Consider the following 72,089-nt stretch of genomic DNA (forward strand, 5'->3'; position numbering starts at 1 on the left):
ATTTTCTACCGATTTGATAACTAGAATCAAACAGACTTAAGAAAAAGGCATGTAAGTTCATCATACAAAGATGACACTTTTTCTAGACAATCCAGATTGTGCAAAATACTTCGCTAAAAATTGTAACTTCTAAAATTGTTGTTGTGCAGTAAAAACCCATATGGGAACTTTCAAAAGTTGGCGGGTATGTAACAAGTCTTACTATTTTTATGCTCCATTTATGGGCATTATGTTTTCTAGTGTGTCCGTCTGTCCTGCTTCTGGTTATAAAGTTTATGGTCGAGGTAGTTTTTGATGAAGTTGAAATGCAATCAACTTGAAACTTAGTACACATGTGTTCCTTATGATATGATCTTCTTAATTTTACTGCCAAATTAAAGATTCTTCCTAATTTTCATAGTCCACTGAACATAGAAAATGATGGTATGGATGGGAAATTCATGTACTTATGACCTTTTCTTGTTTGAAGAAAAAAAGTACATCATAAAGATAATGGAAAAAACACCCTGGGTTAGTGGGGCTGCTTTTATGGTAATTCAAGTTACCTTTTATTCACCTTCTTCCACCTCAGAGCTATCAGCTCTTTGATTGATTGTTTTGAATTATAGTTGATAAAGTTCTTACTTTGAATATTTACAAGAACATTTTTCACACCAAGGTTTAACAGCGGGTGTAAAACAAATATCACACATGTATGTTATTGCTTCACTTTGACCACATTCCTTAATATATACAAAATAATGTTGTTAATTAGACAGGTTTAATGAACAAATATTTGTCAGAATTATATAAAGTGGGGTCTCATTTTGTTTGTCTACTCGCACTTAATCAGGAAATGTAACTATTTTTTATATTTCTTTGAAAAAGTTACTTTTAAAAAAATTGATCATTATTCTGAATCATGTTAATCAGACAGATTTAATCATTATATCAACAAATACTTAATAGGATTATATAAAGTGAGATGTCATTTTACTCAGAGATCTGGTGCAACAAAATTGGTACCGTTGATTTTATTACTACCACTGGGTCGATACCTCTGCTGGTGGACTATTAGTCCCCGAGGGTATCACCAGCCCAGTAGCCAGTACTTCGGTACTGGCATGAAAATACAGATTTTTTTGTGTTATTAAAATTTGCTGTTACAAAATATTAGAAATTGTTATAAATTAAGGAATGTATCTCCCTCATGCAAAGCTCTGATTCCTTTCACGAATTTGGCTATACTTTTTGGACCTTTTGGATTATAGCTCTTCATCTTTTATATAAGCTTTGGATTTCAAATATTTTGGCCACGAGCATCACTGAAGAGACATGTATTGTCGAAATGCGCATCTGGTGCAACAAAATTGGTACCGTTGATTTTATTACTACCACTGGGTCGATACCTCTGCTGGTGGACTATTAGTCCCCGAGAGTATCACCAGCCCAGTAGCCAGTACTTCGGTACTGGCATGAAAATACGGATTTTTTTGTGTTATTAAAATTTGCTGTTACAAAATATTAAAAATTGTTATAAATTAAGGAATGTATCTTCCTCATGCAAAGCTCTGATTCCTTTCACGAATTTGGCTATACTTTTTGGACCTTTTGGATTATAGCTCTTCATCTTTTATATAAGCTTTGGATTTCAAATATTTTGGCCACGAGCATCACTGAAGAGACATGTATTGTCGAAATGCGCATCTGGTGCAACAAAATTGGTACCGTTGATTTTATTACTACCACTGGGTCGATACCTCTGCTGGTGGACTATTAGTCCCCGAGGGTATCACCAGCCCAGTAGCCAGTACTTCGGTACTGGCATGAAAATACGGATTTTTTTGTGTTATTAAAATTTGCTGTTACAAAATATTAGAAATTGTTATAAATTAACGAATGTATCTCCCTCATGCAAAGCTCTGATTCCTTTCACGAATTTGGCTATACTTTTTGGACCTTTTTGATTATAGCTCTTCATCTTTTATATAAGCTTTGGATTTCAAATATTTTGGCCACGAGCATCACTGAAGAGACATGTATTGTCGAAATGCGCATCTGGTGCAACAAAATTGGTACCGTTGATTTTATTGTAATGAATCCTTTGATGTAAATATTTTATTCATTTCTTAAAAAAAAAAAAAAAAAATTAACATGACAGTTCTGATGGAAGTTTTGACATCTCACGAAAAAAACATGTTGTTTATTTAGTGTTTATATACAATATAAATACAAGTGTGACTGGTCATTTTATTCAGTTTTAACCACTGATTCATGTGATATATATTTTGTTTATATTTATTACACAACATTGTCCAGTTTATCAGACAAGTTTTGATGTCAGTTGTATTATTCCAGGGAGATGGAGTGACAGCATTAATGAATGCTGCCATGGGAGGACACCTGGAGATCTGTCAGCTTCTCATTGATACAGGATGTAAGATCGACATCACAGAAGTATGTTATCTTCTTAGTCTGATCACATTACTATTAATCTACACTAAATCATGTTGTTAATTAGACAAGTTTAATTTATAAATATTTGTAATAATTATATCAAGTGGGTTCTCATTTTACTCAGTTAATTGTTCTGAATCAGAAAATATTACTCCTTTTCATGTTTCTTAAAAAAAAAATATTTGATTAAAATGAATGATTATACTGAATCTACACTAAATCCTGTTGTTAATCAGACAGTTTTAAAGAACAAATATGTGTAAGAATCATATAAAGTGGGGTCTCATTTTACTTGTTTTGTTCTACTGAATCCATTGATATAATTATTTCACACAATTCTTGATTTTTTTTTTAAGATATCAGGTTTAATGGAAGTTTTGACATTTCACAAAAAAACATGTTGTTTATTTGTTGTTTATGTACAATATAAATACAAGTGTGACTGGTCATTGTATTCAGTTTTGACCACTGATTCATGTGATATATATTTTGTTTATATTTATTACACAACATTGTCCAGTTTATCAGACAAGTTTTGATGTCAGTTGTATTATTCCAGGGAGATGGAGTGACAGCATTAATGTCGGCTGCCGGTGGAGGACAGCTGGAGATCTGTCGTCTCCTCATTGATACAGGATGTAAGATCGACATCACAGATGTATGTTATCTACTTAGTCTGATCACATTACTATTTTAAAATCTACACAAAATCATGTTGTTAATTAGACAGGTTTAATGAACAAATATTTGTATTAATTATATAAAGTTGGGTCTCATTTTACTCGTATTATTGTTCTGAATCAGAAAATATTACACCTTTTCATGTTTCTAAAAAAAAATATTTTATTAAAATGAATAATTATACTGAATCTACACTAAATCCTGTTGTTAATTAGACAGTTTTAATGAACAAATATTTGTAATAATCATATAAAGTGGGGTCTCATTTTACTTGTTTTGTTCTACTGAATCCATTGATATAATTATTTAACACATTTCTTGATTTTTTTTTTTAAGATATCAGGTTTAATGGAAGTTCTGACATTTCACAACAAAACATGTTTATTTATTGTTTATGTACAATATAAATACAAGTGTGACTGGTCATTTTATTCAGTTTTGACCACTGATTCATGTGATATATATTTTGTTTATATTTATTACACAACATTGTCCAGTTTATCAGACAAGTTTTGATGTCAGTTGTATTATTCCAGGGTAGAGGATTGACAGCGTTAATGTGGGCTGCCGAGGGAGGACACCTGGAGGTCTGTAGACTCCTCGTTGATAGAGGATGTAAGATCGACATCACAACAGCAGTATGTTATCTACTTAGTCTGATCACATTACTATTAATCTACACTAATTCCTGTTGTTAATTGGACAATTTTAACGAAACAAATATGTGTAATAATCATATAAAGTGGGGTCTCATTTTGTTTGTTTTATTCTACTGAATCCATTGATATAATTATTTTACACATTTCTTCAAAAAAAAAAAATTTTAAGATATGAGGTTTAATGGAAGTTTGACATTTCACAACAAAACATGTTTATTTATTGTTTATGTACAATATAAATACAAGTGTGACTGGTCATTTTATTCAATTTTGACCACTGAATCAGAAAATATAACTCCTTTTCATGTTTCTTTAAAAAAATTATTTTATTAAAATGAATGATTATACTGAATAAAATCAACGGTACCAATTTTGTTGCACCAGAAGCGCATTTCGACAAAATATGTCTCTTCAGTGATGCTCGTGGCCAAAATATTTGAAATCCAAAGCTTATGTAAAAGAGGAAGAGCTATAATCCAAAAGGTCCAAAAAGTATAGTCAAATTCGTGAAAGGAATCAGAGCTTTGCATGAGGGAGATACATTCCTTAATTTATAATAATTTCTCATATTTTGTAACAGCAAATTTTAATAACACAAAAAATCCGTATTTTCATGCCAGTACCGAAGTACTGGCTACTGGGCTGGTGAATCTACACTAAATCCTGTTGTTAATCAGACAGTTTTAACGAAACAAATATGTGTAAAAATTATATAAAGTGGGGTCTCATTTTGCTTGTTTTGTTCTACTGAATCCATTGAACTAATTATTTCACACATTTCTTGAAAAAAATATTTTTTTAAGATATCAGGTTTAATGGAAGTTTTGACGTTTCACAACAAACCATGTTTATTTATTGTTTTTATACAATATAAATACAAGTGTGACTGGTCATTTTATTCAGTTTTGACCACTGATTCATGTGATATATATTTTGTTTATATTTATTACACAACATTGTCCAGTTTATCAGACAAGTTTTGATGTCAGTTGTATTATTCCAGGATGATGGACAGACAGCATTAATGTATGCTGCCAGGTATGGACACCTGGAGATCTGTAGACTCCTCATTGATACAGGATGTAAGATTGTCCAGTTTATCAGACTAGTTTTAATGTCAGTTGTAGGATATGTTGTATATTATTGATATTGACAACAAAGTATTGTCCATTATAGTTACATGTTATTTGGTTATATTATAGATTGATGGATACACAGCTTTACATTATGCTGCTTGGAATGCATATCTACTGATAACAAGATGTCTAGTAGAACAAGGTGCCAGTCCCTTGGTTAAATCACTTGAGGTAATATTTTATAGTATATGACCAGTGTTCAACTATTAAAAGTAATGAATCACTTAAAAGATGTATAAGATATGTTTGGTCAAATGGATTTTTTTTCAAGGCTATAATCAAAAGTCATATGATCGTTTAAATTGGACTTAAAATATGAAAATGTTTTATAGACTTGGATGGCTAAATTTTACTATAAAACACATGAACCTAATATTTTTACCAAAATCTCCAAACATCTAATGCATTTAATTAGACCACTTGCACATTTTGGGTGATTAGTTGTACCAGAAATGTTTATTTTTATTCAAAAATGTGTATGGATAAACAATAAGATTGGACTAAAACCAGTTTAAATAAACTGTCAAACAACAATCTGTTGTCTTGACAATTATAACAAAATTATTAATTGGTATCAAAATATTCTAAGCAATGCGTTCATGGTGTTTTTAATGTTTAAACAGATGCAAACAAAGACTTGAGGTGGGAATTGACAGATAATTTTTTGAATCAAGAAAATAACTAGACAATATTTATATGATTCAAAAGAGGGGAAATAAAAATTGGCTATTTATTTCATATTATTGGTAGTTTCAAAAAATTTAGTTCAATTATTTGAAATAGATACTCATATGACAACTGGAAATTTCTTCAAATTCCTGTTTTCATATTTGTTAATTTCCTTATTTATACAATATCAATGTAAACACTAAAACCATGAAATACTGTAAAATAACAATATACAGATATAGGAGGGTGTGGATTCAGTATTCACGTATAAGGAGTGTGTGGATTGGGAACAGATATAGGACAGTGTGGATGGGGTATACATATATAGGAGAGTGTGGATGGAGTATACAGAAATAGGAGGGTGTGGATAGGGTATACAGATATAGGAGGGTGTGGATAGGGTATACAGATATAGGAGGGTGTGGATAGGGTATACAGATATAGAAGGGTGTGGATAGGGTATACAGATATAGGGGAGTGTGGATAGGGTATACAGATATAGGAGGGTGTGGATAGGGTATACAGACATAGGGGAGTGTGGATAATGTATACAGATATAGGAGAGTGTAGATGGAGTATACAGAAATAGGAGGGTGTGGATAGGGTATACAGATATAGGAGAGTGTGGATAGGGTATACAGACATAGGAGAGGGTGGATAGGGTATACAGATATAGGAGGATGTGTATGGGGTGTACATATATTGGAGGGTGTGGATAGAGTATACAGACATAGGAGGGTGTGAATAGGGTATACAGACATAGGAGGGTGTGAATTGGGTATACAGATATAGGAGGGTGTGGATAGGGTATACAGATATAGGAGAGGGTTGATAGGGTATACAGATATAGAAGGATGTGTATGGGGTGTACATATATAGGAGGGTGTGGATAGGGTATACAGACATAGGAGGGTGTGAATAGGGTATACATACATAGGAGGGTGTGGATAGGGTATACAGATATAGGAGGGTGTTGATAGGGTATACAGACATAGGAGAGGGTGGATAGGGTATACAGATATAGGAGGATGTGTATGGGGTGTACATATATAGGAGGGTGTGGATAGGGTATACAGACATAGGAGGGTGTGAATATGGTATACAGACATAGGAGGGTGTGAATTGGGTATACAGATATAGGCGGGTGTGGATAGGGTATACAGATATAGGAGAGGGTGGATAGGGTATACAGATATAGGAGGATGTGTATGGGGTGTACATATATAGGAGGGTGTGGATAGGGTATACAGACAGGAGGGTGTGAATAGGGTATACAGACATAGGAGGGTGTGAATTGGGTATACAAACATAGGAGGGTGTGAATTGGGTATACAGATGTTGGAGGATGTGGATAGGGTATACAGATATAAAAGGGTGTGAATAGTGTATACAGATATAGGAGAGTGTGGATAGGATATACAGACATAGGAGAGTGTGGATAGAGTATACATATATAGGAGAGGGTGGATAGTGTTTACAGATATAGGAGGGTGTGGATAGGGTATACAGATATAGGAGGGTGTGAATAGGATATACAGATATAGGGGGTGTGAATTGGGTATATAGATATAGGAGGATGTGTATAGGGTATACCGACATAGGAGGGTGTGGATAGGGTATACAGACATAGGAGGGTGTGGATAGGGTATACAGACAAAGGAGTGTGTGGATAGGGTATACAGATATAGGAGGGTGTGGATGGGGTATACATATATAGGAAGTTGTGAATTGGGTATACAGATGTAGGAGGATGTGGATAGGGTATACAGAAATAGGAGGGTGTGGATAGGGTATACAAATATAGAAGGGTGGGGATTGGGTATACATATATAGGAGGGCGTGGATAGGGTATACAGACAAAGGAGTGTGTGGATAGGGTATACAGACAGGAGGGTGTGGATAGGGTATACAGACATAGGAGGGTGTGGATGTGGTATACAGATATAGGAAGTTGTGAATTGGGTATACAGATATAGGAGGATGTGGATAGGGTATACAGACATAGGAGGGTGTGGATAGGGTATACAGACATAGGAGGGTGTGGATGTGGTATACAGATATAGGAAGTTGTGAATTGGGTATACAGATATAGGAGGATGTGGATAGGGCAAACAGAAATAGGAGGGTGTGGATAGGGTATACAGATATAGAAGGGCGGGGATGGGATATACAGATATAGGAGGGTGTGGATAGGGTATACAGACAAAGGAGTGTGTGGATAGGGTATACAGACAGGAGGGTGTGGATAGGGTATACAGACATAGGAGGGTGTGGATGTGGTATACAGATATAGGAAGTTGTGAATTGGGTATACAGATATAGGAGGATGTGGATAGGGTATACAGACATAGGAGGGTGTGGATAGGGTATACAGACATAGGAGAGTGTGAATTGGGTATACAGATATAGGAGTGTGAATTGGGTATACAGATATAGGAGGGTGGGGATAGGGTAAACAGACATAGGAGGGTGTGGATAGGGTATACAGACATAGGAAGGTGTGGATAGGGTATACAGACATAGGAGAGTGTGGATAGGGTATACAGACATAGGAGGGTGTGGATAGGGTATACAGACATAAGAGGGTGTGGATAGGGTATACAGACATAAGAGGGTGTGGATAGGGTATACAGATATAGGAGGGTGTGGATGGGGTATACAGATATAGGAGGGTGTGGATAGTGTATACAGACATGAGGGTGTGGATAGGGTATACAGACATAGGAGTGTGTGGATAGGGTATACAGACATTGGAGGGTGTGGATGTGGTATACAGATATAGGAAGTTGTGAATTGGGTATACACATATAGGAGGATGTGGATAGGGTATACAGACAAAGGAAGGTGTGGATAGGGTATACATACATAGGAGGGTGTGAATAGGGTATACAGACATAGGAGGGTTTCGATGGGGTATACAGACATATGAGGGTGTGGATTGGGTAAACAGATATAGGAGGGTAGGGATGGGTATACAGATATAGGAGGGTGTGAATTGGGTATACAGACATAGGAGGATGTGGATAGGGTATACAGACATAGGAGGGTGTGGATGGGGTATACAGACATAGGAGGGTGTGGATAGGGTATACAGACATAGGAGAGTGTGAATTGGGTATACAGACATAGGAGGGTGTGGATAGGGTATACAGACATAGGAGGGTGTGGATTTGGTTTACAGATATAGGAGGGTGTGAATTGGGTATACAGATATAGGAGGATGTGTATAGGGTATACAGACATAGGAGGGTGTGGATAGGGTATACAGACATAGGAGGGTGTGGATGTGGTATACAGATATAGGAAGTTGTGAATTGGGTATACACATATAGGAGGATGTGGATAGGGTATACAGACAAAGGAAGGTGTGGATAGGGTATACATATATAGGAGGGTGTGAATAGGGTATACAGACATAGGAGGGTTTCGATGGGGTATACAGACATATGAGGGTGTGGATTGGGTAAACAGATATAGGAGGGTAGGGATGGGTATACAGATATAGGAGGGTGTGAATTGGGTATACAGATATAGGAGGATGTGGATAGGGTTTACAGACATAGGAGGGTGTGGATAGGGTATACAGACATAGGAGGGTGTGGATAGGGTATACAGACATAGGAGGATGTGTATAGGGTATACAGACATAGGAGAGTGTGAATTGGGTATACAGATATAGGAGGGTGTGGATAGGGTATACAGACATAGGAGGGTGTGGATAGGGTATACAGACATAGGAGGGTGTGGATAGGGTATACAGACATAGGAAGGTGTGGATAGGGTATACAGACATAAAAGGGTGTGGATAGGGTATACAGACATAGGAGGGTGTGGATAGGGTATACAGACATAGGAGGGTGTGGATGGGGTTTACAGATATAGGAGGGTGTGAATTGGGTATACAGATATAGGAGGATGTGTATAGGGTATACAGACATAGGAGGGTGTGGATAGGGTATACAGACATAGGAGGGTGTGAATAGGGTATACAGACATAGGAGAGTGTGAATTGGGTATACAGATATAGGAGGGTGTGGATAGGGTATACAGACATAGGAGGGTGTGGATGGGGTTTACAGATATAGGAGGGTGTGAATTGGGTATACAGATATAGGAGGATGTGTATAGGGTATACAGACATAGGAGGGTGTGGATAGGGTATAGACATAGGAGGGTGTGAATAGGGTATACAGACATAGGAGAGTGTGAATTGGGTATACAGATATAGGAGGGTGTGGATAGGGTATACAGACATAGGAGGGTGTGGATAGGGTATACAGATATAGGAGGGTGTGGATAGGGTATACAGACATAGGAGGGTGTGGATAGGGTATACAGACATAGGAGGGTGTGGATAGGGTATACAGACATAGGAGGGTGCGGATAGGGTATACAGACATAGGAGGGTGTGGATAGGGTATACAGATATAGAAGGGTGTTGATGGGGTATATAGATATAGGAGGATGTGTGTTGTGTATACAGATATAGGAGGGTATGAAAAGGTTATACATATATAGGAGGGTGTGGAGAGGGTATACATATTTAGGAGGGTAGGGAAGGGATGTATAGATACAGAAGTGGAGGGGGTTTACAGATATAGGAGGGTGTGGATGGGATATACATATATAGGAGGGTGTGTATGGGTTATACAGATATAGGAGGGTGCGTATGGGGTATGCATATCTAGGAGGGTGTGTATAGGTTTACCCATATAGGAGGGTGTGTATGGACTATACATATATAGGAGGGTGTGGATGGGATATACAGATATAGAAGGGTGTGGATGGGATATACAGATATAGAATGGTGTGGATGGGATATACATATATAGGAGGGTGTGGATGGGATATACAGATATACAAAAAACTATGTTAATTAGACATGCTTTGATACTATATATGCCCTTGAATTTTTACTAGATAACATTTTTGTTCGATTTAGGGATTCCGTATATCGTCAGATTATCGGAATTCCAATGGGGACTAACTGTGCACCACTTATTGAGGACCTCTTTTTGTATTGTTATGAGTTACAATTTATGACAAAAATAGGCAAAGACCCATCAAAACAACATCTGATAAACAAATTTAATAATACTTTTAGATATTTGGATGATATTTTGGCTCTCAATAATGACGACTTCAGTATGTATATTAATGAAATTTATCCTGTTGAACTTACTTTAAATAAAGCTAATACTAATAATGACCACTGCCCTTTCCTCGATCTTGATATCTATATCACTAACGGAAAGCTGAATACTAAAATTTATGATAAAAGGGATGAATTTTCATTTCCTATCGTTAATTATCCGTTTTTAGATGGTGACGTTCCCTTGTCACCATCTTACGGTGTTTATATATCTCAACTTGTACGATTCGCTCGTGTATGTAACAATGTTTTAGATTTTAACGAGAGAAATTTATGTATTACTGAAAAATTATTACACCAGGGTTTTCGATATCACAAACTAGTCAAAACATTTACTTAATTTTATCATCGGTATAAAGACATCATTCGTAAATATAGCTCAACTTGCAGACTTTTTATACGTTCAGGTATTTCACATCCAATTTTTTATGGAAATATTCTTTATGAAGCTCAAAGGTGTCAGTATTCACCTCAGAAACTTACAAAACCTTTGAATAGACTTATTAAGAAGGGATATAATTACGATACTGTTGTCAAGTCATTAAAGATTGCATATTTTGGCGTTAATATTGAGTCACTGATAAGGTCTTTGCGTCGGAACTAAACAAATTTATTCTAAAAACAGTTGTTGGCATGACACAGGTTATGTTCTTGTCATATATGTTATGATGGTATGATACTAAACCCCTAACGGGAAGGATTGTGCCTGATGTTCATATGATGAAATCATAATCTTTCAGTCAGTTTAATTGAAGTCTGGAGCTGGCATGTCAGTTAACTGCTAGTAGTCTGTTGTTATTTATGTATTATTGTCATTTTGTTTATTTTCTTTGGTTACATCTTCTGACATCAGACTCGGACTTCTCTTGAACTGAATTTTAATGTGCCTATTGTTATGCGTTTACTTTTCTACATTGGTTAGAGGTATAGGGGGAGGGTTGAGATCTCACAAACATGTTTAACCCCGCCGCATTTTTGCGCCTGTCCCAAGTCAGGAGCCTCTGGCCTTTGTTAGTCTTGTATTATTTTAATTTTAGTTTCTTGTGTACAATTTGGAAATTAGTATGGCGTTCATTATCACTGAACTAGTATATATTTAGTAAGGGGCCAGCTGAAGGACGCCTCCGGGTGCGGGAATTTCTCGCTACATTGAAGACCTGTTGGTGACCTTCTGCTGTTGTTTTTTTATTTGGTCGGGTTGTTGTCTCTTTGACACATTTCCCATTTCCCATTTCCATTCTCAATTTTATTTTTTACAGAGTTTGTCTTTAGTGCCGTGTGGAGGCAGTAGAGTGCCTCCCCGTGCTTCAGGTTTATGCTCTTATAATATACTAGATTATGGAGTGTGTGTCCGAGCGAGAACTGCTCTAGTTCATTATTTTGGAAATATTTATCAAAAAGTAGTATTTCAATATTCAGCCCCATTCTACTATTTAGTCAGCCATCAGTCCTACCCTGATATACACTATCATTTTCGGGTAATTTATACTGATAGCATTTGACATTTTCAGCCGAACAAAAATTCATCAATTTTACATAACTTAAATTATTGTATGCTGGTTCATATTCTGGACCCCAATCTTTGCTCCTTTATTATGTAATTCACTAACAAAACAATTTTGAAGCTTAGAAATGGAAAAATACTAAAAACTAAACTTGTTCAAAGGGTATCTACACGTCTCAATCTTCAAAAGCGGTTATCTAAAAATACTACCATCGCTAACATTTTTAACAATAAAAATCGTGGTTACCCTTCTATCGATAAGTGTCATGCCAAAAAATGACTTACATGTCCCGTCTTTCCACCAACAATACGGTAAGGTCCACGTTTAATGGTCGCACATTTTCTTTAAATTTTGAAACTGATATAACTTGAAAAACAAACAGTATTGTTTATTTACTCACATGAAACAAACCGGGGTGTGGTATTCAGTACGTAGGAGAAACTGGACGATATTTATCTAAACGCACTCAAGAACATCTGTATCGTTTTAAAAGACCAAATAAATTCAAAAGTATCATTTACCAACACCTTAAGAAGCACAACCATCCTCTTAAATATTTAGCAGTTCAACCTTTAGAAGTAGTAAATAAGCAGCCTGGTGAATCGCATTCGAAGTTTGTACGATCACGGAAAATAATTGAATTAAATTGGATTAAAAAATTACAGACAGTTTACCCTCTCGGCCTAAATGATAATATCATGGGAATTGGTAATATATCTAGAACCAATTCCGTTAACATTTTGGATATAGTTTCTAAAACTGTTCGTAAAAAACGTTCTCACTGTCGTAGAACAAATCTCAATCAAAGAAAATTTCGGGCCAATCATACCAATATTTCGGACCTTATTTCTATTTCAGAAAACAACGGCAGACATTATCTATTAACAAAACTCTGTTTGTTACCGGTTAATAAGTTAAATAAAATTTTGGAGGATTGCAACACAATTTCATATAGTAGTCCTAAGTATGAAATTGTTCAAATTATTATGGCATATTGTTATTCTAAATTATTTCCAAAAATTGATCGCCCTGAAGATCATAAAAAACATTTTATTAAAATTAAGTATGTCAATAAAGGCTTTGATTTTGTAAATATTGCCGGTATATTTAACGACCATTCTGTTAAAGAACAAATTCCTGGATATTTTGACAATACTGAGCTACCTCTTATTTGTTATATTTACAAGAAATCTACCTGGAAATTTGTGTTTAATTATAGTCAATTGTGGAAAGATGTTAATATCAGTGAAAATACACCTACTTCATGTAATTGCAGTAATTCCGAATATATTTATGGACCCATTTCCCATGTTATAACAGGAAATCTTAACATCGTTCAAGACCGAGAGTTAAAATCATTCCTCAGTAAAGGACCTAAATATCGTCCCCCGTCAATTATTAATTGGAATGAGTGTCGTAATATCATCCACGACTCACTCCATACTTACTGTATGAAATGGATAAAACGGGAAAAAGCTGACAAAAAATTTTTGGACTCTTTTTTTTAATTTAGTAATGAAGATAGTTGATATACGTATTCAACATTTTAAAGAACATTTTACTATTAACAATAACCATTGGATTATCGGAATTCCAATGGGGACTAACTGTGCAACACTTAATGCGGACCTCTTTTTGTATTGTTATGAGTTACAATTTATGACAAAAATAAGCAAAGACCCATCAAAACAACATCTGATAAACAAATTTAATAATACTTTTAGATATTTGGATGATATTTTGGCTCTAAATAATGACGACTTCAGTATGTATATTAATGAAATTTATCCTGTTGAACTTACTTTAAATAAAGCTAATACTAATAATGACCACTGCCCTTTCCTCGATCTTGATATCTATATCACTAACGGAAAGCTGAATACTAAAATTTATGATAAAAGGGATGATTTTTCATTTCCTATCGTTAATTATCCGTTTTTAGATGGTGACGTTCCCTTGTCACCATCTTACGGTGTTTATATATCTCAACTTGTACGATTCGCTCGTGTATGTAACAATGTTTTAGATTTTAACGAGAGAAATTTATGTATTACTGAAAAATTATTACACCAGGGTTTTCGATATCACAAACTAGTCAAAACATTTACTTAATTTATCATCGGTATAAAGACATCATTCGTAAATATAGCTCAACTTGCAGACTTTTTATACGTTCAGGTATTTCACATCCAATTTTTTATGGAAATATTCTTAATAAAGCTCAGTATTCACCTCAGAAACTTACAAAACCTTTGAATAGACTTATTAAGAAGGGATATAATTACGATACTGTTGTCAAGTCATTAAAGATTGCATATTTTGGCGTTAATATTGAGTCACTGATAAGGTCTTTGCGTCAGAACTAAACAAATTTATTCTAAAAACAGTTGTTGGCATGACACGGGTTATGTTCTTCTCATATATGTTATGATGGTATGATACTAAACCCCTAACGGGAAGGATTGTGCCTGATGTTCATATGATGAAATCATAATCTTTCAGTCAGTTTAATTGAAGTCTGGAGCTGGCATGTCAGTTAACTGCTAGTAGTCTGTTGTTATTTATGTATTATGTTGTTATTTATGTATTATTGTCATTTTGTTAATTTTCTTTGGTTACATCTTCTGACATCAGACTCGGACTTCTCTTGAACTGAATTTTAATGTGCCTATTGTTATGCGTTTACTTTTCTACATTGGTTAGAGGTATAGGGGAGGGTTGAGATCTCACAAACATGTTTAACCCCGCCGCATTTTTTCGCCTGTCCCAAGTCAGGAGCCTCTGGCCTTTGTTAGTCTTGTATTATTTTAATTTTAGTTTCTTGTGTACAATTTGGAAATTAGTATGGCGTTCATTATCACTGAACAAGTATATATTTGTTTAGGGGCCAGCTGAATGACGCCTCCGGGTGTGGGAATTTCTCGCTACATTGAAGACCTGTTGGTGACCTTCTGCTGTTGTTTTTTTATTTGGTCGTGTTGTTGTCTCTTTGACACATTCCCCGTTTCCATTCTCAATTTTATAGAAGGGTGTGGATGGGATATACAGTTATAGAAGGGTGTGGATGGGATATACAGATATATAACGGTGTGGATGGGGTTACAGATATAGGCGGGTGTGTATGGACTAAACAGATAGAGAAGGGTGTGGATGGGGTTTACAGATATAGGAGGGTAAGGATGGGGTATACAGATATAAGAGGTTGTGGATGGATATACAGATATAGAAGGGTGTGTATGGTCTATATAGATATAGGAGGGTGTGTATATAGATGATAATTAAGGCAATGTATGTAAAGACAACTGTTTAGCCATTATATTCATATACAATAAATGTATTTCCACCCACGGAGTTGTCACATGATAATATGACGTCAAAAAATGAACCAGTACAAAAGTATGGATGTTACGTTCCAGCGACAATCTCAACAGTGGATGGGCTATTCAAATATAGGAGACTTTGGATAGGGTATAAAGACATAGGAGGGTGTTGAGGGGTTTTACAGATATAGGAGGATAGGGAAGGGGTATACAGATATAGGAGGGTAGGGAAGGGGTATACAGATATAGGAGGGTGGGGAGGTGGTATACATATATAGGAGGGTGTGAGTGGGATATTCAGATGTTAGAGGGTGTGGGTGGGGAATACAGGTAGAGAAGAATGTGGATGGGGTATACAAGTATAGGAGGATGTGGATTGCGTATACAAATATAGAAGGTTGTGGATGGGTACACTAATGCAGGAGGGAGTGAATGGGTTTATACAGATATAGGAGGATGTAGTGGGTTTATCCAGATATAGACAAACAGTTAATAATAGTATAAGAATATAAAGAACTGTCATGATAATGTGTCCAAAAAATGTAAAAAGATAATTAAAGATGAAATCCCCCCATATCCCACACCATTTGTGTAGATATAAGGATGCATTTATCATTCTTTAAACTGCAACAAAAATCAAGACCAAATGGGGACAGTTGAAGCAATTATTCATATCCTTTATAAAAAAAGAGTTAAAAGCCTATTTGAAGTCTTCAGAAAATTGTGAACAATAATCTGAATGTTGTCTGAAGAGATATATTTAATGAACGAAAATGATATGGTTAGCATCTTTAAAAATAAAATAAAACACCACCCAGCTACTAATTGTAAGATATATGTTAAAAAAAGTCTTCTTTGTAATAAAAAAGATGAAAGCAATATAAAGATTTATCTGTTACGTGTATTTCAGGGTCAGACTCCATACGACTTAGCAGCAAAAGGGATGAACGGACAGTATAAAGAAGTGATGAAATACTTACAGGTACAAATATAGTGTTGAATTACAAATAGAAAATAAGTTACAAAATATAAAGAAATATAAAACCAAGAATACAAATGCTGCAAAACCAAGATTCTTAAGGAGAAAAATCTTTAAACAATTAAACATTAGTCTTGAAAAAAAAATTCAAATTGTAATGCAATAATTTGTTAACACGATTTTGATTCGACAACATCATATATTTGGGGACTTTAACTAGCTAAGCCATCATTTTTCAATTCACTAATTTATTGTTATGTATTTCTTCAATAATCAACAAAATTAGCAGATGTTTTCTATTTCATACTAGAGTGAACGAGGCGAGAGCAAATTTTTTAAATTCGATTTATGATATTCTTTCACAGACAGTATGTCGACAATTAACTGTGTTTTTTTTTAAATTTTATATAGAATGCTTTAAAATGGAGATAACTGTATTGTATTTTAAGCTTTGCCTTCGTAAAACTTTGCAAGTATCCTTTACCTAGTTGACTTCTCAGTTCTGTATCACTAGGCTTTTATCATTCAGCTTGTGAGTTTGTGTTCTTCATGTGGCAGGATTTCCTTAATTCATTCCAGCAATTGGGTTTTTACACATTTTTTTTCGTATTGCTGTCCCAAGTCAGGAGCCTGTAATTCAGTGGTTGGCTTTTTTTGCTGTGTTACCTTTTTGTTTTGCGTTCATTTTTTTTTTGTTTTAATTGTTTTACATTTGTCGTTTTTGGGCCTTTTATAGCTTTGCTTATTGTTGAAGGCTGTACGGTGACCTACATTTGTTAATTTCTGTGTCATTTGGTCTCTTATGTGGAGTTGTCTCTGTCTTGAAATAGAAGTTCCTTCATTATATAAGTTCCAAATGAAAAAGGATTCTGGAATATTATTTCCAGGGGAAAAAATATTACAGTATATGTTCCTAACGAAATAAATGATATAGATTTGTTTTTCCGACAGGAACAGATATTATGACATTGTTTATAACAAAGTTTTGTAGTGGAACATTGGTTAGGCGGAACAAATATCTCATTGGCAATCATATCACATCATCTTTTTAGCTCACCTGGCCCGAAGGGCCAAGTGAGCTTTTCCCATCACTTTGCGTCCATCGTCTGTGGTATGTCGTCGTCCGTCGTCGTTAACTTTTACAAAAATCTTCTCCTCTGAAACTACTGGGCCAAATTAAACCAAACTTGGCCACAATCATCATTGGGGTATCTTGTATAAAAAATGTGTCCGATGACCCGGCCAACCAACCAAGATGGCCGCCATGGCTAAAAATAGAACATAGGGGTAAAATGCAGTTTTTGGCTTATAACTCAAAAATCAAAGCATTTAGTGCAAATTTGACATGGAGGTTAAATTGTTTATCAGGTCAAGATCTATCTGTCCTGAAATTTTAAGATGAATCAGACAACCCATTGTTGGGTTGCTTCCCCTAAATTGGTAATTTTAAGGAAATTTTACTGTTTTTGGTTATTATCTTGAATATTATTATAGATAGAGATAAACTGTAAACAGCCATAATGTACAGCAATTTAAGACTCAAAAATAGGTCAAAATGACCAAAATGGTCAATTGACCCCCTAAGAAGTTATTGTCCTTTATAATCAATTTTTAACAATTTTCATAAAATTTGTAAATTTTTACTAACATTTTCCACTGAAACTACACGGACAAGTTCATTATAGATAGAGATAATTGTAAGCAGCAAGAATGTTCAGTTAAGTATGATGTACAAACACATCACAATCACTTAACACAATTTTGTCATGAACTGTCTGCTTCCTTTGTTTAATTCACAAATACCAAGGTGAGCTACACAGGCTCTTAAGAGCCTCTAGTTTTTATAATGCTTGAAGATGTTGATTTGATATTTAGTACATAGTGTTACCTTGACAAGTTATAGTTCAAGATCAAATTTTCTCATCACTTGGCGTCCGGCGTCCGTCGTCTGGCGTCATCCGGCGTTAACTTTTACAAAAATCTTATTCTCTGAACTACTGGGCCAAATTAAACCAAACTTGGCCACAATCATCATTGATGTATCTAGTTTAAAATTTGTGTTTTTTGACCCGGACAACCAACCAAGATGGTCGCCATGGCTAAAAATAGAACATAGGGGTAAAATGCAGTTTTTGGCTTATAACTCAAAAACCAAAGCATTTAGAGCAAATCTGAATGGGGTTAAATTGTTTATCAGGTCAAGATCTATCTGCCCTGAAATTTTCAGATGAATCAGACAACCCATTGTTGGGTTGCTGCCCCTAAATTGGTAATTTTAAAGAAAATTTACTGTTTTTGGTTATTATCTTGAATATTATTATAGATGGAGATAAACTGTAAACAGCAATAATGTTCATCAAAGTAAGATTTACAAATAAGTCAACATGTCCAAAATGGTCAGTTGACCCCTTTAGGAGTTATTGCCCTTTATAGTCAATTTTTAAATTTTTTTCGTAAATCTTAGTTAACTTTAACAAAATTCTTCTTCTCTGAAACTACTGGGCCAAATTTTATCAAATATAGCCAGAATCATTATTAGGCTACAGTTGGGTGCAGACCAAGCATTACATGTAGACGGGCCGAAAAAGTTAACGCGGCGTTTACTCGCGTGCACTTCATGTAAACGCCGCCTTAACTGTGCGTTAACTCCGAAATTGCAGTAGACATTAAAAGTAAACGGGCGTTTACTGCGTTTACCTCTGCGTTAACGCAAAAACGGCGCGTCTACTAATTTTGTAAAGAGTAAACGGGCGTTTACTTTCCCGTTTACCTCCGCGTTAACGTGGAAAAATGCGCGTCTTCTATTTTCGTAATAAGTAAACGCGCGTTTACTGTTTGTAGTAAACGCCCGTTAACGCAGTTTGTCATCGTAACCTGGATACACTGACCTTAAATATGAAATGATAAGGAACATCAAAATTAATTGACCAACTGGTTATTTCTGCTTGACATAATGACAATTAAAGTTATTTAAAAATGTCAAACATTTGTATTCAATTGAACAATAATTATAGTAAATTTCTTGTTCTTCGCAAATAATAGTTTAAGTATGTTTATTCAAATACATGTAATTTAATCCTCACCAAAAATAAACAGTTTTCTCATCTAAGACAGACTGACTCGTAAAACAAAATTATTTGATATCATTAACCAAAACTGACAATATTTACCTCTTAACAAGTTATCTTATTCTATATAGAAGTAATTCAGTTATATTTTTATGCCATAATTGACCTTATAATACAATTGACAGCAATTGTTGTACCAGCCTGACGGCCATGAACTCTTTTTATTTAAAATATTGAATAGTAAACAAAATTCTGTAGTTTTAATACATGAGACTAACTCGTAATATGTAATTAGTTGTTCGCAACAACCAAAACTGACCATATAAGCAATTTATTAAGTAAATCTATATAGCTCGCATAGTAAATGAGTTATATTTTGATATAAAGATTGATTGTATAATAAAAAAGGAAGCAATATTTGAATATTATGACATAAAAATTTTGTTTGCATCAATTTAGAGTGACAGCATGTCCTTTTTTATTCAAAATGTTGAATGCAAACAAAATTCAACAGTTTTTTTACCTTAGACTGACTCATATAATAAAATTATTTGTCCGCAAATCAAAACTGACCATATAAGCATTTCATAATGTAAATCTATATAGCCGCATAGTAAATGAGTTATATTTTCATGTAAGAATTGATTGTATAATGAAAAAGATAGCAGTATTTGAATATTATGATTACAAATTTTTACTCACATCCATTTAGAGTGTTAGCATGTCTTTTTTTTATTCAATATATTGAATCGTAAACAAATTTCAGTAGTTTTCATACCTCAGAAAGACTTGTATTATAAAATTATTTGTCTGCAATACTCAAAATTGACCATATAAGCATTTTATTATGTAAATCTATATAGCTGCATAGTAAATGAGTTATATTTTCATGTAAGGATTTATTGTATAATAAAATAGGTAGCAATATTTGAATATTATGACTAAAAAAATTTGTTTGCATCAATTGAGAGTGCCAGCATGTCCTTTTTGTCTTCAAAATATTGATTCGTAAATAAAATTCAATAGTTTTTTTTTACCTTAGACTGACTCATATAATAAATTTATTTGTCCGCAACACTCAAAACTGACCATATAAGCATTTCATTATGTAAATCTATATAGCCACAGTAAATGAGTATATTTTCATGTGAGAATTGATTGTACAATGAAAAAGATAGCAGTATTTGAATATTATGACTAAAATTTTTTACTCCCGTCCATTTAGAATGTTAGCATGTCTTTTTTTTCTTCAATATATTGAATCGTAAACAAATTTCAGTAGTTTTCATACCTCAGACTGACTCGTATTATAAAATTATTTGTCCGCAACACATAAAACTGACCATATAAGCATTTTATTATGTAAATCTATATAGCTGCATAGTAAATGAGTTATATTTTCATGTAAGGATTGATTGTATAATAAAATTGGTAGCAATATTTGAATATTATGACTAAAAAATTTTGTTCGCATCAATTTAGAGTGGCAACATGTCCTTTTTTTATTCAAAATATTGAATCGTAAACAAAATTCAGTAGTTTTCATAACTCAGACTGACTCATATAATAAATTTTTTTGTCCGCAACAACCAAAACTGACCATATAAGCATTTTAGTATGTAAATCTATATAGCGGCATAGTAAATGAGTTATATTTTCATGTAAGGAGTGATTGTATAATAAAATAAGTAGCAATATTTAAATATCATGACTAAAAAATTTTGTTCGCATCAATTTAGAGTGACAGCATGTAATTTTTTTATTCAAAATATTGAATCATAAACAAAATTTAGTAGTTTTCATACTTCAGACTGACTCATAATAAAATTATTTATCCGCAACCACCAAAACTGATTATATTAGCATTTTATTATGTAAATCTATATAGTCACATAGTAAATGAGTTATATTTTCATGTAAGAATTGATTGTATAATATAAAAGGTAGCAATATTTGAATATTATGAATAAAAAAAAAAAGGTTCGCATCAATTTAGAGTGCCAGCAAGTCTTTTTTTTATTCAAAATATTGAATTGTAAACAAAAGTCAGTAGTTTTGGTACCTTAGACAGACTAGTATATAATAAAATTATTTGTCCACAACAACCAAAATTTACCATATAAGCACTTTATTATATAAGTCTATATTGCCATATAGTAAATGAGTTATATTTTCATGTATGGTTTGATTGTATTATATAAAATAGATAGCAAAATTTGCATATAATGACTAAATAAAATTGGTTCACATCAATTTATAGTACCAGCATGTACTTTTTTATACAAATTATTGAATCCTAAACCAATTAAAGTAGTTTTCATACCTCAGACTGACTCTTATTATAAAATGATTTGTTTCACAACAACCAAAACTGACCATATTATCATTTTATTATGTAAATCTATATAATCACATAGTAAATGAGTTATATTTTCATGTAAGAATTGATTGTACAATATAAAAGGTAGCAATATTTGAATATTATGACTAAAAAAAATGGTTTGCATCAATTTAGAGTGTCAGCATGTACTTTTTTTCCTTCAAAATATTGAATCGTAAACAAAATTCAGTAGTTTTCATACCTCAGACTCACTCATATAATAAAATTATTTGTCCGCAACAACCATAACTGACCATTTTTTTATTGTAAATCTATATAGCTGCATAGTAAATGAGTTATATTTTCATTTAAGGATTGATTTTATTATATAAAAAAATTGTTCGCATCAATCATGTCAATTTAGAGTTTCACCATGTTTTTTGTTATTCAAAATATTGAATTGAAACAAATTTCAGTAGTTTTCATACGACTGACTCTTATTATAAAAATATTTGTCCAACAACCAACACAGACCATATTGGCACTCTTTATAGCTGAATAGTAAATGAGTTATATATCCATGTAAAGGATAGCAATATTTGAACATTTAAATTGACGGAATGGTACAAATGACGTACATACTTATGTTACACTTTATAAATATCCCCGTACAATTTACGTTTGATAATTTGTCAAAACAGAAGCTGAAATCATGTAAATCCAAGACAAACGAGGGGAATTTCGATTAAAAATTATATAATGCACCGAGTTATAGAATTCAAAGAGACAATTAAAAATAGGGAAAGAAACAACGTAAACCTTGTTCATATCCCATCAGATAAAAAAAAATTTCCGGTGTCTCGGATAACCTTTCTTTCCATATAGATATTTGTACATGTAATTTTTGAAAAGAAATGATAGAAAATCTGCTAATCAGTAAAATAATGGACTTAATGGAACTGATTGTGTGTAATTGAATAAAATTAATATTCGAATTAAAAGAGTTTATGAATTGTTCTGGTTTAAAACACATATACATAAAATACAAAAAAAGGTCGTTTTTATAAAATAAATGTACAAATGAACTTGAAGTTTATTTATCAATTAATCCAATCAGTTAACGCGAAAAGTAAACGCCCGTTTACTTTCAAGTGCACGTAAAAATACACTTTTAAAATCTGTAGTAAACGCCCGTTTACTTTTAAGTGCACGTAAAAATAAAGTTAACGAATTCTGAAGTAAACACCCGTAAAAATGACCAAAACGGTCAATTGACCCCCTAAGGAGTTATTGTCCTTTACAATCAATTTTTAACAATTTTCATCAATTTTGTAATTTTTTACTAACATTTTCCACTGAAACTACACGGACTAGTTCATTATAGATAGAGATAATTGTAAGCAGCAAGAATGTTCAGTAAAGTGAGATGTGCAAACTCATCACAATCACCTAAACACAATTTTGTCATGAACTGTCTGCTTCCTTTGTTAAATTCACATATATACCAAGGTGAGCGACACAGGCTCTTTAGAGCCTCTAGTTTTGGTTCTGATAATCAGTTTGTAGAGTTATGGTTCTTGGCATTCACACAGGTACTCAGTTTACCACATCTTATTCCGTCATAGTTGAAGATATTGATGTAATATTTGTTATATAGTTAACAGCATGACAAATAATAGATCAAATTATAATTTTTTTTCGATAAAATGAATTTTTAACAGGTGGTGGTGGGGGGGGGGGGGGGGGGGCTGTATTGCAATGCAATAGTCTCCAAATGCTTGTTTTCTTTTTTTGTTTCTTTTAAAAAAAAATACAAACTTTATGAGATATGTAAAAACTGTTTAAAGCAGAAGAGTTCAATATAACATGATCTAAAAATGTCAGCCTGACCAATAACAATGGACCATAGGAGTTATTGACCTTAAATGACATTTTTTACAAATTTTAATGCTTTTCCAATATCTGTGAAAGTTGTCTCAACCACAGTCAATCAATTCAATCAAATAATGAATCCAATTTAGTTTTGAAAAAAATGCCAAAGTGAGTAATACAAGTTCGATTGTGCGTCTTGTTTATTTTCATTTCTGTTTTTTATCTTTAAAACTTTAACACTTGGTCAAAATGATCAGTAAGCCAGGTTTTTCCTGCATAATGTGTAATTGTTGTTTGAACAAAAAGGGGATTTTACAAATTCAAAAACAACCTGTTACCTTTAAACTTTATAATATATCTCTCGTTTATCTTGCAAAATAGGAAATGTACAATATATGTCATGTAATGTGGAGCATTTGTATTATATATTATTAACTGGATTTTTGTGACTTAACCAGATTTTTGTGACAAAAATGTCGGTTATTGATTTGGGGATGTACGGCGGGCGGTCGGGTGGGTGGCAACCAAATGTTGTCCGTGCATTGACTCATGAACAGTTCAACCAAAGCTTTTCAAATTTTGATATGTTGTTACTGATGAAAAAATGGAGATCAAGTTCAATAATGACGATTTTGACTTTTACAGTTCAGGAGTTAGGGTTCTTGAAAGATTGAAAAATGGCGTTTCCAGTCGTGTCCATGCATTTACTCATGAACTATTCAACAAAAGCTTTTCAAATTGTAGTATCTTGTTACTGGTGACAAATTGGAGTTCAAGTTCAATAATAACGATTTTGACTTTTACCGTTCAGGAGGTATGGTTCTTGAAAGATCGAAAAATGTCGTTTCCATTCATGTTGAACCATTCTTCTCATAAATATATGTAATGATGGTATGATACTAAACCCCTAACGGGAAGGATTGTGCCTGATGTTCATATGATGAAATCACAATCTTTCAGTCAGTTTAATTGAAGTCTGGAGCTGGCATGTCAGTTAACTGCTAGTAGTCTGTTTAGTCCTATAACATATGACCTCAGGGGCATTATTTACTTTTTCTATTTGCTGTTCTGATATCTTTTTTTTACTATCAATGTGCCACCCTCGCATTAAAAAAAAATAAAAAATGAAAATATCAGTATAAAAACGTTAAAAATTGAATAAGAATGCGAAGTCATATGTTATAGGACTAATTTACAGTGCATTTTCCTCATTTTTCAGACTGTCATGTCAGAGAAATCTTCAGGTGTAACTGCTAAACAAGGGAGAGAAGGTAACTTTTATTGACTTTTATTTCATTAGTTTTTACACATTTTCATGATTATACCCCCACTCTAGGAATTGCAGAATGACAACATGTTTACTGTACGACTTTATCCTATTAATTGCATTGTATTGATGAGATAATTCACTATAATACCAAGATACTAACAAACTATGAAGCTATAGTGTCAGCAGCTTTCTTGTATATATAAAGTAGCAAGTTAAAGTACCATCAAACTATATGGTCATATATAGTACATGCTTATTTGTACTCTGCAATAGTAAGGAATATTCTACTTTGCTAGAATTATTTCAACAAGAAAAGTACTCATTGTAAAGATGACACGCTAACATGAGAGGTGTTAGAAACCATATATTTTGTCTGACCTGGGACAAAAGTCATTGAAAGCGAGACAAAGGGATAACAATTCAATCATGTATTTGATCCGTGATTCAGATAAATTTTGCTTTGTCAAGTCAGTATCTCTGCATTTTTTGCTCTAGTACTATTAAACAGTAGGTCAACTATATTTCATGTATAGAATAATTGTAAAGGAGCCTGATGTTCGTTTGTGGTTCATGAGTGTTTCTCGTTTCTCGTTTTTGTTTAACATGAATTATCATTGATACATGTATGGTTATATTTATAAATTGACTGTTTACAAAAACTTGTAATTTTTTAAATACTAAGGCTTTTCTACCTCAGGCATGTATTAACTAAGCTGTATTTGGCAGAACTTTTAGGAATTTTGGTCCTGAATGCTCTCAATTGCGTACTTTTTTTTGGCATTTTTAACTTTTTTGGATTTGAGCCTCACTGATGAGACGAAAAGCACGTCTGGCGTATTTACAAAATTTAGTCCTGGTATCTATGATGAGTTTATTTATTATATATTCTCTCCTTGACGGAGTCAAAAAGTGAGACATAGATATGCTGTTTCCGGCGTCGGCGATGGCAGCGGCGTCAACAATTGTATAAGTTTGTCATTAGGTCTAATTTATGCTGAACCACTTGTAGTAGGTCAATGATATTTGGCATGCAGTTGTATTTGCATTGGCACATCTTATTTCCACAGAGATTATTTGGCCCTGTCGCCTCAATCATGGTCTATTGACGTTGAAACTTTTGCTTAGTTTACATTTATTAGTTTGCGATTATATCAGTTTATTGGTAACCACTATTGGTAGGTCAATGATATTTGGTATGCAGTTGTTAAAACATCGGTAAATTTTATTTTCATGAAGATTATTTGGCCCCGGCCCCTCAGTCATGGTCTATTGACTTGAAACTTTTGCTTAGTTTACAGGTATAAGTTTTTTATTAGGTCAGTTCAAGGGGAACCATTAGTGGTAGACCAATGTTAATTGGTATGCAGTTTTATAAGGAGTAGCACATCTCATTTCCATGGAGAATATTTGGCCCTGCTCTTCAGTCATGGTCTCTTGACTTTAATGCTTTTGCTTAGTTTACGTGTGTTAGTTTGTGATTAGATCAGTTTAAGATGAACCGCTTATGTTAAGTCAATGATATGCATAAGTATTGGCATTTGTAAGTCTCGTTTCCTTGGAGATTATATAGTGTCACCCCCTCATCATGGTTCATTGACTTGTTTGTGTTTAGGTTTGTTTAAAGGGAACACCTTATGATAAGTCTATGGTATAGAGCCTTGGTGTATTGGTTAGTGCACCAGACTACTAACACAAAGGTTCCTGGATCGATCCCCGTTTTGGGGAGAAAATTTCAGTAACTGAATTTTCAACTGTCCTTTCACACCATTTGCAAGTATGGTCTTGAGAAACGATGATAGTCTGTCATAAGGGGAACATAAGTGACTGACCCGTGTGAAGAGACAGCCATATCTCTTGCATGTAAAGACACCTTTGTAGATTTCGAAAAAAAGAGCAGTTTTATGCCGCTACAGGGTAGCACTCGCACCTGCAAAGTGGAAAGGGATTAATATTAGTTGCAATATTCCCAATCCACTATGAATAAATATGTTTAAACTAAGTCAATGGTATGCAATTGTATAAGCATTGGCACATCTCATTCCCATGGAAATTGGTTAGCCATGTACCATCAGTCATGGTTCATTGACTTTGAATACTGCATAACTAACTTAAGTATTGTTTTTTTTAATTTCAACATTTGCATTATCAAAATTACAAAAAGGCGAGACATTTCTCTGTGTTAACAGTTTATTTATAGAATTAAACGGTTGGTTTTTCTCGTTTGAATGGTTTAACACTAGTCTTTTTTGGGACCCTTTATAGCTTGCTGTTCAATGTGAGCCAAGGCTCTGTGTTGAAGACCGTACTTTGACCTATAATGGTTTTTCTTTTACAAATTGTAACTTGGAAGGATAGTTGTCTCCTTGACATCATACCATATCTTATATCTATATATAAAAAAGAAGATGTGGTATGATTGCAAATGAGACAACTATCCACAAAAGACCAAAATGACACAAACATTAACATGATAAACAACTATAGGTCACCGTACAGCCTTCAACAATGAGCAAAGCCCATACCACATAGTCTATGTCTGTTTTGCAGTTTTCATCTGACCTTGATATAAGAATAAGGAGATGTGGTTTGATTGTTAATGAGACAAATATCCACCAAAGTTAAAATAAAGTGGATGTAAGCAATTATAGGCAACCGTACCGCTTTCAGCAATGAGAATAGTAGGCCCTTACATGAAATTTATGAAACAATTCAATTGAGAAAACTAACAACCTAATTTTATTGTTCATAGGTCAATGTTAAGTCTTTGTGTTTTCTGTATCGCTGTGTTCCTGCAAGCAACAGGTCAACTATATTGTGTGTATGGGATTATTGTAAGGTTTAAAAGTCTGTCTGGCAGGTTTTATCTGACTTTGACCTCATTTTCATGGTCTATAAGTTAATATTATGTTTTGATGGTTAAGTCCCTTTTCCCTTTCTTAGATACAATAAGCAATAGTTTAACTGTATTTGGTGTATGAATATATGATAGGAAATAGCTTAACATAAACTTTTAGCTCATTAGGCGGTCAATTGTCCTTGGCTGGATTTTGACAATTCAACTGGTTTATCTCACAAACAGAAAAGAGAAAGTGCCCTAGTTTGTTGGACAAAAACTGAAAACTTGACCCCTTAAAAAATCATGAAACTACCTCCCAGCATCTATCGTCATCCTGCCAAAAACAGCCTGTTCTTAAACAGCAATTGCTACCAGAACAATTAAAAAGGTACAAAGTGACAATAAAGACAGAAAACTATGATGACTTAAACCATATATTCTTCTTCAAATTTGCTCTTTAGTCACTATAATCCAAATAATTATGATGTCTTGAAATGTTATTTTGATATTTTGCTTAAACGTCTCATGATATTTGGACTTAGGTGGATCAAATGCCTTCGTTTGCAATTTTGTAAATGGGCTACATTTTATTCCGTTTTGAAATGCATTAACATGATTTTATATCCATAAATGGCAGTTATCATTTTATGAACCAAGAACAAAATTTGGACAACTAGTTTTCTATCTCCATGCTCTCGTACAAGTAATGTATCATGGTCACTTGCCTAGCTAAAAGGAGAGTTGTTAAAAATGTCAATTTCGAACTTTCTCATGGTCTATCAACTTTGAACATTAACAAGTATAAATCTTAAAATTTAGATGATTAGATCAATTTAAGGCGGACTAACAATGTTTGATATGCAGGTGTATTAGAATAAGCACATCTCATATTCATGGAGATCATTTGGCCTTTGTTCCCAGTCATGGTCTGTGAACTTTGAAAAGTATGCGTATATTTTACATGTTAAACTTTGTGATTAGGTCAGTTTAAGAGGAACCACAAATAAGTCAAAAGTATGCGTATATTTTACATGTTAAACTTTGTGATTAGGTCAGTTTAAGAGGAACCACAAATAAGTCAAAGATATTTGCAGTTATACATGTTATAATAGATATTTGGTTCCTGATACAGATTGCGGTATTGGTATGGCTCAGAACATTCAGAACCTTCAGTTTTTCATTCTAATATATGATCAAACATGAGAGTTTTATGTAATAGCAATCACACGGAATAGCTGACTTATATAAACCCTGAAACCAAATTTCAGAAATCCATGTTATGTAAATCCTGAGAAAAAAACGACAAAAACATTAATGGGACGGTCTGACGGACTGAAGATGACCCATGTGTAAAATGTGAACTTATTTGTAGATCTTATTTTGCTGTTTACAGTTTATCTCCATCTATTTTAATATTCAAGATACTAACAAAAACTTTAAAATTTCCATAACATTACCAATTCTAAGGCAGCAACCCCAAAAAAGGTTGTCTGATGCGTCTTAAAATTTCAGTTCAGAATATCTTTACCTGATATACATTTGTATACATGTCAGATTTGCTTTCAATGCTTTAGTTTCAGAGATATAAGAGATAACACTGCATTTTACCCCAATGTTCTATTTTAGCCATGGCAGCCATCTTGCTAGATGCGCAGGATAATCGGATATTTTGTTTTACTACACACCTTGAGGATGATTGAGGCCAAGGTTGATTTCATTTGGCCTAGTAGTTTCAGAGGAGACATTTTTTTTGTAAAAGAAACAGTAGCTCACAGGCTGAGTACCGGTAAATGGAAACAGTTTTACAATGTGAAATTTAGTTAAAGGATAAACTTGATGAACAGCAAAATAAGATCTACAAATAAGTTCACATGACCAAAATGGTCAATTGAACCCTGAGAAAATTTCAACCAACCTTGGCCAATATCATCATCAAGGCATCTAGTTAAAAATGTGTCAGATAAGCCTGCCTACCAACCAAAATGGCTGTCATTGCTAAAAATTGAACATAGGAATAAAAAGTTTTGTTTATTATTTTAACCGTTAAAAATAGTGAAAATTTGAAAGGAAACATATGTTCAGAATAATGAGCTCTACCAATTGTCCATATAAATGTCTAATTATCTGTTAGACAAACTCTTATAGAAGTTATTGCCCATCAATGGCAAATGTTACGATTTTTTCCCCCATTTTTAAACGCCTGTTTACGGGACTTTTTATGGTATACCGTTGTCCGCCTGTCCGTCCATCAGTCTTCAACATGTCGGATATAAACTCGAAAACACTTTAACCAATTTGCATAAAACTGTGATGAATTGTTCATATCCATTGACGTGAGCTCCCTTTAGTTAGTTTTTTTTCATTAAAAAAAGATGGATTTTTTACAGTTTTCAGACAATAACTCAAGAATGCTTTCACCAACTTGCAAGAAATGTTGGTGAATTAGTTATATCTATTGACATGAGCTCCCTTTCAAGTTTTAGACATTTTAGATTTGATGTTTTCGAGTTACAGGGTTTTATTCATAAAATAGGGGGGATGTTCCAGTTTTGGACAATAACTCAAAAATGCTTTCAGCAGTTCTCATAAAAGTTTGCTAAATTGTTTAAATCTATTTATGTAAGCTTCCTTTACAAGTTTATAAATTTTAATTACTCTGAAATGCTTTCAGTAATTCTCATTAAACTTTGATGTATATTTATATCTATTTCTAATATCTAATTTCTAATATGACATTGAGAAGTAATTGAACTTTATTCTCTGAAAATGCGACGGGCACATCATGCGCTAATAGCACACCTGTTTATTGCCTTTTATCATGAAAAACATGATATTTAGAGAGAGACCTTTTTCTGTAATGCCTCATTATGAAAGACAAATAAACTGTTAATCACAAAAATGATCAGCAAGGCAAGATCTAGACAAATAAACACTCTAAATCATAAAAATGATCAGCAAGGCAAGATCTAGACAAATAAACACTCTAAATCACAAAAGTGATCAGCAAGGCAAGATCTAGACAAATAAACACTCTAAATCACAAAAATGATCAGCAAGGCAAGATTTAGACAAATAAACACTCTAAATCACAAAAATGATCCTAAAACAGCAACATGATCAGTAATACTAAAACAGCAACATGATCAGTAATACTAAAACAGCAACATGATCAGTAATACTAAAACAGCAACATGATTATTAATAGTAAAACAGCAACATGATCAGTAATACTAAAACAGCAAAATGATCAGTAATACTAAAACAGCAACATGATCAGTAATACAAGTTATACAAATAATTAAACAGTGTTGATATCTTAGTGAACTCCTTATTAGAGTCAGCGTAATTAAGTGTAATGACTATTTTTACCATTTTCAGGTTTTGCTTCGACATATCCTAAAATATAAAATTACTAGAAAGACAAGATCTACAAATACGTCAACATGACCAAAATTGTTTACGACTATTTATTGAAGTTATTGCCCTTTAATGATAATTTGTTTGCACATTGTTTTGGTCTGTATTTCTGAAAACTGTAATAAAACATACACTTTCGACCAGCAAGTCAAAATCCACAAATAAGCTAGAATGGCCTTTCTGTCGACTATTTTCCTTTTACATACATATGTAATGATAACATTAACACAGTTTTGTCCATAATCTTAAAAATTCTAACATGTAATATAAATAGAAATTTAAAAAAAGAAAAGTTCAGCAGGATACGATCCACACATTAGTCACATGATTTAAATTATCATCTAATTATTCATAGAGATATTCCCCATTAATGACGATGTTTAATAAACAATGGTCATTATTGAAGACCATGCCAGGTGGGGGAAACTAGTATAAGGCATTAGGCATGACAATATGTGTGATCCTTATCAAAAATTGCAAAAAACACAGCAGCTTGTACAAGTTTTTTCCATTTTCCATTGTGAAAATAAAGGGAAATAGATATAAAACCTATTAGCCAGTTTCGGAGAAGTTGTCCATAAAATTTCCGTTCATCCCAATGTATAAAGGTTCACTATAGTGTTTATAGAAAAAAATGTCCTTTTGAAAATGCTAGATTTACTAGAGTTTTTTCTTCTCACAGATAATACATCTTTCTATCAAAAATAAAGTTCATACAAGATCAATAGGGAAAATATTGACGAAGGGTTTTCATTGGGGAAATATATACCCTGATAGTTTTTGTCCTGTATGTGACATGCTGCTGGGGACACAGAAATACCATCACATGTTACGTCCATCTTTCACAGGAGCTTTCACAATTTTTGCTAGATTTTTATTAACATTATAACAAAGAATTATGTCATTGATGTCTCACGTGAATTTGAAAATCAGGGCAGATTAGCTATTTTTGAAAAAAAATATGCCCCTTAAGCTTGGACATTATGATTATATAGAAAAATGCATGGTAACCACTCTCATCATTCAATTCTTGCCATTTTTTTTTATCCAACTTACATCTTAGGTGTTTTTCTGCAATGTCTCAAAACTGTTTGAAAATGGGTGATAATAATGGTATGGAAAAAATGAATTGTGAAAGTTTCCATGGGTACAAGTCTTTATCGAAATGATTTCAAAGATTTATATCACAGGGCTTTTTACAAATTTGAAGTTTTTATCATCTATTTCAAAAGAGTTTTTCCTTGTTGATTTTATTATATGGAAAATTGCTTTCTAATTGCTTTTAAGATAGCATTTCGTTTTAGATTTACAAAAAAAGCCTCCATATTATTTCCTTGTTGATTTTATTATATGGAAAATTGCTTTCTAATTGCTTTTAAGATAGCATTTCTTTTTAGATTTGAAAAAAAAAGCCTCCATATTATTTCCCTCGGTCAGATAAAATATGTTCAAATTTTTTTATTTTTTTTTGGGGGGGGGGGGGGTTGATAATAATGGAACTGTGAACCAGTAAAAGTATTTGTTTAGAGGCAAGTTGAAGCCGCCTCTAGGTTTTGGATTTTCTCACAGTATGTATATGTCCAAAATTTACATATATTATACAACTTACTAAATCGTATGTCGTTTCTCTTAGGTCGTATGGTTTGTCTTGGTTACTGGTATCCTTTTCAAAATCATCCTGAAATTTAAGTTATATAAAAGAATGTAATATTTAACAAGGTTAATATATCTTGCAGTTACATAGATACTTGTATATACACTTTATACATTTATATTGATATACAAATTTCATTTATATAAACACATAATAGATACCTTTACAGCTCTAACATTGTTGGGTTGATGTTTAGATGAGTTGTAAAGACATAATAAATATCTCCTATATGTATTTAATTATAGTTGGATAATTTCAAAAAAATTTGTGCAACTGCAAAAAAAAGGAAAAAAGTAACTTCAAATGATTTTTGTAGTGCAATTTAACTTTACCATACATTCAGATTGTTCTCCAACTGTTGTATTTGTTTCTTTTAATTCTATGTTACAGCTAATTTCCTAATGCATGTAAAGCAAAACTTTTTTTGGCTTGCTTGCTTTGTTTGTATAATTGTTTATACAAGATTTGTTAATAAGATTGACATCTTTAAACAACATATTTTGGCATAGTTTAACCTGTATATATAGTATTTGAATTTAATTGGGTGTTATCCTAATGATTGTGCAATATAAAAACAAAGCAAGCAAGCTAACTAAAGTCTTGCTCTACATGCTTTAGGAAATTAGCTGTAAAATGATTTAAAATTATCTATTATAGTATATACTTAGAATTTATTATTATTATTATTATTATTATTATTATTACTCAATACGCATACATCTAGGTGCTGCTATGAACATTTTTTTAATGCTTCCATAAACCCCTGTATTTCATGTTGATTTTTATTAATTATAGGCAGGATTGGTTTTGTTTTTTAGTTACCTTATCTGCTGTAATTTCATGACATTTCTTAGGCTCTTCTATGTTGTCTAAAAGTTTTCTTCTACAGTTGATGCAAATACCTATTAAAGATAAGAATACTTTATAATTATGATTTAATGCGATTATAATATCAGTTTATAATACAAGATATTTTATTGACAACTCAATGATGACATTAGGATCTTTAGTATTATTCCTCCTTAGGACACGCGTTTCTCAACATAGTTAAGAGTTGCCTGAAAGTGTACTACATTGTATTTATGATGAATTGCTTGCATCCAATGACAAACATTACATGCATATTTTTATTAGGTTCCTTTTGATCATACATGCATTGCAGGAAGAGTGTAGGATATAATGTTGTTTTGATCTATTTTTGTGATTTTACTTTTTGCTATAAGCTAGTTTGTGTCACCTTTTTTAGCTCACCTGGCCCGAAGGGCCAAGTGAGCTTTTCCCATCACTTGGCGTCCGGCGTCCGGCGTCGTCGTCCGTCGTCCGTCGTCGTCCGTTGTCGTTAGCTTTGAGAAAAATCTTCTCCTCTGAAACTACTGGGCCAAATTAAATCAAACATGGCCACAATCATAATTGGAGTATCTAGTTTAAAAAATGTGTGGCGTGACCCGGTCAACAAATCAAGATGGCCGCCACGGCTAAAAATAGAACATAGGGGTAAAATGCAGTTTTTGGCTTATAACTCAAAAACCAAAGCATTTAGAGCAAATCTGACATGGGGTTTAATTGTTTATCAGGTCAAGATCTATCTGCCCTGAAATTTTCAGACGAATCAGACAACCCTTTGTTGGGTTGCTGCCCCTGAATTGGTAATTTTAAGGAAATTTTGCTGTTTTTGGTTATTATCTTGAATATTATTATAGATAGAGATAAACTGTAAACAGCAATAATGTTCATCAAAGTAAGATTAACAAATAAGTCAACATGACCGAAATGGTCAGTTGACCCCTTTAGGAGTTATTGTCCTTTATAGTCTTTTTTTTATCATTTTTCGTAAATCTAAGTTATCTTTTACAAAAATCTTCTCCTCTGAAACTTTTGGGCCAAATGAATCCAAACTTGGCCACAATCATTATTGGGGTATCTAGTTTAAAAAATGTGTGGCGTGAATCGGTCAACCAACCAAGATGGCCGCCATGGCTAAAAATAGAACATAGGGGTAAAATGCAGTTTTTGGCTTATAACTCAAAAACCAAAACATTTAGAGCAAATCTGACAGGGGTTTAATTGTTTATCAGGTCAAGATCTATCTGCCCTGATATTTTCAGACGAATCGGACAACCCTTTGTTGGGTTGCTGCCCCTGAATTGGTAATTTTAAGGAAATTTTGCTGTTTTTTGTTATTATCTTGAATATTATTATAGATAGAGATAAACTGTAAACATCAATAATGTTCACCAAAGTAGGATTGACAAATAAGTCAACATAACCAAAATGGTCCCCTAAGGAGTAATTGTCCTTTATAGTCAATTTTTAACACTTTTCATAAAATTGGTAAATTATTATTAACATTTTCCTCTGAAACTACTGGGCCAAGTTCATTATAGATAGAGATAATTGTAAGCAGCAAGACAGTTTATTACAGTAAGATTTACAAACACATCACCATCACCAAAACACAATTTTGTCATGAATCCATCTGCTTCCTTTGTTTAATATTCACATAAACCAAGGTGAGCGACACAGGCTCTTAAGAGCCTCTAGTTTTTGTACGACCGCAAATTTTGAAAAAATTTTCGTCGTATATTGCTATCACGTTGGCGTCGTCCTCGTCGTCGTCGTCGTCGTCGTCGTCGTCCGAATACTTTTAGTTTTCGCACTCTAACTTTAGTAAAAGTGAATAGAAATCTATGAAATTTTAACACAAGGTTTATGACCATAAAAGGAAGGCTGGTATTGATTTTGGGAGTTTTGGTCCCAACATTTTAGGAATTAGGGGCCAAAAAGGGCCCAAATAAGCATTTTCTTGGTTTTCGCACTATAACTTTAGTTTAAGTTAATAGAAATCTATGAAATTTTGACACAAGGTTTATAACCACAAAATAAAGGTTGGGATTGATTTTGGGAGTTTTATTTTCAACAGTTTAGGAATTAGGGGCCAAAAAAGGGCCCAAATAAGCATTATTCTTGGTTTTCGCACAATAACTTTAGTTAAAGTAAATAGAAATCAATGAAATTTAAACACAATGTTTATGACCACAAAAGGAAGGTTGGTATTGATTTTGGGAGTTTCGGTCCCAACAGTTTAGGAATTAGGGGCCAAAAAGGGACCCAAATAAGCATTTTTCTTGGTTTTCGCACCATAGCGTTAGTATAAGTAAATAGAAATCTATGAAATTTAAACACAAGGTTTATGACTATAAAAGGAAGGTTGGTATTGATTTTGGAAGTTTTGGTCCCAACAGTTAAGGAAAAAGGGGCCCAAAGGGTCCAAAATTAAACTTTGTTTGATTTCATCAAAATTGAATAATTGGGGTTCTTTAATATGCCGAATCTAACTGTGTATGTAGATTCTTAATTTTTGGTCCCGTTTTCAAATTGGTCTACATTAAGGTCCAAAGGGTCCAAAATTAAACTTAGTTTGATTTTAACAAAAATTGAAACCTTGGGGTTCTTTGATATGCTCAATCTAAAAATGTACTTAGATTTTTGATTATTGGCCCAGTTTTCAAGTTGGCCCAAATCGGGGTCCAAAATTAAAAATTGTTTGATTTCATCAAAAATTGAATAATTGGGGTTCTTTGATATGCCAAATCTAACTGTGTATGTAGATTCTTAATTTTTGGTCCAGTTTTAAAATTGGTCTAAATTAAAGTGCAAAGGGTCCAAAATTAAACTAAGTTTGATTTTAACAAAAATTAAATTCTTGGGCCTCTTTGATATGCTGAATCTAAACATGTACTTAGATTTTTGATTATGGACCCAGTTTTCAAGTTGGTCCAAATCAGGATCTAAAATTATTATATTAAGTATGGTGCAATAGCAAGTCTTTTCAATTGCACAGTATTGTGCAATGGCAAGAAATATCTAATTTCACAATATTGTGAAATAGCAAATTTTTTTTTAATTAAGAGTTATCTTTCTTTGTCCAGTATAGTAAGCAAGAAATATCTGCAAGAATTTTTTTTAATTGGAGTTATCTTTCTTTGTCCAGAATCAACTTAAATCTTTGTTATATACAATATACAATGTATATTCACTTTTTACTACCAACTGATAAATTTAAATAATCTTTACCATTCAGTGATAACAAGCAGTTTTTTTACATCATGTATTTAAATGAGTAGTAATTGTTGCAAACTCCATTAGAATATTTTAATTGAAATTAGTTTTGGAATAAGGGAAAGGGGGATGTGATTAAAAAATTGGGTTCAATTTTTCTCATTTGAAATTTCATAAATAAAAAGAAAATTTCTTCAAACATTTTTTTGAGAGGATTAATATTCAACAGCATAGTGAATTGCTCTAAGAGAAAACAAAAATTTTAAGTTCATTAGAACACATTCATTCTGTGTCAGAAACCTATTCTGTGTCAACTATTAAATCACAATCCAAATTTAGAGCTGAATCCAGCTTGGATGTTGTGTCCATACTTGCCCCAACCGTTCAGGGTTCAACCTCTGCGGTCGTATAAAGCTACGCCCTGCGGAGCATCTGGTTTGTTATTATCTTGAATATTATTATAGATAGAGATAAACTGTAAACAGCAGTAATGTTCAGCAAAGTAAGATCTACAAATAAGTCAACATAACCAAAATGGTCAGTTAACCACTTTAGGAGTTATTGTCCTTTATAGTCAATTTTTAACCATTTTTCGTAAATCTTGGTAATCTTTTACAAAAATCTTCTCCTCTGAAACTACGAGGCCAAATTTAAACAAACTTGGCCACAATCATCATTGGGGTATCTAGTTTAAAAATTGTGTGGCGTGACCCCGCCAACCAACAAAAATGGCCACCATGGCTAAAAATAGAACATAGGGGTAAAATGCAGTTTTTTGCTTATAACTCAAAAACCAAAGCATTTAGAGCAAATCTAACAGGGAGTAAAATTGTTAATCAGGTCAAGAACTATTTGCCATGAAATTTTCAGATGGATTGGACAAACTGCTGTTAGGTTGCTGCCCCTGAATTAGTCATTTTAAGGAAATTTTGCCGTTTTTTGTTATTATCTTGAATATTATTATAGATAGAGATAAACTGTAAAGGGAAACAATGTACAGCAAAGTAAGACCTAAAAATAAGTCAACATGACCTAAATGGTCAATTGACCCCATAAGGAGTTATTGCCCTTTATAGTCAATTTTTAACAATTTTCATAAAATTTGTAAATTTTAACTAACATTTTCCACTGAAGCTCTTAGGCCAAGTTCAATATAGATAGAATGATTGTAAGCAGCAATAATGTTCAGTAAAGTAAGATATACAAACACATCACCATCACCAAAACACAATTTTGTCATGAATTCAAATGCGTCCTTTGTTTAATATTCACATAGACCAAGGTGAGCGACACAGGCTCTTTGGAGCCTCTAGTTTATTGTGGTGATCAATAGAATGTTAGGAATATAATTGTAGTAACACTTTATTTTTAAATAAGAATATTACCTCTCACATGCATAAATTAGTTGTACAGAATGAGATGTAACACTTTATAAATTTTGTGTGTAAAACTACTACTCATTAATCTTTTTTTGACAAATTAGGCCATTAGTTTTCTCATTTAAATTTTTTCACTTTATTCATGTCAGTGTCTTCTTTAGCCAACTATATGGTATGGATTTTTCTCATTGCTGAAAGCAGTACAGTGGCCTATAATGTTCTTATATCCATTATTGAACCAAGTGAATGGGTCTCATTTGGGTCTAAGCGTATCACAGGAATGTCCATTTTTAAAGGCAGTGCTTTAAGGCCTGACTTTTAAGTCATGATGTTCATCTTTTCATACGCAATCCATGCTGGGGGTCTTTTGGCCAGAAATAGATCCAGAAATGTTCGAATTTCTCCTCTTCTTTTTATGGTATGATATGGTTTTTGTTTCTTTCATTTACATTGGGGACTAAAGAAACGATCAGTGTGTATTGTTCGTTTTATAGAACTTGTTATAAGTGTGTATTTTGCATTATAAGCAGTCAACCTGAGTACAAACTATCAATAGTTGTATATTCCGTGTGGAAAGAGGTCGGGTCAATTTCAAGTGTTATCTGACATCTAAAGATTCTTTAATTAGTTCAGACGTTGATATAACAATGAAAAGTCGACTGAACATGATTAATATTGCATCTTCTATAATTCAAAGCGGAATTCGGTTTATGAACGAGAAACCGTAAAGCGTTTTCAATTTCGGTATTAGTTATGTATGTTATCTACGTATTATCCTGGTTCCCGGTACTACGTTCCGGGTATTAGCTATTTGATATATTTGATGTGTAACATTACAATCGGGTACCAGCAAATCTACGTGTGTATGTGTACATGATTTACCGCCAAAATGACCGACTTAAAAAATAGTCCATAAACGTTCCGTATAATGATATGCAGATTCATAATTAATCGTAACTTTTTTTTATCTTTGTATAATTAATATAACAAAATGGATTCCACAAAATTGAAAATAGCATTATTTTACGAGGATTTCTCATATTTTTTTCACTGGGTGCAGTAATACGTATGTTTTGAAGAAGCTCGAAGAATTTGACAAAGTGAATTGAGAAGGAAACGGATAGATCTTCTTGCTATCAGGTAAAACAATTTAAATGTACAGAACAAACACATTTACTTCACACAAATAGTACAGGCTTAAGCTTTTTATTGTCTAGCTTATACACGACTGTAGTCAAGTGTTTAAACGACGGCGGTGACCTACAAGGTACGGGTCATACTGGGTCAAGTCTAAATATGTAAACACATATCCACGTGCTATTAGGTAGAACGCATCGTAATGCAATATCTACATTTTTTCCTCCTTTATACATCGTTTAACCAGATATATTTCTCCTTTTTACATCGTTTAACCAGATTTATTTCTCTTTCAAATACACTTAAACACGGGTTGTATGTACGTATCTTTTCTAGTGTTTTCTTGTTGTTATTAAAGTTCATTTGTTGATGTTTAGAAATTTTTGAAGGACTGAACACAGGAGTGAATGAATGCAACACTTATATATACTGATGACTTGGGCTGTACAATGATAGTGTACGTATATCATACTGATAATCATTCTAGCAGTAATTATGTTAATTTAGGATGTAATGTCTAATGACAGGAATTCATGAGCTATGCCTCAGGCTTTCTGAAAAAATATCAATGACAATGTAAACAGGAACAAAACATTGACACGAATGATGCTCTCTTCTATGTTATATAGTTATTTAGGTATATGTGTTGCACAAGTTTCAATTAAACTTAAGTTATAAAACTTTTTTTCAGGGCACAAACCCACTTTAAAGAGACTTGTCTACTGCCATACCCATCCTATTTTCATGCACCATTTGCAAGCAAGAGACTGAATGGTTTGCAAAATTAAAAATCAGGACGGTGTCCAATTAAAACAAAAGAACTAAACTGGATGAATATTGTAGGAGAAATCTAGACATGCTAGAGGAAAGTTTTGATTTGTGAAATTGGTTTTCCTGAAAAGTCATTCATCCTAGCCTGCAAAAAGGAACTTTAACTGTCCACCACCAACTGACGAGCTAATGTTGAGCTTCACATATGGAATTACTCAAATACCATCAATGTCTATGTTTTCAGCACAAATTTCACAATTTATGACACAGCTGTGCTTTTTTTATACCGTTAAAGAGTTGTATACCAAATTTTATTTTTTTATCAATAAATATATATTATATTAATTGTGTCATCTAAGAACAAAGTCTTGTATTTTGCCAAAAGATGCATACTAGTGAATGAAAGTGGTGCAGTTCATTTTGCTTTGGTATATAGAATTGAATTACAATTGTTCATGTTATTGGAATGCATATAAAAATAAGGAGATGTGGTACAATGTATATGATATTTAGTGAGTTTATCAAGCAAAAGTGAATAAGAAATAGGTATAAGCAGTTACAGGTACTACTGTACAATCTCAAACAAGGAGAAAAACTCATACCGTAAAGAGAATTTCATATTTACAAGTAAGTTTTGTAATTTTCTTCTATTGTTTTAATTGCAAATATGGGAAGTGGTTAAAATGCTAATGAGACAGCTGTTATGGCCACAGAGCCTTAATTGAAAACTTCTTTTTCATTCATACCGGTAGATTTTGCCTGGAGTAAGAAACATATCTGCCAACTTTTCAAAATGCACATGGGGGTTTTACGTGAAAAATGGTTCATATAGTCATACAAAACCTTCAAGGGGGCCTTCAAATGGAAGCAGGACAAGTCGCCCCACTGGCTAATCGGCCCACTTTTTAAAAAAACACCACAAACTGATTTATCAAATCACCCCACATGTGAAATTGGTTAAATCATGTTTAATATTACTCCTGCCAACTCGCCCACATGTGAAATTGGTTAAATCATTTTAAATCAGGGTTCTCACCAAGGATTTTTGAAAGCGAGTCCAGGGACTCGTCATTTTTGGCCACGGTGAGTCATGGTAACTGTGTTCAGTTTATACAAAATATTTCAATATTGATGTATTTGTGGACCCACCAGTTTTGAAAATGGTGAGTCCAGACAGATTTTGTTGAGTCCAGGACTCATGGACTCGCCTTAGCGAGAAATGTAAGTTTTGAAGCTTAGTTATTTGCATAACAATTGAAAAGAAACCTGTTAATTGTATCATAATGCAATATAAGGAATTGAACTTATATTCAATGGGATAACATCTTTTTCCATACGTGGGGCGAGTTGGCATTACTAAATTCATCCTGGTTAATAATATATTTATCTAGATTTCACCGATTTCCATTAGGTGGGACCAGTTGGCAAGAGTTATATTAACAGAATTTAACTTATATACAATAGGATAACATCTTTTTACATAAGTGGGCCGAGTTGGCATTACTAAATTCTTCCTGGTTAATAATATATTTATCTAGATATTATCGTTTTCTATTAGGTGGGGCGATTTGGCAGGAGTAATATTAACGGGATTTAACACAGTTCACAAGTGGGGCGATTTGGTAATCCAGGTTGGGGCAGGTTTTTTTTTAAAGTGGGGCGAGTTAATGAAAAAGTGGGGCTATTTGCTAATGGGGCGATTGTCATGGATTCCCTTCAAATATATTCTAATGTGGTTTTTGGCTTCTTCTTGCATTAACAAGCTTATAGCCATTGTTGAATTAATTGTTTTCTTTAAATAGTCGACAAAATTGCTCTTACAAAATTTCCATTTGGGAGCCTCGAGCTCGATGGGGGAAATACTCTGCAAATACTGACAGTTGGCCGGTATGGTCATTAAAAAAGTTGACATGTTACTATGTACATTTACCATTATGTTACTTGATGTTCTTGCTATACACACAGTACAGAGACTAGTCAATCTTTGTGAACTATTTTTTTATGGGAGTCATAGAATATGCGTATACATTTGTACAATCAATAATTAAAAATAGTCTATTTATATTGAAAAGGAAAAGTTCTAATATGTCTAAAGAAGAGGGACGAAAGACACTAAAGGGACAGTCAAACTCAAAAATTTAAAGCAAACTGACAAGGCCATGGCTAAAAATGCATTTCATGGCGAGGCACAGAAAATATACTGTAAACAGTAGACTATAGATACATGTATAGGTGAACTAAGGTACAAAAGAACTCTAAATCTTAAATTCTACAAACCACCTCTGTTCTATGGAAGATAATGATATAACTGGGCTAGAAATACACACAACCTGTAATTAACTGCCTTTACAGCGCTTTCGCGCTTTGATTTGTAAGCATGATACGTGAGAGTCAAATTATTGTGCCAGAAAGAAGTCTAGGGGGACAGGTGAAATTGCCCCCCCCCCCCCCCCTGATCAAAAGTTCTGGATCGGCCACTGATAAATGCCATTCAACGGATGTACGTTATACACTGTGTTAATACCAATAGTGCTACATGTATCAACTTTTAACTTTAAATATATATATATATACCATTTTATCACCAGTCGACTGGCATATATTTCCTCCCCAAAACATCTATTATACTGGGCCTCAACCTTAGGCAGCAACCATTTGTTTTTTCAGGGAGGGGGGGATTGGGGGCTATGAAATTTTTTGGAAAAAAAAGTTTGTTTCCAGTTTTTGGAGAGAAAAAAAAAATGTGTGAAAACAAATTCCCAATTCAGAATTATTTAAAAATCGTTTTTTCTGGAAATGTTTTCGTCACCGATTCAGGCAGTTACAATTTTCCCCATTTGTCTTCAAAGTGTTTTAAAATCCGAATAAAAATGATGGTAAATAGAAGATTGCTAAGATAAGTTATGTTATCATAATTGTTATTAGGCAGCAACCATTTGATTTTCTGGGGGGGGGGAGGGGGGTAATGGTTTTTTTTGGAAAAAAAAGTTTGTTTCCAGTTTTTGGTGAAAAAAATAATTTGTTTTGAACCCTGAGAAAAAAAAATTGTTTGTTTCACCCTCAGCTGCCACTATATGTAATGCTAAAATTGAAAGGAAAAATTTGTTTTTGGTTTGTCGTTAAAAAAATAGATTGTTTTTCGCCGATAGCATTATACTCCTATAGCATTTCCTTCAATTAAATTGAAGAAAATGCTATGGGAGTATTTGATCTCGTAAAAGCATATCGATAATAGACTGATAGATGCTTTTTGTCAAAATGGGTCGTTTAAAAGCAGACCTTGGCAGGGAGTAAAACTTGTCAAAATTTAATGGGCGCCGATCTCGTAAAAGAGAACCGGTTCTATAATATGTTTATAAAAAATATAAATCAAAATTGTTGCCTGGCTCTCAAATCAAAGTCCAACTGTCTGAGCATTTTAGAAAATACATGTTGATAGAGTCATTCATGATGAAATAGGATATCCACACATTATGGAACAGGTGAAACTTGATACAATTTCCGTTTTTCCAGGAAAAATAATATTATTTCATCATAGATTGTATGCGGAAAAAATTCTCAATTGGATGAAAATTCCCAATTTTGATGGTCAAGGGACCCATTTGAAAACAACTGGAATCATCCCTGCAATGATTTAAAGTCGGTCATTAAAAAGAGGAAATATTGAAAAAATGCCAATGTCTGTCTTTTTCAAAAGGGGTTTAAATTTCACTATCAAATTTACTCATTCCAATTTTTTTCCTAAAGTTAGCTAAAATGCTAAGGTTTAAGTAGACCATACTCACAAGGCTGTATAAAATTGTGTTATATCATTTTACTCCCCAAAAAAAACCCTTAATTTTAGAAATTTAACAATTCTCCAAATACAATGGTTCCCCCCTACTATGACGACTGATTTCAATATTTGGATAACAGATAATTTAATACTATAATATATCATTTTAAAGATAAATGATCGAACAATTAAAAAATACAAGTGTTTTTAAATATCATACACAGTGCTTTGTTTCAGATGGGGTCTAAAAGTACGTAAAATTGCAATTTTCTTAACAATAACCCAGTTGAATTATGCCAAATGTTGATGTGGTTGCTATGGTAACCAAGGAGACATTTATACAAAACTAGACTTATTTTTCAAAGTTTCATACAACAGTCAACTAATTTATAAAGAATGGATAAAATCTGCAGATAGCCATGGCCAACCCATTTTGATGCTTACAGAGAATGTCTCTTAAGACCCCTTGGTGGCCTCAGGCTATGTTTTCTCTTAATTTTACATACTGTAAATTCAGAAATTAATGCGAGGTTTTTATTATTGCGAAAAAAGCGACAGAGTTGAAACGCAATAATTTAAACTCACATTTTGAAATATTTTGTATGAATGAAAAATGATTTTTCTCAAAATCATAAAAATTAAAATCGCATTTAAGTAAAAAATGACAAAATCGTAATAATAAATACACGCAATAATTTCTGAATTTACAGTATCAGAATCTCATGTAAAATAAGCAATAATCTAAAAGTCAATTGGTCTGAGTTATAACACAGTTATTTCGTAGTGCATTTCTTTTAGAAAATAAATGGACATAAAACAATTCCCACCTGCGCTTTCTCAATAATATTTTTACAGTGTGGTGTACTACTTTTGGGACAAATTATAGAAAATTTATCGGCTCTAACTCAACCTATGGACAATTTTATGTTTATGGGGGTCTTGAAATATTTTGACAGCTTCTGAAATGCTTATTTTTAACCTTTTTCAGATGAACCTAATCGCTACTTTACTTTAAAATTCATGAATTTAATTTGTTCACAGTGTAATTTTATCCCACTGCTTGCTATTTGAGGAATAAAACATGAAGAAAATAAATTTGGAAGGAGTATAAAAAAAAGATTGGCAAGTAACACACTGTCCACACTAGGGACTATATTCGTGGACAATGAAAATCTACAACGACAATCAAGGGACGATAACTGTGTACTCGGACCAATTGACCACATTTGAAAGGGGCGGGACAAACTAATCTCCATCGAAATGAGATGTGCTAATGCTTATATATTCCACAGTATATGAAACAAAAATGCAGATCATATGGAATATAAGTTTTTGGGTATTAATATAAGTGCTTTTGATTTTACTGAGTCTATTTTGGGCCAATTTGCAAAAAAATAGTTGTGTGGGAATCTCTGTGTAGTGATATCGGACATATGTTTTTTCAACAAGTGACTGAGCTTAACCATTTGTGTGGATTTAAAAAATAGATGACCATATAATGAATGTGTAAAATCTTAAGTGGTATTATATGTATACAAAGTATTAAATTATCAAAGAATTTATTGTGTGAAAAAAGGATTTTTTTTTAAACAAGGAGACAAATCACAAAATGATTTTTGGGGTATACTACTTTAATTTTCTGTTTGATTTTTTTCACCAATTTTGATATAAATAAAAAGGACAAATTCTGCTGTACTTGTATAGCTGTTTACTTTGTTATTATTTGTAAGCCCAGAAAGAAGAGAAAGGGGCATTACGTGTTACTCATGTCCATCTGTATGTCCCAGCTTAAGTCTAGTTAAATATGATATTTTTGAACGAATCATGACAATTGACTTCCAATTTAAACTACAGACTCTATCAAAACTTCTAAAACTTACATACAACGAACACAGGCACTAAAAAAAATAGTTGTATGTATATAGATGAGTAAAGTTATGTTTTGCTTTAATAAAAAACATTTATGAAAAATGTCGTTTTAGGTGATATGGTTCCAACTGAAATAAAATTAATGGCTGACAAAAAATCAATTGGTTTGTACCTCAAATTACTTGAGTCAGGCTCAGAGAAAAAGAGAGACATTCGTTTAGTAGTAGTTGGAAAAAAAGGGGCTGGAAAGACATCATTGATTAGACGATTGCTTGGTGAAGACATTACAGATGGTAACAGTACAAATGGAATAGAAATTCACAAAATAAAATGCAAAACAATGTCTGATGATGGCATATGGCATAAACAAGAAGGTATGGTATTGCTAATTTTAAAAAAAATGTGCGTCCTTATCTGGAACACTTATCATAATGTTTTGATGGTGTAGTCTTTCATATATCTGTTGGTATTAAGTTCTGTAAAGTCTTGTTTTGAGGTGAATCATTGGTACATATTTCCTCGTAAAGAATTATCTTATACTTACAAAATAAAGATTTTACTATGGTTTTTCTAAAAGATGATAAAATGAATTGACCACTAAAGGCTCTATGTGAACTGATGTAATTTCTTAAAATCCGTCCGTCGTCGTCTGTCGTCATTTTATGTCGTCTTAAACTATTTCAAAAATCTACTCCTCTGAAACTACTGGACCAAATGGCTTCAAACTTAAACTCAATTTTATTTAGGGTATCTAGTTTATAAAGTGTATCCTAAATTGGAATGCTTGCTTAAATTCTAAAAGGGAAAATATGACAGATACAAAACATTTAAATGGCATTGTTCAACCACTCATTATAATATATTGAAAAACAAAAAAAATCATTGGACAAAGATTTAAGTAAAAAATAGCAGGTAACCGATTTAGGCTCTTTGGAGTTTCTTGTATTATGACAAAAGTAATTAAATATTGCCAAAGTTTGCTGATATTGTTCATGAAAACAAAATTGTGCTAAAAACGAAATCTATGAGATAAAGTTCTGAAAAAAATATATAAGAAGATATGTTTTTTTTTTACTTTAAGAGATATCTTCCCTTCAATGGACTAGGAGTAAGACACCTTTTTGGCCCGCTAGACCACACGACTACCTGAGCTTCACAATAATAAAGCTTTCGGTGGCCGTGTGTTACCTTTTCTCGTCTGTTTCAATCTAGCGGCGTACTACATTACATGATATATAAGACATGGCGATGTTATTGTTACAGATCAGCTCAATTATATATAGTAAAGGATCCTACAAATTAATGCAAGATACAGTCACAGAAAATAATTATATTTATAAGTACAAATTTACGTCCGTATATATATATCGTCGCTGGGCTTCTAAAATGTCGTATATGACTTTTTTGGCTAAAAATACTTTTTGACACCAATGGTCTGGGCGGGGGAATCTTTGGTATTACAAAATAGCATACAGTTAGACCAATCACAATGTGTGAAATAAGACATATTACAAAATTGCCAATGTCAGTTGTTTGTAAAGTTTGATTCCGAAATGTTGTATGAAAACTCGAAAATCGTTGTAGAATGGCTTTAGGAAAAAAATAATTGTATATTTCTTTATTTCTGTGAAAATAATTTAAGTTCTTGGATAATCCAGAAATGTCAAAGTTTTTATTTCACTGCTTTTTACAAAAATGTTCAAGTTCACATACGACATTTTGGAGGCATGCATTTTGCCAAAATTTCAAAGCCTGTTTGTGAGATATTTTTTTCTTGAAAAATTTGTAATTTTCAACATTTTAGAAGCCCAGCGACGATATTTATATTTATATGTTGATAAATAAAAAGTCCTTGGTACAGAAAACATATTTTAAAAGTAAAAAAACACAAAAAATCACATCATAAATCAAACATTGTTTCTGTTAGCGCTTTCACCGCATCTCCTGCGGTTCGCCAGACAGAATTGTTATCGTTAATAGTAACGACTTGTGACGTCACGTTATAGTAACGTCAAGCGGTAATTGTATATATATATAACGGACCGAATTTCACTTCCTATTCAATGTCGGCTTAAAAAATTCAATAAAATATTGTTCCTTGGCCTCACGCGGAATTTTATCTTCGGTCCACATCTTGAAAAATGGATATATTTTAAATTTTCCCTTTACACATCGGTCAAAGTGTTCAGAACAGGGATTATTTCTAATTGACGTGCCCTGTATCGGTTGTTTATGAACAAAACTCGGCACTTTTATGCAAAGTGGTTTAAGCAGGATATCAATGTCAAAAATAAGAAAGCTGATAAAGGAATATTCTAACAACCTTACCGATAAGGAAATAGATTATCTTAAAATTTTGAGGTTAAAACCAGCAATTTTTACGGCCTTCCGAAAATCCACAAATCTATGGAAATTGAAGACCATGTAGAAAAATGTGATTCTGTGTATATTAAAATCAGTAGGCCTACTGATCTAAAAATAAGACCGATTATTGCAGGACCTTCATGTAGTACCCAAAAGCTAAGCAACCTCCTTGATATCCTGCATAAACCACTTTGCATAAAAGTGCCGAGTTTTGTCAGAGATGACATGGATTTTCTCAACTATATTCTAGACCTGGTACCTCCTGATACAATACTAGTGAGTTTTGACGTAATAAGCCTTTACACGAACATTCCTCACGAATTAGGATTAAAAGCTGTACAATACTGGTTGTAAAAGTATATAGATGAAATTTCGGAACGTTTTTCTAATGATTTCATCATCAAAGGATTAAAACAGATCCTTTAGAACAACTACTTCCAGTTTGACGACACTTATTACCTTCAAATCAAGGGAACCGCGATGGGTACCAAGGTGGCACCAACATATGCCACTCTGGTAATGGGTTACATAGAAAAACAACTATACGAAAAGATACCTTCCAAATTCGATGAAAATTCAGGCTGTACATTGAAGAAAATTGGAAGCGATATCTTGATGACTGTTTTATTTTCTGGACAAAAAGTGAAGTTGAACTAGATAAATTTCATTCAATGCTGAATGCCTTAAATGAATCGATACATTTCACTTACGATGCCAGCTCTTCAATACTCCCGTTCCTAGACAACAATATTATCAAGGAAAGTGAACAAATCATAACGGACTTTAACTGTAAACCCACTGATACCCATCAGTATTTGGATTTTAGGTCATGTCACCCGTCACATACCAAACGAAATATTCCTTTTAATTTAGCCCGACGTATATGCACAATAGTAATAAATTTGGAGTTACGTGATAAGAGACTACAGGAATTGAAAAACTATCTAAAAAGACAAAACTACCCAGTCAGTTTAATTGAAAACGGAATTAAAAATGCATTAAACATTCCAGTCGCTAAACTAAGAAAAACAATAACAAGGGATGACAAAAAAGATAAACAACAATCAATTCAATTTGTTATAACTCATAATCCACTTAATCACCAGATCTTAAATTCTGCTAAAGAGTTTTTACCAATTCTACATAAATCAGTTATCAAACCGAATAAAAGTATGAACTGTAAATCGGAAAACGTCATATATTGTGCAACCTGTCCCACTTGTAATAAAAACTACATAGGTCAAACAAATAGACTAATTGATAGAGTGAGTGTTCATAAACAACAGATACAGGACCCGTCAATTAGAAATTCTCCCTGTTCTGAACACTTTGACCGATGTGGAAAGGGAAAATTTAAAATATATCCATTTTTGACATTAAATAGGAAGTGAAATTCGGTCCGTTAATAAAATTCCGTAAGATATATACAATTACCGCTTGACGTATATGCATTTTCTATCATAGAAAACTATGAAGATACTCAAACTCAAGCAAGACTTTTAAAACAGTATGTAGGAAAACTTCAAGAACCAGTAGAATCCCAGAGAGCCATTAAGGATAACACACTATTAACATCTTTTGATGAAACAAAGAAATTAAAGACAGTATCAAAGCTGATATTAAAACCTCCAGAAGCAGCTGAACCTCAATCAGAACCACCAGAAACTCCCCAGCAGTCAAGTCAATACTATGAGCAAGTAGCAAGGGAAATTGAAACCATGATAACCGCTACATCTAAAGTTGATGTAAATGATAAAGAGGAATATGCCACATTTTTGCTATGGGATTTTGCAGGAGATGAAGATTTGTACCACACACATCAAACCTTTCTGGCCCGAGATGCAATATATCTTGTTGTTACAAAACTTAATGAAGCTGATGATCCTAATGCCCAAGGTAATATCTTATATTGGTTGTTACATTTATAGATATATTTACCAAAACCATTGCCCTGATGACCCTCAAACAGACTATTCATTTCATTTGTGATTATACATTTTGTAAATTGCTATTTGGCTTCTGCGACATGTGCTGATATGTAAAGCTTAATTGAAGTTTCAAAGTGGATGATTGTATTACATATTTGTTTAGGAGTGTAATGTGTGTTTATAATACATTTGATAGTTTTCGTCCAATAGAAATGGAACCTTAAGTTTGACGTTCAAGTGAATTACGTTACAAGATACTAGATAATGAATTTTCGACGAAAAATGTTGCCTCTTATTATGAAAACCATAATGATTATATTGAAGTAACATATTCATCTAGAAATCAATTATTTGTAGACTTCTTTATCATCTTATTTCTGTTTATCTGTATTTTTTTGAGTTGGCTTCCCAGTGAATAAATAAGCTGTATTACCCTGTCAGCTATGGTATAAATATAATCTAACAGTTCTATTGCACTTAAATGCAAATTAATTAAATTAAACTCTTCAAAAGTGTATAAAACAACACAAATACTAAAAAAAGAAACATTAAATGTAATTATCTGGGTGGGTCAGTATGCCTAATTGATGCTCCATAGAAGGTAATGGTAACATTTTCTCTGTAGCACAGTTCATATTGCAAACTTGGATATTCATAAATGCCCATTTCGATGTTGGTACATATTCACATAATGAGATTAAATGGTTGAGGTACGAAGTATGATCTTTCTTTCCTTAAATTACCACACCCTAAACATCCTTGTGCAATGCGGCTCCTTGTGGTAAAACACAATAAGTTCTTTGAAAATTTAATTCTTTGAACACATTTATTAGCTCTATAATTATTTCATATTTTTGCTATGGTCAACGACTTTCCAAATCACCAAAAATGGTTAAGCTCAGACACTTGATAAAAATGAAAACATGTCCAATATCTCTTTATAGAAGGTTTTTGTTTACACACTTTTGTTAGAATTCCTCAATGTGAGACGCATTAAGGATATTGACAAATCTAGAAATATTTCGGATAACAGATATCCCATGTATCCGTTGAATTTCTGTCTCCTTTTATTTCATGCTCATTGGATACAATTACGCTAAACTGGTGGCATGTGAAATAGGAATTTATTTGTTAAAACACAAACCTGATTTCGATTAGTCTATTATAATAATCTACTAATATTGCACATTTATTTCGAATTTTCTAAAAGAAAAAAAAAGTTAAGTTTAAAAAAAATGGTACACATTCTCAATGACATGTGAAAATCCATGTCAGCCTCTATCATGATGATAATTTTATAATTTCATTTATCAAATAATTTCTCGAATTGCTGAGAGATCGGATTATTTGGTAAAATGGACTTATTAGAATGCAAAATACAATATGAGAAAAACAAAGCTGGTTTACAATGTTTACATTAGTTGATTATATTTGGAGCATCACATTACGAATGAAAAGTCTCCTATGAGTTTTGTTATGGTCTGTAACTTAAAATAACAATCTAATTAAATTTCAAAACAGTTCTAATTCTTTTCGGATCGATTTTTTCAACCCTAAATAGAATAAGGTGTTATATGTTTCCCTCTATCAGTTTGCACTTTTCCAAAAATGTGTAGAATTTATCATTGTTCCAAACAGAGAAATACTTGGCATGACTAGAGTGTTATCATGTCCAGTGCTTTAGAAAATGTTTTACACAATGTTTCATTGCATATAAGAAAAAATCCATCACTGGAAGCTAACTAATCGTTATTACACCTGAGGACGACTTTTTTGTTGAATAAACTGAATTGATTTATGTCTTGCTATTAAAGAGTCAAGAAGCTAAACAAAAGTTCGTGATTCCATGAAAAAATGATACTATTCACTGAATACTAGTCTTGATGCACCACTGTCAGCATGAATATGATAGTATATGCATTTTAATTTATGTTTATAAGTCAATTAGTACGTGAGCAATATTATATAAATGCGTGTCCCCCTTTTAGGTAAACATACACAATTGAATAAAGAGCACACTTACATTCTTATGTTGTACTGTTATACCACTGTTCCAGGTTAGGGGAGGGTTGGGATCCTGCTTACACTTTCAACCCCGTCACAATATGTATGTGTGTACCTGTTCTAAGTCAGCAGGCTGTAATTCAGTGGTTGTTGTTTGTTTATGTGTTGCATATTTGTTTTTCGTTCATTTTTTGTACATAAATTATTGTTTTACATTGTCATTTTGGAACGTTTTATAACTGACTATGCGGTATGGGCTTTGCTTATTGATAAAGACCGTACGGTGACCTATTGTTATTAATTTCTGTGTTATTTTGGCCTCTTGTAGAGAGTTGTCTCATTGGCAATCATACCACATCTTATTTTTTTATACTCTTGACCCAAAACGATTTTCAGGAACGATATCTATCAAACAAACACAGTTCACAGAGATAATAATGAAATAAAGATACTTCTGTATACTTCTGTAACACTTGATACCAACATGCTTCTTTTTTTAAAGTTGAAACAGACAACTAATATAAAAATGTATCGATTCGATTGTATGCTATACTTTCTAATATAAAAAAAAAATTGATTAACAGATTGGCTTTGAAAATGCTGGTGATTTTTACACTGTTTGTCACGGTTAATTCACGGTGGGCCGTGTAACTTATTCGTGACAATGCCGTGGAATGACTGTCGTGAAAAGGCTGTAAAAGGCCGTGAATAGGTGCCACCTGAAAACTTGGCTAAGAAGACCGTAGAAACCCTGTGAAAAACATGTACACCGTGAAAAGGTTGTGATAATGTATTGTGTGCCCATTGTGAACAGACCGTGAAATGTAGCACAGTATGCCGTTATTTGTCGTGAAAAGACCGTGAAGTTAGGTGCCAACTGAAAAACTTGACCGTATAAACCCTGTGAAAAACAAAAATGTACACCGTGAATAAGTCGTAATAAATTATGTGCCCATAGTGAAAAGACCGTGAAATATACATATACTTCTGTGAGAAACATGTACATCCGTTCACTGATTGTGAAAACTTCTGTTAAATGTTAAATGTATTTTTCAGGCCATACTTAAACCAAAAAAAATAATGCTGTTTTAATCAAGTGAAGTGAAATCCATAAAAAATCTAGTGTAAACATCTACAGACAACTTATTTAAGTACAATTCTCTTATAGTGGGACTATGAATAACCATATGAAAGTGCTGTATTTTTTTAAGTAATAATTTTGACAAAGATTAAAAATATAAATTTTAATAGAACTGTAGTAATTATGTAAAGAAAACATAAAAGCACACAAATGTCAATTGTGATTAAGTAGCACAAGTCAGCTGTAATATGTAATAGGAGTAGTAATCAGCCTCCACCATCAAGAATATATAAACAGTTGTATGTATACAATATTTATACAATTACACTTTTGAATTCAACACACACACTAGCTTCTAGTTGTGTTGCTGAGAGGATAAATAAAGGCAACAGTAGTATACCGCTGTTCAAAACTCATAAATTCATAGACAAACTAAATCGGGGTAACAAACTAAAACCGAGGGAAACGCATTAAATATAAGAGGAGAACATTGACACAACACTGAAACGCAACACACACAGAAATGGACCAAGCATCAGACAAAATCCCACGAGAATAACACATATAACATGTAAACAAAATACATGAATATGATAAAGTCAGTTCTGATCAAACAGGCTTTATCCCGGGTAAATGATTAGGGGAGAACTGTAGACTTATATATGATATTTTACAATTTACAGAAAAAAATGATATCCCTTGTATATTATTACTCATTGATTTTGAGAAGGCCTTTGACTCTATATCATGGGTCTTTCTTTTTGAAACACTGAAGTATTTTAATTTTAGAGACTCTATAATGAACTGAAAAAAAAACACATTTTATAATGATATTACATCTACTGTCACCCAGAACTGCTGTCTGTCAGACTTTTTCCGTGTGGAGAGAGGCTGTAGACAGGGTGATCCTTTATCTCCTTACCTTTCTTGCTATGTGCTGAAATATTAGGCATTTTAGTAAGAAGTAGTGATGAGATAAAGGGCATAACAATAGACGATTAAGAGTATATCTTGTCTCAATGAACAGACGACACATCACTTATTGTAGAAGGGAAGCCTTCCTCTCTGGATGCATCTCTCCGTATATTACAATTATATGCTGAGATATCAGGACTGAAACTAACTTCGACAAACAAACGTTATATGAATAGGTAGTAAAAAACAAAGTCAAGACAAAATATGTGTAAAGTGGGGACTGAAATGGGGTTTCAGTACCTTCAAATTATTGGGTGTTGATTTAGATAGAATGTTAAATCTTAATTATGCTCCTCGAATACAAGAAATAGAAAAAAATATTACAAAAATGGTCCAAACAGTCACTTACCCCGTTTGGTAAAATATCAATTATATAAACATTAATTATATCAAATTTTAATCATCTGTTTCTGTCTACCCCAGGTCCACATGATAATATTATAAGTTAAACTAATAGTAAAATTTATTCATTCATGTGGGATGATAAGCCTGACAAGATCAAGCGAGATCTTCTATGTCAAAAGTACTTCCGAGGGGGTCGAAATTGATTAATTTGAGATATTTTATACAAAACTTACTGGGGTTAGAAGATTATTTTTTATCCACCCAAAATATAAATTTTATAGAGTTGACTTATTTTGAAATTACTAAAAAATCAAAAAAATAATTTTGGGATGAAGTTTTTCATGTCTGGAAACTCAGACAACCATTTTATTTTAAGGAAGTAATTTCTACATCTATATGGCACAACCAACATATTACAATTGATAATGTCAGTGTTTACTATAACAATTGGTCCATCATGGGGTATGGACTGTAAATAACCTGTTAGATGAACATGGAGATATATTAACATATGAAAATTTTGAAATAATGTATAATTTCAAATCCATGTTTCTACAGTTTTATGGACTCATATTAGCACTAAAAAGTGGCTATAAGACATTGGAATCAAGACTGAAAGAGAAAAAAAAACAACACCAGGCTTTTATACATTTTAACATTATTATTTTCTTCAAGTCCGAAAAGGGCTCAAAGGACATGCATACTATTTAAATCACGAAATTTTACCTGCAGATTTTGTAGCAGAAAAAAATGCGAAGGTATTCTTAACAAAGTTGTAGAAAATTGGAAAAAAAACCACTTTTGTGTTACCAAAGGTTTCATAAAACACTAGGTTATGTTGGTTTCAGTACAGATTTATTCATTATCATTATAAGGACAAATAATTACGTTTTACAATGAAGCTTGTTAATGTAATTTATGTAAAAGTCAAAGCCTGAAACATTAGAACATTTAATTTGGGGTTGTCATATTGTAGCCAACATTTGGCACAATCGAAATTCATGAATTTTCGATAAGATTCTGATCGAAATATTAATTAATTTGTAAAATTGTCATTTTTGGCCTCTATGAAAATTATAAACTGAATTTTATTAAAAATAAAGTTATCTTACTGACAAAGTACTTTATTTACAGATGTAAGATGCAAGATATAAACCTAAAATAAAAGGTCATCATACATAATTAAGTAAGCAACTATATATACATGTATGTGTGATTGAAAAACTTACGTTAAGCTATTATATGTTTGAATTTGTTACTGATGTACTGCACCATCATGATTATGTTTATTAAGATTAAGTTAAATTCTGTATTGCAGTTATACCTAGCTTTATACTCAATACATCTTGAGATTTTACCTTTTTCAGTTTTTAATACAGGTATATTATGTCATTTGAGAATGACTCCTGTCCCTTTTTCAAAACTGAAATGCATGTATGTTTTTCCTCACATCTCATGAGTTTGCAAAATTCTTTCAATGATTGTAAAAAGACAGGAATTGACTTTTTTAAAATGTTACTGTGTAATTTGAAAGATAATAAATTGAATGTGTCTACACACATGACATTGGTATATGTGTAGTTCCTGCAAGTTTGCCGCAAGTTTGCCACACAAATTTGCCGCAAGCTTGCAGCAAACAATTGCCGCAACCTTGCGGCAAATCTAATTTGCATAATTGTGACGTGTTTGCCGCAAGCTTACAGCAAACTTCATTTGCATGGTAAAATGGTTGCGGCAAGTTTGCAGCAAACATTTGCTGCAAGCTTGCGGCAATGTTTGCTGCAAACTTGCGGCAAATGTTTGCCGCAGGGCTTATTTTTCGGTAAGGGTTCTTTCATATGAGCCTTTTTATATCCTTTTTGTGTACATAATGTTAAGCTAATTCTATTTCTAATTCTCTTTTATAAACCAGTATAGTTACATGTATCAGATTTGTAATGTAATTGTTTGTGTTCTACTCTAGATAGTGTCAGTGTTATACTGAGATTATTTGGCATTGCGGGTGATGACAAAATAGCAGGATAGCCAGCGATTCCTTCAGTTTTTTTGTAACTTTGAGTTGTCCCTTTCGGATTTGTAGATCGGTAAATTATGTTCGCCTTCATTTAGATTAATTAAAACTGTACCATGACTTTGTAGCTTTATTCCGTCACTGGATTGACACGATACATTACTACAGTAGACAGAAAGATAAACACAGTAGATATGATGACATGGCAGCAACGTCAGGTGATCGTTATCCACCAGTAGTTATTGTTGGCACATGGAAAGATGATGTGACCTCGGAAACAGACAAGGTATATGATATTTGTTCTAATTTTGAAGGTTGAATCGAAACAATATTATCTAAAAATAATAAAAACACTTTTGTATAAAGTGCTGAACATTTTTATTCTACCAATTTAATATTGTGACCATTTTACCAAAAAGTTCACGTCAGCTGGCTGGTACCTTCAATTACTTATTTCAATCACTTTGCGTCAACCATTCCTTGTCAAGCGTATGTTGTATATCTTCCGGAAACATTTCTCATAACGTCATTTCACTGAAACTGCTGAATGGAATGCAACCAAAGTTTGTCTGATTCATATATAGGATGTTGACTATACAAATTGCCGAACAACCATCACAGTTGCCATACCTTTGCCACACTCATCATTGGAGTATCAAAATTAAACTTTTCCACAATCATCGTTAGGGTTTTTGAATAAAACTTTGCCATGATCAATATAAGGGTATCTACATTTAACTTTGCCATGATCATCATAAGGGTATCTACAATAATCTTTACCATTACCTTCGTTAAGGTATCTACATTTAAATTTGTCAGGTTCATCATTAGGGTATCTACATTAAACTTTGTCATGATCATCATTAGGGTATTCAAATTAAACTTTTTCATATCATCATTAGGGTATCTAAATTAAACTTTGTCATGATCATCATTAGGGTATCTAAATTAAACTTTTTCATATCATCATTAGGGTATATAAATTAAACTTTGCCATAATCATTATAAGGTTATTTTAATTAAACTTTGCCATAATCATTATTAGGGTATATAAATTAAACTTTGCCATAATCACCATTAAGGTATCTAATTTCTCCGTTTAATCGTTGCATCTTTTTAATGTTGTATTTGTTCTTTTTTTGTCTCTGGTGTTAGCTGTTGGTTTTGTAGAAATAGAATCATAAAATAATTTACGGGATTTAACTCTTTATATAACTTAGGCGCGTATTTTTTAGTCAATCAGAACCAATCCCCTCATGCATGAAATAATAAAAATTTGCAGTTTTTAGATTTATTAAGACGTCTTCCAACGTCGGACAGAGTACACGCTGCCAAAAACAACAGCCAATCCCGCTGACCGAAAAAAAAACTTATTTTGAACTTGTCGGCATGTTAATAGAACCATCTTAAAAATTGATTGTATAGGGGTTTTACTCCATGCACAACAATAAATGATACATGTATCTCATCAGTAAAGTATTCATCACAGCATATCCTTGTCCGATTTTCAATATGTTGATTTGATGAATTAGATCATTGCAGAATCAATTGTTCATCGTGTGTAGATTACCAGCCGTGTAATATCAAATTAAGAAGGTGGGTTATATTTTCGAACAAGTCAACTCTGCACAAGAGACGAACTGACACAGAATTAAACAACTAAAGATCATCGAAATGAAATATGTAAACTAATTCAAACGAGAAGACCAACGGCCTGAATTTGCTTACATTAAACGACAAACAAATATGATATACACCACGAAAGACTACCACTAAAGTACTAACTCCTGAGTTGGGATAGCCACCTAAATAACGGGGGGACTTGTTTGCTACCCTCTTTCTAACCTAGGACAGTGTTGTAACAGAACAACAATTGCACACACTATAAAAATCAGTTGAAAAGGAACTAACTTATTAGATCAATACAAAGCAAAAACAAGTATCAAAAACCATAAAAAGCACTATATTGATCTTTCAACCATTAACGCTGTTGTTGGTTTTATTATCTTAGTCACGCGTATTAATGCCTCATGAAATAAAAGCAGGTCTGAATATGGGTAAAATATTTATATTACCAACAAAAATTTACGCAATAATTTATTTTCTTAGGATGTATTTACACACGTCAACCAATTACAAGTATATCAATTAGTAAACATGCTGTTTTCTGATCATTAGGTTTGGTCATGCCTTGTTTTTCACGATCCAAATAATGCGTTGAATGATTTTTCACGATTTTTCACGATCAATTTTAATAAAAAGAAATTACAAAAACAGACTTTTAAGTAATTGCATGCATATATTTTACTGCACTACATATTAAGATTTAGTTTTAAATATTTCATGATATATTGGAATGTAAATTCTATAGTTGCAAAACTTGATTTTTCTTAGAGATTTACATAAGATTGTTTGTCGCCTTATGCTGTTTTCTTAAAAAGTGCTGCATTTTTTTTTCATTTATTAAGTGCACAGTTTTTTTTTTTAAAGAAGTTGAATTATTTTGAAAGACATTGTTTTTTTTTCTAAGTTGTTCCACCCTTTGGAACTACAGCAGATTGCATTTACGATCTGATCGCTTTTATTTCCCACCGTAAGTTAATCTTTCACGATCAATTGTCTCGATAAAACGAATGACACCCGCGGGAATGTTCACTCATCTCATATATTTACCACACGGTTGACATTCAGTTTATCGAGATAAATAATTGTGAAAGAATACATAACAGTAGTCAAGTATTGTGATTCGATCGTAAAATCTCTGGTTCCGGATCGTGAATTGAACAGATATGTGCAAGGGTTCAATATGATTTTTTTCATAATGACATAACTACTGTCCTCCAAAAAAGGTAAGTTCATTTGAATGAATCAAATGGTTCTTAAAGATAGTTTGTCAAAGCATAATAAGAAACTCGGTAAAAACAGAAATTTTACATACAATTGATATTTTGGATCATGAACAATTATTTGCCGCTTTTTGAAGATAGTGAAAAGGATTGTTAAAGATCCGATGCTACGAATACGTTCAAATTATTCTCCAATTATATAATAATTTACATTTGTTATTGGTTTAGAATAGGAAAAAAACTAGACTTTCACGAGTTACTTTTGTTGGTAATGCATAGGGTGCAAGTGAATTGTCAATACCTACTTCGTTTATCAAAGTAATAATATTTTTTTACCTTATTTTATGGTTTAGTTTTGTGTTCATGTCCGTATCACGGATATGTTCATCTAAAGGGTAACTAATATGTGATGTTATTATAACGGTTAGGTGCGCATTTTCGACTAGAAAGGTTTCAACTAACCTTGGCCTCATAATCATGCATCACTGGAAAATGTTTATTTTATGTTGTTTGGTCTTTTGCATATGTACATTGTACTTGTATACTGTAGGCCACTGTATTTGGTGTATGGTGTCCATGTTTCTCTGCATTGCCACGCTCTTTGCACGTTAAGAACCCTTGCAACAACTCTTTTAGGGTTCCTTAGATGGCCTGTTGCAAAGCAAAATTTCTGTACCTATCCAATATACCCTCATTTTCCAGTGACAGTCCAAACTTCCTCGACAGTCATTCCAAACGGCCTCTTTTATGCCAAGACCTAAAAATTTAATTTATTGTGAACGTCCTGACAATGCATGAAATATTTGCCACAGGATGTTAAGCAACAAACAATCAATCAAACCTTTTGTATAAAAAGACCGGTGATTATTAAGTCTGATGTTGAATTTAGTTTCTGTTTCACGTACATTCTGCAGCTTAATAGTTCGATAAGTAAGAATATAAATACTATTTTCCCTCTTGCAATTCGATGTAACATATGTTGTTTCGCTGCTTTGTCATTGTGCTGCTGAAAGAGTGGTCAGTGTTGGCGACTTTACAGCACTTACAATTGTTTCTTCCGCATTGTTAGTAACACCCAATTTTAAAAGTATCTTATTTCTTAACTTTTGATGTGACGAGTATGTCTTTGAGATTTGTGGGTCTGCGATAGGCAATAACTGGATGTGATGGAAAAATCGTGTAAGGTAGAGTCATGTGCGATAAGACGTCAGTGCTTGCGTATAGTAGATGAAATATTTATCAAAAAGGTATGGAAGGTGATAAAAAACAGAATTATATCTGCGCAGGTCGTGTTATCTTTGTATTCCATGAGGGTATCTCAATCTTTTTCTTGTGCTTTATCAAAAGCGTGTGTGATGTTTTTGGTTTTGTATCTTAATTATTTCAGGTTTTTTTTTCCCAAACGAGAGTTGGATTCCGAGGAGCAAATTCGCTTTAGTCGGATGGCTTGACTGTAAGGTACACTCCTGGAGCAGTGTTTCGGTTGACAACTTTTTTGAGGAAGGAACTGGTGTTTATCAGTTTCCTTTGTTTGGACATCAGTTGACATGACCCCGTATTTTATAAATGTGCTGGTGTCGAGAAACGCAATTTTCTCGCTTGAAAATTCAGATGTAAATGTTATTGAATGATTGAACTGATTACAATGATCGAAGACATCTTGTAAATGTTCTGTTTTATCGTCCCATTTCATGTCAATATCATCATTAAAACGGAGTCATGCCAAGGGTTTGTATGGCATATTCAGAAGGGTGTGCTCTTCGAGATCCCTCATACAAATATTGGCAAACAAAGATGCCCTTTTTGTTCCCATACTTGTTCCGTCAATCTGTAAAAAGTGCTCGTCGTTGACATTGAAGTTGTTGTTTTCAAGTACTGCCTTGAGCAATTGAACTAGACAGCCAGTTTGGGGATGTTTATCCTTTTGAGTGTACAATACTTTTTCACACGCGGCTATTCTTTCATCTTTTTGGAATATGTGTGTATAAAGAACACACATTCATTGAAACCAAAATTGTGTCAATAGGTAAAGGACTTAAGGAATTCATTTTCTTTCAATAGTCAGTTGTCTCTTGGTAGTTTTTCAACATGTAATCTAATATGTGGTAATCAACAAATTCTGATTTTTTTTCTGTGGGATTGCCATTATGTTTAAAAAAAGAATTGAAGTCCTTTAAATCACTTGGTGGGCCGCTAGTCTAAATACCACATGCGGAGATTGTCGGTAAGATTAATTAGTTACACAGTGTGCTAGTGGCCTAATACGATATATATGTGGTCAGTAAATCCCACATGGAATTTACTTACCCTATATATATCGTATTAGGTCACTAACACACCATGTCACTAATAGTTCATAGAACTAAAGGAAGTACTACAACAAAAAAAGGTTACATGGACATTGGTTATTGTTCAATCTCAAATTGGTAATACAAAATGCGTTTTGCGATGTTAGATATCGTAAATGGTTAACCTTTTTGTGTTTAAACGTTACATACCCATATTATTGACTAAATAGCTGTGGTACGTAGATAGGTCTAACAAAAATGTACTTTTCACTTCTAAAAACCCATAATTACTACCAGGGACAAGAAAACAATTGAACATTTTTTTTTTCAAAAGTGCAACGTGTAACAAACGTAATATAAGCGAATAAGTAACAGATAAGTAATAGGGTATCAATCGACAGCTGAAACGGATAAATACGCGCTAATAGTGTTTTATCACCGCTAAGAACGCAAACTTACTACCAAAGACCAGAAAACAATTGAAAATATTTTTTTTAAGAGGTGCAACGTATAACAAATGTATTTTTAATCGATAAGAAAATAATAAGTAACAGGGTATAAGTCGAGCGCTTAAACAGATAACTACATGTTAATGGGGTTATTTCACCTATAAGAACCCATAGTTACCACCAGAGGTAAGAAAACAATGGCCTTTTTTTTTATAAAAGGTGCAACGTATAACACACGTATTATACCGAATTAGGAAAGAATAAGTAACAGGATATCATTTGAGTGCTGAAACGGGTAACTACACGTTTAAAGGGTTATTTTAACTCTTAGAATCAATACTTACCAACTGAAAAAAGAAAAACGATTTTTTAAAGGTGCAACGGATAACACACGTATTATAAGCGAATAAGGAAAGAATAAGTATTATATTCAATATTTCGAGTTCAGTACAATATTAATGCAGCTAGGTAGCTACAGTTTCAATCTATCACACATCACCCCATAACCGGTTTAGCGCTAAAACGGTTGCATAGGGATTCATAGGGTTATTTCTCTTGAAAGAACCCATAGTGCTACCAGAGGTAAGAAAATAATTGACTTTTTTTTTAAAACGGTGCAAAGAATAACAAAACGTATTATCAGGGAATAAGTAACGAATAAGTACCAGGCTATCAGTCGAGTGCTGAAATGGGTACTTACGCACTAAAAGGATTGTGTCTTTTTTTTTAAAAACAAAAATTCCCGCCAGACATAGGGGAAAAAATTTATTTTATTTTAAGTTGCAACGTATGACACGTATTATAAGCGAATAAGTAACATGGTATCAGTCGAGCTCTGACACGGGAACATACACTCTAATCAGGTTTATCTTACCTATTAGAACCCAAAATTATCATAACAGACAAGTAATACAATTGGAAACCTTTTTTTTCAAAGGTTCGACGTATAACAAACATATTATAAGCGAATAAGGAACGAATAAGTACAGGGTATTAGTCTTGCTCCGAAACAGTGCACACGCACTCATACGGTTATTTCACCTCTTCCAACCGAGAACTAACTGCATATTAATGAATCTAAATATTATAAGGTAGAACGTTTTTAAATTCGAATAAGGAACAAATAAGTATCGTATATAAAGTAACAGGATCGGTTGAGCACATAACGGATACATACCTGTACATGTTAAAAGGGTACGTGTGCCTCAAAACAAGAACTATTACCAGAGATAAGAAAAAGAAAAGAAAAGAATTACAAGAGGGGAAAGAAAAAGAAAAATCGAATAAGTAACAAATAAGGAATAAGTATTGAATAGGTAACGAATAAGGGATAAGTAACGAATAAGTAACAAATAAGGAATAAGCAATTGGTAATGAATAAGGAATTAGAAACGAATAGGTAACGAATAAGGAATAAGGAATAAATAATGAATAGGTAACGAATAAGTAATAAGGAATAAATAATGAATAGGTAACGAATAAGGAATAAGGAATAAATAATGAATAGGTAACGAATAAGGATTAAGAAATAAGTAAGTAATAAGGAATAAGTAACCAATTTGACGACCCTACTGTTTTTGGTCCTCAATGCTCTTCAACTATGTTAATTTGAGCGTCATTGATGAGTCTTATATGTAGACAAAACGTACGTCTTGCGTAATAAGCTATCAGCCTGGTACCTTTGATAACTATTTTAACCACTGGGTCAATGCCACTGCTGGTGGACGTTTCTACCCAAAGGGTATCCGTGGCCAGCCAAGTTGTCAGCCCTTCAGTGTTAAAATAAATGTAAATTATAAATGGTCATTTTTAAAGAAAGTGCTTTAAGGCTCGACTTTCAAGTCATAAGGTACATCTTTGCATGCGCAACGTTCAACTAATCTATGGTCTTTTGGCCAGAAATAGATCCGGAATTGCTCAATTTTCTCCTCTTTTTTTATGGTATGATATGGTTTTTGTTTCTTTCATTTACATTGGTTTTTTTTAACTGTTTTCGAAAGTAGAAGGATTGTCTTATCCGAGACATAAATGCCTAAGCAGCATTCGGTACATTTTTTTTTGAAACTGGGTCCTCAATGCTCTTCAACTTTATATTTTTTTGCTTTCTAACTATTTTGATCTGAGCGTCACTGATGAATAAATAAAGGCAACAGTAGTATACCGCTGTTCAAAACTCATAAATCCATGGACAAAAAACAAAATCGGGGTAACAAAATGAGTCTGATGTAGAACGTGAACAGTTTCCATGTAAAATTCACATTATATTCACGAGAAACTCACATAATATGACTTACATGAATTAAACGTGAACGTGTAAAAAAATTTCACGTGAAGTTCATCACATGAAATTCACGTAATATGACTCACGTGCAATTCATTTGATATGACTGAGGCTAATTTTTTTTATATAATGTGATTATGTGGTTTTTATTGCACAAGATGTCATCACTGTTTAAACTAACTAACCATTTTGACATAGTCGTCAAAATGTAGAAATAATTATAGTCGGGTTTGTCTATTCTGTGTATGTCTTTGCATTATGTATTTGTTTTTTTTTTCTGTAATACGTTAATACTTCAGTTTCATTATGTATATCTTTTATATTCATTTGATAAAATTTACTGTTTGCGATATCGTTTATTATTCTAAATGATAAGGATGTTCTTATCGCAAGCATAAACACATAGCTGTATTTGAGACAACCTTTTTCAACTTTTGATCTTCAGTGCTGTACAACTTTGTACTTTTTTCCCTTTCGATCTTTTATATCTGGGCAACACTGGTAGGTCTTGTGTGGATGAGGCGCATTTTTGGCGTATTGTACTTTTTGTTATCTATTATTCATATGTTTCTTTGTCTAAAACGTGCTCTTATTTATTTGTATTGTAGTCATATCTATCTCTGTAATATTATGTTGTCATTTCAATGTTATATTAAACAATGCCATTTATGTGCAAGGTTTGGTTTGCCACAAAACCAGGTTCAACCCACCATTTTTTCCTTTAAAAATGTCCTGTACCAAGTCAGGAATATGGCCATTGTTATAGTATTGTTCGTTTATGTGTGTGTTACATTTTAACGGTGCGTCGTTTTTTCTCTCTTTTTGAGTGTAAATTCACATTGCGATAAGACGTGTCACAGTACTTTTCTATCCCAAATTCATGTATTTGGTTTTGATGCTATATTTGTTATTCTCGTAGGATTTTGTCTGATGCTTAGTCCGTTTCTGTGTGTGTTACATTTTAGTGTTGTGTCGTTGTTCTCCTCTTATATTTAATGCTTTTCCCTCGGTTTTAGTTTTTTATCCCGATTTTGTTTTTGTCCACAGATTTATGAGTTTTGAAAAGCGGTATACTACGGTTGCCTTTATTGAAAAATAATTAGAATAAGAATATAAATAATTTATTTGATTGAAAAACAGACATGACAAAAGTTAACAAATTATAACGAAATTTCACAATGAACATTTTGAAATCATGCATAGGAGAAATTTTTTACTAGCACTTTAATGTAATTTACATAAAAAGGGGATATATAATCATCTCATCAAATGACTAATATTTTATTATCTTTTTATTTCGCATGAATTATCTCCCTTGATACTGGATTAGATGCAACTACAAAAATATCAGTGTTGGTTTTGAGTTACATTTTCTATCACTGTTTATAATTATCTCTAGTTGAGCAAAAAGGATAGAATTTGTATCTTTTATTTCAAATTGCTATCAGTAATTTTAATATTTCTATTATTATTTAGCAGTAAATTAATAATTTCTTGCACACATTTCAAGTACTCTTAAAAAATATTGGAGGTAACTTCAGCTTATGAAATTGATTCATGTTACTGTAGTAAAGATTCTTTACTTCCATACAAAGTAAAAAATTGATGATGAAATTGAATATCAGTTACTTCGAAACATGGGATGTCTCCCTTTTGTGCTGTGTTACGTATAAAACTTTTCCTCAAACCTAAACAAAACGTATAATTTTGAGTTTTAAACCACATTATGACATAAAAATTCAAGAAAGTAAGTATGCTGAAAGGAATTTTATTATGACACAGTGGCGGATCCAGGAGGGGGCTAGGTGTTGGAATCCCCCCCTTTTTTGACGATCAATGCATTTGAATGGGAGCATATAGTTTGAACTCTCCTTTACTCTGGATTGGGAGCCCCGCCCCCTTTTGAAATGGCTAGATCCGCCTCAGTGCCAAATGTCAATAAATGTAAATATGAATGATTATCAAACTATATATATTGCAAGTGCAGTATATTTCTCAAACTGCTTTGCTTTCAGAAATATGAAAAAAAAGTTTGATTTAATGGTATTATAAAAGTGGTAAAGACTAACTTCTCCCTCATCTGAAAAAAGGGAAACAAAAATATATCTTCTCTCCAACAAGTAGTAACTAGGGAGGGATTTATTTTAATTGTTTAATATAGTGTTTTTTTTTACATTGAGTCTATTGGAGTTTCATTTTGACTTAACAGTGCTTAATGAAAAATCTTTAGGGTAGGCTGTTCAATTAAAACTAAGAATGAAGGTTGCTTTAGGGTAACGATGAGTGTAATCACACTTATATCATAGGTGGATCCAGGTCCCCCTATTTGGTGGGGAAAACATTGGTTGATTGTAAAGGGAATCACTGAAAAATAACTAATGTGCCCCCATCTAGGGTCAATCAGTACCCCCCTTCCCTTTTATGAAAAGTTCTGGATCCGACACTGTATATCTTTTTGGATATTGATAAATATGTTTTAATTGATAATTAAAGAATGTGTGTATTAATTTGTTAATTTATAGCAAATGATTAGTAAAATTTACAACTTTGATAGTTCTGTTATTATTTATTAAAAAACTAGTCTTGAAACACGTAAAACCAGGAAATATACACCTAAAAAAAACTGTATAATTTTCAAATATTTTTAATTATCTTTAAAAAATGTATAGATAATTAACTTAGTTTTAGTCCTATATAGAGTACAAGACAAATGAGTTATAAATGTGCTATGTTTGTAATTGAAAATTTTTAATTGACATTGAATTATTACCAGAGGCATATATATTAAATAATATCTCTATTATAATATTATTTAGATGTATTAATAATGTGAGGGTATGATGACTCTATGATTGTCAATTAGACAGTGCTGTTAATTGGATTAACATATATATTCTTCAACTAAATGAAATAACTTCATTGACATTATTCAAATAACAATTTATTTATTATATTATAATAATTTAGTTAGTTTTAAGGTTTAAATTGTATGCTCTACTAAAGAGGTGCTCCTATGTAGAAGATGCTTGTAAACAAAAGAATTTGTTATTTGCTCATTTCAATATGTCTTATTAATTCAGGACTTTAGCAGTAATTATCGTTTTAAAACAGAATTGAGTCAGCAAAGTCGTGACGCTGATTATACTAAGAAACATTGGATATTGGTATATTGAATGGGGAAATAAGCATGTAATGAACATGTGCCTATTTTCAGTCCCTTTTTTACACGGTAGAACTATTCTTCGTGACATTATCCGGGACCGGATTTCGGTTTGTTAAACGCTTCGATGATTCAGATGAATGATGCACATTTGAAGACGCCGGTAGCCAACTAACAACAACAAGTGCTTGTTTCTGTTTATTAAACGAGAGAAACACATTCAATGAGCTATGAACGCACAGATACCCGATGAAATAATACAGGTAACTCTAATAAAAGACTTAATCAGTCAGGGGAATTACTTAAACAAGTAACATTTAAAATTATCTATACAAGTAATGTTGAAAACGAGGCTATTTTAAATATTACTTATATAAGTAACTTTTCTAAATTCTATTTTTATAGGTGTCCAACTATACAAATTTTACTAGCTTTAACACATTTTCACAGTCATTTGGTGATTTTCCCCATGACATATGAAATCTAAATTTTCTGAAACACTAATTGCCTTTCTGATGCATTTATCTTTCATATCGACACTTTTGGGTCAATGATTGGTCTCTTGGAACTATTAAAATATCATTTTCCTCAAAAATCTTGAAGGTAGACAGATATAAATAGATAGAAACTTGTGAATTAATTAAGACTTGAAGTCATTTATAATTTGTAACTCAAAACAATTACATATGTTCCTTAAATAAGTGTTATTACTAATTATTTCAAAGATGTATAAAATAACTTATTCAAGTAATATTTTTGTCATTATTTTTAAAGTAACCCTAAATCTCTATACTCCTCTTATATCTAATAAATTCTTCATTTTATGATATAAAATACTGTAAAAATTCATGAAAACTATTATATAATGAACATTTAAAACAAAAAAATACCTATATAAGTAACTAAAAAGATTATTCGTTTAAGTAATGCCCCTGACTGTTAATAGTAAATAAATAAACAGAAATAGTGAAAATGGTTTTCCACTTTTGACCTGATCTGTTTAAAACTTCGTTTAAGTTTTATCATAACAAATGGACAATTATGGCCGTATTTTCACCTTAAAAACCTACTCTTTGTACAGACTTACCAGTGCAGTTTGGAATGTTTTAAGGGCTGGCATTCACTAGCTATATAAAAGTTTAATTTGTTTTACATATATCAGAATCTGAGAAAGATAAAATCATTTATGGATTTTGACAGTTTAATGGACATTTGTTTCCTTCCCGCAGATGTAATAAAAAACTAAGTTGGGATACAACTTTGAGATGCCCCATCTCAGGTAACAACTGGTTTGTAAGAATTGATTGTCCTTGATAGGTATGGACAATATGTATATATTTACAGACTACACATCTATAGATGAGTTAAATGTAGTAATTGAGTGAACAGTATAAAATGCAATTCAGGTATTTGTTTATTATCACACCTTCTGCAGGAAGGAACAAAAATTCCCATAAAATTCTCAAATCAATTTTATCTGTCTAAGAGGGGCGTAAAAATGGAGGTATCTGCACGAAAGAACGTAAAATTAAAATCAGCATTTCGAAATAAACGAACAATTAAAAATTTCTTGCACGTTGATCATTTACCGATTTCAGAAATCACAGTGTATAACGAACCTTTTTCACGGCTTCATGTGAAAGAGAAATGGCAAACACGTTGCACGAAAATAATCCTTAACCACCCTCTTCTGAAAAAACAAAATGCATTTAAATTGTATATATTTAGTGGATGCCATGCCTTAAAACTTATCAAACTGCACAGGTAAGTATGTACACAGAATAGGTTTTGAGGTGAAATTACGGCCATAATTGCTATATTTTATGACGAATCTTAAAATAAACAATCATGTCAATAGACACACACACATTAATATTAAAAAAAGTTGATATAAAACAAGAAAACTTAAAAAAAAAATCCGTCTTCGCCATCCAACTCATGGTTTGAAAGAATAACATGAATAATGTATGAATTCACTGCTGCGTCTGTGTGTTCTTGTCAATCAAGCCAGGGCCGAACTGTCACTATGGCCGAAATGTCTTGTACATTTTGTACATGGTGATTCAAGCCCCTTTTTATAAACAACACTGCAGAATGCAGACCCCTGCGTATCATGCGGATTTATGTTTTCATTGATAGAGTTCCTATTTGATTAAGTTAATCCATTCAAGGCGTATGATGCCTTAAGGTATCACCTGGGTACCGCCGTATGATGCCTGAATGCATCACCGTGCTACGACCGCGAGATTCCTGAATGCATCATGGACAACGAAAAATGCTCCGGCTATAAATTTTCTGGTTACAAAACTTTGAATTTTTCGAAAAACTAATGATTTTCTTATCCCAGGAATAGATAACCTTAGCTGTATTTGGCACAACTTTTTGGAATTTTGGATCCTCAATGCTCTTCAACTTCTTACTTGTTTGGCTTTATAAATATTTTGATATGAGCGTCACTGATGAGTCTTATGTAGACGAAACGCGCATCTGGCGTACTAAATTATAATCCTGGTACCTTTGATAACTACTTTTAGTTTTAATATCAGATCAATAACGCAAAGCTGTAAAGGTTTCAATTTTTAATATTATGTATACATTTTTACAATAAAAGTCATAGTTATGTCATTTCTTCATACTTTCGATTTGCGGTCATGATAAAATAGTATGCCGCCATTTTTTTCAATTTTGTTGACATATGTAGTCAACGTGATCGCTTTAAAAATGAAAGTTCATTACACACAAAATATTTTAACCATTTATGAATCGCTGTTTTAAAAGTTATGAATATTTACTAAGAACTGTTTTATAGAAAAGATAAGCCGGTTTATTGGCTGTCTATTTCTGTATCATCTTTGCATGTTGTTGAGTTACGCTCTGTTGACGATCAGAAGTTTATGGTTTTTGCCGACAAATAAATTTCAATTGACCTGCAGGTGTTCTACCAAATTAGGAAATCAATATATGTATGTGCAGCAAATCAAATTTGTCTAGGCTAAAAGGCGGTTCCGTAGTAAAATTGTAGTGAAAAACGTAGTATTGTCGTCAGGGTGAACTTCGGATGAAGAGTTTGAATGATTTTCGCAAAATGAAGTTGATTCAGCTGCAGAGCGATACAATGATAGGCTTGAACAAATTGGGATAGGTGAATTAGATGTTGTTGATAGTGAAAATGAATTTTCTGATAAAAATAAACCCCTTGTTGATGAGGCTGGTGACCTTCTTGCTGAAGCTGATAGGTGGCATGGAAATTTTAATTATTATGAGAGGGGATTACCACATATATTTTTACCACGTGGAAATACTGGTCCTACCACAGTTTTAGATCCAGATAAAGAGCCTAATTATCTTTTTCTCATTGCTGTTTACCAATGCCGTTTTGAAAAAAACATCATAGAGGAGACAGACAGGTATGTAATTCGTGATCATTTTGATGAAAATAAATTCCCTTGGGTTACGCCAACTGTTGAAGAAATGAAGGGTCTTCTAGGTTTAGGTTTCTTTATGGGTATCAATGTATAACGAGATATAAAATCCTACTGGACCACAGATCCTATCTTTTTAAATAAATCCTTCATCAGTTATTGTTTAGTTCTGTTCATAATTTATAAATAAATAAATTCGTAAATTGGAACGGTAAAGTCAATTTATTCAAAATTGTCTGGAACTAACAACATAGCTAAAACACTAACAGCAATTGTTAACAGAATGGAACACACTAAAACACTTTGGTAGACACAGGTGCTTTCCATGATCTAGGCAGCGATATTTTGTTTGTTTACATGTGTCTTGTTGATTATTTTTTTTCACAGGAACATGGCGAGTGTGTCTGTGTAAGACGGTCATCAACCGGGACAAGTGATGGACGGCCTTAACGAACTGAACCACCTGCGTATCCACCTATCAGTCAGGCTGCTACTGCCTTAGAAAACTTCAAAAAGGTTGTTGATGATGAGGAGAGAGCAGAAAAAGCCTAAAGGCATTAAATTTCAACATTTCTATCACTGTAAAGAAAATCCTTTTAGGCCATTTCAGTGTTTAGTGTTGGGAATTATTGTACTGAAAATACTGGTAAGCCCTATCAAACCTTTACATGTATTGTGTGTAATCATAGATCATCTGTCGACATGGTATCTCTTGTCGTTGAAAAAATACCATCTGCTTGTTGCACATTTCTCTGCACTGCACCAACTGAGAAATCATGTATACTTGAAATTAAGTTTACATTTGTTTATCCATCCATACAACAGCAACCACTGCATTCTTCTGTCTAAACTGCAGGTCCCCCAATTAGTTACATCTTCATGATTTTTCTTCAGTATATCTGTAGGAAGCTCTCTCCTATTTATTCGTACAGTACCACATGCATCAGTGTTAAAATTCTCAAACAAGTCTG

The 72,089-nt window shown here is 32.9% G+C and overlaps 1 protein-coding gene across 1 annotated transcript; it reads left to right on the plus strand.

The window, feature by feature from the left end:
- Positions 1-4,758: 4,758 nt before the first annotated feature.
- LOC134684320 (ankyrin repeat domain-containing protein 6-like) lies at positions 4,759-25,120 on the plus strand. Its single transcript, XM_063543607.1, has 4 exons — positions 4,759-4,911; positions 4,979-5,083; positions 16,469-16,540; positions 25,017-25,120. Exons 1-4 carry the CDS (start codon positions 4,759-4,761, stop codon positions 25,080-25,082), a joined length of 396 nt encoding a protein of 131 aa, XP_063399677.1. The 3' UTR covers positions 25,083-25,120.
- The last annotated feature ends 46,969 nt before the right edge of the window (positions 25,121-72,089 follow it).

Source organism: Mytilus trossulus, chromosome 9 (assembly GCF_036588685.1).
Source record: "Mytilus trossulus isolate FHL-02 chromosome 9, PNRI_Mtr1.1.1.hap1, whole genome shotgun sequence".
NCBI lineage: Eukaryota > Metazoa > Mollusca > Bivalvia > Mytilida > Mytilidae > Mytilus > Mytilus trossulus.

Bases quoted from the DNA above. Each gene is read 5' to 3' on its own strand.
- LOC134684320 (XM_063543607.1), top strand. From the start codon at position 4,759: ATGTCAGTTGTATTATTCCAGGATGATGGACAGACAGCATTAATGTAT. The intron at 4,912-4,978 runs GTATATTATTGA...GTTATATTATAG, and splicing joins TGTCAGTTGTAGGATATGTT to ATTGATGGATACACAGCTTT. The intron at 16,541-25,016 runs GTACAAATATAG...CTCATTTTTCAG, and splicing joins AAGTGATGAAATACTTACAG to ACTGTCATGTCAGAGAAATC.